Genomic DNA, 70872 nt, shown 5'->3' on the forward strand with positions numbered 1-70872 from the left:
CGCCCAGTACCGTGGACACGGCTATTCGAATAGGTTTTTAACTCTGTAGAGGTGTGCAACTTTACCCACAAGCGGGGTACCGCATCTTGATCACCTTAGTGTCGGTGCAGATCCCAACAAAACCATTACCCACCTTAGATAGACCTGACTAGCCATCACGGGATCCACCAAGGGGGTCATTGACCTATCACAGAGGTTTTAACCGGGGCATAAGTCACACAGAGCTAATCCCTTCTCCTTGATCACCCGTTGTTCTCAGCTCTCCTGATGGCTATCAGACTAACTAGTGTGGTTTATGCTAAGTCGTTACCCATTCAACGGTCGAGTGGTTTGCACGATAGTGGAGTTAGGTGAGATGACACACCAACTCAGTCCTTAGTTGTGACAAGATGGATATCTCCCTTCCTTGCCCTGCCACACAGGCACGAGCACACCAATCGGCAAATCACACAGAAATGCCATCCATCCCGTCTAAACTCATCTTTCGAAATTCCACATTTTCCCTTCCCACACACGCACACATTTCCTTTATAAGACAAGTTGTATTGTGTTTAAGGTCCTAAACGTTCTAGCAGCGATTAACGTCCAAACGCATTCGGACATTAATCTAGGTGGTCAAGGAATGGTTATAACAAATCAAGGGGTGGCTATCCAACCGTGTTTTAGTAGCAGGCAAAAACATATGCAATTTTCTAAAATAGGCCAATAGGTCGTGTTTATAAAAACTAGGACAAAACATGCATCAAAGGGCGGGATTGAACTTGCCGTCTTCAAAGCCTTCCGGGGGTTCCTGATCGAAGTGATGTCCTTCGGGCTCGGGGTCGCAGAACTGGTCCTCGTTCACTTGCTCGCAGTACTGCTCGTCGACGGGCTCTCCTTCATTCACACCGTGATCTACGACGCATTCAAACAAGCACACAATCAAGAAAAAGAAATAAAAGCTTTATCATTGAGCTCAATTCGGAAACAATTAAGATATGGAGATAGAAGTAAGATTTTTGGGCGGTTTCCTAATGGCATGGCCAAAACTATGCTAGAAACGGCGTGGCAAAGTTTCGGATCGATCGGAGGTTGTTTGGCGCATAAAATGATGGGTTATATAAGGGTTTAGGGGCTAAACAAGGAGTCAGGGACCTATTTGTAATTATTCTCGAGAAGGCAGGGGCTTGATTATAATTTTTTTGGAAACATCTGGACTACTCTGGAAAGGGGTAGGGGCCTTTCTGGATTTTTTTTATAGGGTGGAGGGACTAATTTTCTAATAAATTAAAAGAGAGGGTTTTCTTTGCAAAATAATTAAAGAAGGGGGGACTCTTTACTAAATAGGCAGAAAAGGAGGGGGCTGGGGGCAAAATCGCCCCCTTTCTTCCTCCTCTCGCCAGGAACAGAGGAGGGGCAGGGGAGGGGGGGGGGGCGCTCCTGGCGCCGGCGGCCCAGGGCTCGGGAGCGGCCAGGGAGGAGGGGAAAAGGGAGAGGAGAGTGAGGGGGTTTGATTCCCCACCTTGGCTCGGGCTGGGGTGGAGCGAGAAGGTGGCTCCGCAATGGCCGGTGGGAGGCGGTGCCTATGGTGGTGGTGACGGCGCTGGATTATAATTTTTTTGGAAACATCTAGACTACTATGGAAAGGGGTAGGGGCCTTTCTGGAATTTTTTTATAGGGTGGAGGGACTAATTTTCTAGTAAATTAAAAGAGAGGGTTTTCTTTGCAAAATAATTAAAGAAGGGGGGACTCTTTACTAAATAGGCAGAAAAGGAGGGTCTGGGGGCAAAATCGCCCCCTTTCTTCCTCCTCTCGCCAGGAACAGAGGAGGGCAGGGGAGGGGGGGCGGCGCTCCTGGCGCTGGCGGCCCAGGGCTCGGGAGCGGCCAGGGAGGAGGGGAAAAGGGAGAGGAGAGTGAGGGGGTTTGATTCCCCACCTTGGCTCGGGCTGGGGTGGAGCGAGGGGGCGGCTCCGCGATGGCCGGCGGGAGGCGGCGCCTATGGTGGTGGTGACAGCGCTGTGGGCAGTGGGAGGGGCTCTGGGGGTAGCGGCCAGGGTTGTTGGGGGCAAAGGCGACGCCGAGGGGCCTTTTATAGGCAGGGAGAGGCGGTGGAGAAGGGAGGGCGCAGGTGGCTGGGCTCGGCGGCCATTAATGGCGGTTTGGCCTCGACGAGGTGTCGTGGAGCGGCGGCACGATTCGCGGCGGCGGTGTAGACGATGGGACGGCTCGGGCAGAGGCCGAGCGGCGAGCCGGGCACTGCAGGCACGTGGGGGGGGGTGCTGTGCGGGCACAGGAGCGACGGCACGAGCGGCGAGGGCGGGGCGCTGTGCGCGGCTGGCTTGATGACGGGCGGCGCAGCGAGCAGGAGCGCGCGTGGAACGCGTGCTGCGCGCTGGGCGCGCGCGCTGTGCGTGGACAGGCGGCGGTGTCGAGCTATGCAGCGAGCGGCGCGGCGAACGGCGCGGGCACACGGTGCACGCACAAGCGGGGGAAGGCACGCGTGCGCGTGCTGCGCGTGGAGTCGGCCGGGTGTGGGCGCGCGCGAGCGTGGCGAGGAGCAGGGCCGGCGCTGGGCAGGCGGGGTCGGGCGCGAGCGCGGGCCGGGCGGTCCTCGGAGCGTGCGGGAGCGGGGCAGAGGAGGGAGAAGGAGAAGGGAGGAAGGAAAGAGGGAGAGGGAAAAAGAAAAATGGAGAAAAGAAAAGAAAATGGAAAAGAAAATAGAAAAAGAAATGGAAAAGAAAAGGGAAAAAGGAAAATAAAAAGAAAAAGGGAAAGGGAGAGAGAAGAGAGAGAGGAAGGGAGATTCGCGCCGCACTGATCGCGGCGTCGTCCGCGGGGCCGGTCGGCCACGTTCAGTGGTCGCGTGCGCGCGCTGACGAGGCCACAGGGAAAAGGGGTCGGGGGTGTTGGAGATCGGACGTTTGGAACAGAGAAAGATTCCGGGAATTAGGGTTCAGGGTTTTTAGGCGGATTTTGAGCTCAACGATGAAAAGTTTTTGGAAAAAAAAATTTAGCGCGTGATTTAAATTTTGTTAGATTTTTGGGATGTCACAAACCTACCCCACTTAAAATGAATCTCGTCCTCGAGATTCGGCTGGCTTCTAAATAGATGGGGAAACTCCTTCTTTAGAGTGTCTTCGCGTTCCCAGGTAGCTTCTTCTACTCCGTGTCTGCTCCACTGAACTCTGCAAATCCGTACTTTGGAGTTTCTTGTCCTCCTAGTAACTGTGTCCAGGATCTTGACCGGTATCTCCTAATACCACAGGTCTGGCTGCAGATCTATCATTTCTATTGGCACGTGTTCCGCCTCGGGTACTCTCAAACACCTTCTTAATTGCGAGACATGAAACACTGGGTGTATATCCGACATTTCTTCTAGTAACTCCAGATGGTATGCTACTGCTCCAACTTTCTTCAGAACTTGGTATGGTCCAATGTACCGAGGGGCCAACTTTCCTTGTACTTGAAATCTTCGAGTTCCCCGAATCGGTGAAACCTTGAGATAAACAAAGTCTCTTAGGTTGAAGCTTATTTCTCATCTTTTCTTGTCTGCGTAGCTTTTCTGTCGAGATTGGGCTGCTTTCAGCTTTTCCCTAATCTCGTCAACTCTTTCTTCTGCTTCCTTTATGAGTGCGGGTCCGACTAGGGCACGTTCTCCAACCTCTGACCACATCAGGGGAGTCCTGCATTTTCTGCCATAAAGAGCTTCAAATAGTGACATGCCTAAACTCGCTTGATAACCGATGTTGTATGAAAATTCCGCATAGGGTAAACTTTGCTCCCAATCCTTGCCATAGGTAAGGACACATGCTCTCAACATATCCTCCATGATCTGATTCACCCTTTCTGTCTGGCCATCCGTTTGCGGGTGATAGGCGGAGCTAAAATCCAACTTGGTGCCCATAGCTTTATGCAAACTCTTCCAAAACCTAGAGGTGAATTGGGTCCCTCTATCTGAAACAATTCTGATAGGCACACCATGCAACTTTACTATGTTCTCCACATAAAGCTTTGCTAGCTTTTCTCCACCATTATTTGTTCGTACGGGTATAAAATGAGCCGATTTAGTGAGTCGGTCCACTATTACCCATATGGAGTCGTGTCCTTTCTGTGTTTTGGGCAAACCCACTACAAAGTCCATCCCTATCTCATCCCACTTCCAAACCGGAATGGGTAGGGGTTGCAACAATCCTGATGGCTTTTGATGTTCGGCCTTGATCCTTTGGCAAGTATCACAATGGGCGACAAACCGTGCAATGTCCGCCTTCATTCCTCCCCACCAATATTTTTGTTTTAAGTCCATGTACATCTTGGTGGATCCTGGGTGGATGGAGTAGGCCGAGTTATGGGCTTCATCCATGATTATTTGCCGGAAGTCTCCTTTCCGGGGCACACAAATTCTATCTTTATACCATAAGGTTCTCTTATTATCCACTCTAAAATCTGGCACCTTATTTTCTCCAGTTTGTGTTCGGATTCCCATCAAGTTCTTGTCCGAACTTTGAGCCTTTTTGATTCTGTCTTCTAGTGTGGATTGGACGTTCAGCACATGGCCGGAGCCTCGAGGGACAATGTGCACATTCAATCGTGCCATTTCCTCTCGCAGATGATCATCCTTGGGTACATAGGATTTCCGGCTTAAGGCATCGGCTACCACGTTAGCCTTGCCAGGGTGGTAATGGATTTCCACATTATAATCCTTAACTAATTCCAACCACCTCCTTTGCCTTAAGTTCAAATCCGGCTGGGTGAAGATATATTTCAAACTCTTATGGTCGGTGTAAATTTCACACTTATTTCCAATCAAATAATGTCTCCAAATCTTAAGGGCATGCACTACGGCTGCAAGTTCCAAATCATGGGTTGGATAATTCTGCTCATGCGGCCAGAGTTGGCGGGAAGCATATGCAACAACTTTCCTGTCTTGCATGAGTACACAACCCAATCCTTGTCAGGATGCATCACAATAGATGACAAAATCCCGATGAATATCCGGTAGGGTCAGCACCGGGGCGGTCGTCAACCTATTCTTCAATTCTTGAAAACTTCTCTCACATGACTCTGTCCAGGTGAATTTCTTCTCCTTCTTGAGTAGCTCTGTCATGGGCCGGGCTATCTTGGAAAATCCTTCAATGAATCTCCGATAATACCCAGCTAATCCGAGAAAACTTCTGATTTCACTAACAATGGTTGGTTGCTGCCAGTTGGAAACTGCTTCGACCTTCTCGGGGTCCACTGCTACTCCTTCCGCGGTCAGAATATGACCAAGGAAAGCTACTTTCTCCAGCCAGAATTCACATTTGCTGAATTTGGCATATAGCCTATGTACTCTCAATTTTTCCAAAACTACTCTCAGATGTTGCTCGTGCTCCTGAACACTCTTCGAGTAAATAAGTATGTCGTCGATGAAGACTACGACAAACTTATCTAACTCGTCCATAAACACCTTGTTCATGTGGTTCATGAAATATGCAGGTGCATTGGTGAGTCCAAAAGACATTACGGTAAACTCAAACTGCCCGTATCGGGTGACAAAAGCTGTCTTTGGGATGTCGCTTTCTCTAATCTTAAGCTGAAAATATCCTGACCTTAGATCAATCTTGGAGAAGTACTTGGCTCCTTTCAGTTGATCGAAAAGGTCATTAATCCTGGGAAGGGGGTATTTATTCTTGATGGTAACTTCGTTCAGCCCCCGGTAATCTACACACAACCTCATACTACCGTCCTTCTTCTTGACAAACAGGACTGGGGCTCCCCAAGGTGACGAGCTTGGTCTGATGAAGCCAATTCGTTGCAATTCTTCTAATTGCTTCTTTAATTCTGCCAATTCAGAGGCTGCCATCCTATAGGGTCTCTTGGCTATAGGGGCGGTTCCAGGGACAAGGTCGATGACAAACTCTATATCCCTATCTGGTGGCATCCCAGGAAGTTCTTCCGGGAAAACATCTGGGTACTCATTTACTACTGGGACTTCTTCCAAGGACTTGGCTTCCATGCTAAACACCATTGGGTCAGATCCACTCACCCGAGTATGGCAGGTCACTCGTATTCCTTCTGGGTTTGTTAGGTGTACCACTTTATCAGTACAACCTATGAGACCATTGTGTCGGCTTAGCCAGTCCATTCCAAGGATCATGTCTATTCCCTTAGATTTAAGTACTACTAGGTCTGCTACAAATTCTACCCCACTTAAATTGATCCTCACTCGTAGACAACCTAGTTGACACTTGATGTCACCTCCAGGCGTCCGGGTTAATATGGGTGTTTTTAGTAGTACTGTAGGTATATTGTGCTTTTCCACAAAACTCGAGGATATGAACGAGCATGATGCTCCAGAATCAAATAGTACTGTTGCAAGAGCTGAGCTGACTAGGTACTCACCGAGCACTACTCCCTGAGCTCCTTGAGCCTCCTGCGCGTTGATGTGGTTGACGCGGGCTCGTCCAAATGACTGCTGGGGCTGCCTCATCTGCTGATTGTTGTTGTTGGTGTTGTTGTTGTTGCGGATGGGCACTCGGTTGGCACCTGACAGAACTGGTCTTGGTCCATTCACCGTGTTGGAGAAGGCTGATGTGGCAGGCTTGTTCTTGGCATATGGGCAGTTGGCAATGAAATGTCCTATCTCACGGCAGTTGAAACAGACCCTAGCATTGCTGTTGTTGGTGGTGACTTGACTGGCATTGCTTTGCGGGGCCTTCATGATGTTCTGGCTCCTAAACTGTGTGTTAGGGGCCTGTGGGCTTGTTACCTGTGATTGAGTCCTATACTGCATAGGGGCCTGGGATCTTGGTGCAGTATAGCTGAAACTTCTGGGTTTCTGGAAGCGATCCTGTTGGCGGGACTTGCTTTCTAGAAACTTGCGCTTGTTATCCTTCCTTTCTTCGATTTTGGCCCTTTCTGTAAGAATCGCCTTGTTCGTCAGAGTATTGAAGTCAGGGTAGATCTGAGGGGTAAGCAAGGTCCGGAGTTCTGGGTTCAGTCCCTTCTTGAACATGTCCTGCTTCTTTTTATCATCGTTCATTTCTTCTGGTGTATATCGGGCCAACTCCGTGAACTGATGGGTGTACTCTTCCACTGTCATGCTTCCTTGCTGTAGTGCGCAGAACTCATCCGCCTTGCGCTTCATGGTGGCCGAGGGAATATGATATCGGCGGAACTCTTTCACAAACTCTTTCCATGTGATGGTGGAGGCATCTTCGACAGTGGCACAATAATTTTCCCACTAGGCTAAGGCAGTCCCGGTGAGTTGGTGGGCTGCCAGAAGAACTTTGTCCCGATCTTGGCATTCAAACGGCTCGAGTTTCCTCTGGATCACACGAAGCCAATCGTCTGCATCCAAGGGGTTGCTGGATCCGGCAAAAGTGGGCGGCTCGGTCCTCAGAAAAGCTGTCAGCTTGTCGTTCATGGTTTGCTCCCGTGGCCGCTTGTTGACAAGGGCATTGGCCAGTGTTTCTAGGATAAGAGTCTGGTTGTGTATTATCTGGGCCAGGTCCCCGAGGGGTGGTGGTGGTGGCAGTGGCCCTTCTACTTGGTTTTCTCCTCTGTCCTGACTTACTTCCTGATCTTCCTGAGGGTTCTGTCCATTAGGCTGTGCTCCTACATCAGCGGTTGTAGAGTTCCGAATGCGGGAGGCCCTCGTAACACTTCGGGAAGCCATCTGTAGATTGGGTAGAGTTTTTGTGAGATTGGGATTAAGTGATGTTTAAGTTGTTTAATTCGTATCTTTGAAAAGGCAGAATCTACCTTCTGCCGATAAGCACACAACTAACAAGCACACAAACATAGCAAACAACAAGCACACACAACTGTATTACCGCAAGGGAGGGTACAACACGGGGACAAGACTAAAACGCATACTACACGTTCGGATACATGTTCACACTTGAGGGTACAACTTAAGACAGTGGGGCTGGGAGGTACAACACTAGGGTGGCGTCGAGCATTCTACTCGCGGGGCGAGCCTTCTTCTGGGGCGGAACGTGCTTCCAGGGGAACAGACAACTCGCCGTCCTCTAGGTTCCCATTCTCTAGGGGTTGCGTAGCAGCTTCTCTTTCACAGACGGCAGTAGACCCTTCGGGATTCTCGGGTGGGGCTTCCCCAATTGCCGGGACTGGGGTTCCACTTCTGGTCCATTCTTGCATACGCCGGTCTCGGACTTGCCTGAGGCTCTCCTAAGCAACTGCTTCACTGCTAACTGCGGCTGTGGCTCTTGCCTCGGCTTGGGCTGCTCGTATCTGTTGCAGTCTCACCGCCAGCTCTGCTTGCTCGGCTCGATGGGTCTGCTCCCTCAGGATGTTGGCTTGCTCGTCAAAGAGTTGATCCAAGGAGGCAAGGTAAGTAGCCACTTGGTACATGGGGTCTCCTTCATGGCGGCGCCGTTCCAGACTTCTCATGCGTGCTTCCCAAACTGGGGTTCTGATGGCTGGCGGGAAGAACCTTATTGGTGTGGGAGTGAGGTGCCTTTCAAAAATCCGGCACAAGTAACGGAGCGCCTTTCTGACAACCAAGGGATAGGTGTCTTGGTGCCTAAACCCTGTAGCGGTCACTCGCCATGGCTGAATGTCGGGGTAGCGGTCACTTCTGGCGATGACCAGGATCACCCAGCAGCGGAGGATACCATGGTGCTCGTACTCTCTGCTGTAGTACCTTGGGCGTTCCGTAACGCCAAGGCTTTCTAGGGCATTGATCAAAAGGCTGGGGAAGCCAGGTGCAGCTTGGTAATTGCCCTGTGTCCATCCTTCCTCAGCCATCTGAAAACAAAGATAGGGTGAACAAATTTTGCACGAGTATTTCGATACAAAAGGGACAGATGGTATTTATTACTGCAACATGGGGATACAGATTTCATGTATACATGGCTATTAGGATAAGGTTCTAGCTTGGAGTACTACTCCTATCATGGGGACTTTTCCTCGATTCGGATAGGGCGCTTCTTTGGTGGAAGGCACTGATCCATCACATCGTCTTCAGTCTGAGTACCCTTATCCCAATGGGTTTCTTCGGGTTCTTCTTTGGTCTGAGTGCCTATATCCCAATGGGTTTCTTCGGGTTCTTCCTCTATCCACCCACCTATTTCTCTGTGAGCCTCGTATTCTTGCATTTGGGCTTGGAGAGCGGCTAGGGAATATTCGGCGCGTGCGGCTCTTGTCCGTTGTTCCTCCAGTTCTTGGGTTGCTTTTTCTACCCTGTGGACTTGTTGCTTCAATTGTGCCGCTTGCTCGCGGTAAAGTTCATCTAAGCCGGTGAGGTAGATGGATACGTGGGAGACCGTATCTTCCAGGTCTTCTTCTTCTCTCCCAAGTCCTCTCATCCGGGCAATCCATGTGCATCCTCTTCCTTCAGTAGGCGGGAAAAATCCCATAGGGGTCCGCTGAAGATGATGCTTGTAGATCACACGCAGATGTTTCAGGGCTTTACGGGCGGCTTTTCGGTAGGTGTCAGGGAAACGAAATCCAGTGGTGGAGCTGAACCAGGGATCCACATCAGGGTAGCGGGAGCTCTTTCCCACGAAAATCATTACGTCGCACCGAAGAGTGCCCCTGGAGTCATACTCCCGGTAGACATACTCTGGTGGATCCACCACTCCAACGCGTTCCAGGCTGAGTATCAATAACTTCGGAAGGCCGGGCTCTACGTGGCAGATTCCGCCACTCCATCCATTATCAGCCATCTGGAACAGGGCAAGAACCAGTGGTGAGTGTTTGTGTGAAAGCAGGATTAAGGAAGGAAAAGTCCTAGTGTGAAAGGGCCTGAAAAGGGTTTCGCTCCTAGGGTCATGTCCTACGGCCAGCCTACAGCTCTGATACCACCTGAAGTGTCCCCTCATAAGAGAAGACTTAAATGTGATACCAACATCAGTCCCAGGAGGCTGATGACACATTTATTACATCAGATGGTTCATTACCGTACAACTCTACGCGGTAATGTGCAGAGAAGCGCCACTATCGCGAGGATTACAACTAAAACCCACACAACTACATTCACTACGAAAAGGGGGTCATCAGAGTCTTGTGCCATGCGGAACCTCCTGCGGGTGACCCTAATCCACAGGCAAGGCTGGGTGCAGGACGGTACCCCTACTCAGCGTCGTCAGGAACGAAGTCTGGATCTTCCTCTGTAAAAATAAAGGATGGGGTGAGTACAAACGTACTCAGCAAGTCCAATTGCACCCACGGAGGGGGTATAAACAGAATATAATGCACAGGGTAAATCAAGGATAAGGCTAGGGTTTAATTTGCGGAAAGCAATATTTTATGCAGGGGTTCATTTGAAAGAAAGCATTTCCAAAACCAGTTTTCTTGCACCGAGTAACACGAAGGGTTGATCCACACAGGATCCAAGTTTTAAGCTGCTACCGGACTCCTCATCCGCCGTAGCACACGGCACAACTACCGGACACTTTTCCCAAAACAACTCACGCCAACCCATCCCTTTCCAGAATAAACACTAGTTGCGTGACCACACCGTAACTCGCCCAGTACCGTGGGCACGGCTATTCGAATAGGTTTTTAACTCTGCAGAGGTGTGCAACTTTACCCACAGGTGGGGTACCGCATCTCGATCACCTTAGTGTCGGTGCAGATCCCAACAAAACCATTACCCACCTTAGCTAGACCTGACTAGCCATCACGGGATCCACCAAGGGGGTCATTGACCTATCACAGAGGTTTTAACCGGGGCATAAGTCACATAGAGCTAATCCCTTCTCCTTGATCACCCGTTGTTCTCAGCTCTCCTGATGGCTATCAGACTAACTAGTGGGGTTTATGCTAAGCCATTGCCCATTCAACGGTCGAGTGGTTTGCACGATAGTGGAGTTAGGTGAGATGACACACCAACTCGGTCCTTAGTTGTGACAAGATGGATATCTCCCTTCCTTGCCCTGCCACACAGGCACGAGCACACCAATCGGCAAATCACACAGAAATGTCATCCATCCCGTCTAAACTCATCTTTCGAAATTCCACATTTTCCCCTTCCCACACACGCACACATTTCCTTTATAAAATAGCGACTGCGTGGTGTTGCCGGCGGGTGGTGCTGCAGTGGTGCAAGCGCGGGAGTGGTGCCGGCCGGCAGTGGCCCTGCGCGGGTGGCAAGGGCGTGGAGGAGGTCATGTAGCCGAAGTCGTCCGGGGCTGACGAAGCGAAGGTGGAGCTACGACGGCTTGTTGTGTGTAGGCGCGGCGGCGGCGTCTCCCCGGTCGGGCTGCCGTGGTTGTGGTGCCCAAATGTCGCGCCGTGCACGTGCAGCTTGGGGTTTGGATGCTTCGGGCGAAAGCCCTTGCCGGCGTTCTTGTCGGTGGGATGACGGCGGCGTCCCTGGACGTCATTCTCCCTGTTGGGGGCGTCATTTTGGAGCTCTAACTCTGCTACACGGGGTTCCCTCCTTGGAGGCGTCGTCTTTAGAGACCCAGCTCGGTTGTGGCGTTGTCAGTCCATTGCCCATGGGGCTTATGCCGGTGTCGATAATTCCGCCGTGTGACAAGCTCGAAGGGTGTTGCCGAGCCCGCGCAGCAGCAATCATGGTCTTGGTGGCGACCAGGGGTTGGCACATGATTGTTGGTTGGCTGCTTGCAGCGGACTGCGGCAGCTGGCGTTGCTTGGCGACGGTCAGTGCGGTGTGGGACTGCGTCGGAGGACGGCGCTTGCGGCAACGGCATCGTGGGTTGACTTGGCTTGTAGTGGACTGTGGCGGGTTGCTCAGCTTGGCTGGGCCACTTGGTGCGGTACAACGTCGGAAGATGGCGCAAGCAACTTCTCTGGCTCGCTACTCTGTCGGTGGTCGCTAGGTGTGAGGGTGAAGCAACGAGGTGAAGTCGACCGGCTTGGTTGTTGCTAGAGATCGTAGGGAGCGGGGCATCTTTGCTCTCCTTCTCGACGGCGACTTAAGAAACGGATCTGGAGCGTGGAGTACTGTGGCAGGCATGGCGAGGCCCCCGTCTGCAGTGTTTTTCTCGAGGCGACGAATGAGAGGTGGAGTCCAACGGCGGGTGCGGCGAGGCCCCCGCGCGTTGTGTTGTCGTGGTGGCGACTGCGAGGCAGCCTGCGAGTGGCTTGGATCCGATATTTTTTCACCCTTTTGGGTGGAGTGTGTTGTTGCAGCGACATCGCGGCGTTGGGTCCTGCATAGCAGTGGCCTTCTTGGTGTGGTTTTATCTGCCTCCTTCGACTTCTACTGCAGCATGGTCACGCTTCAGGTTTTCGACGACTACAGGGGTGTGGGTTGTGGGTGGATGCTGTGGTAGTGCTTCAGTTTTGCTCCTGTCCTCGCGTGGAGTGGCGGTCTTGTAGAGTAGAGCTTGAGTGGAGTTGTGTGTCCGTGTTGATGTCCCAATCCAACCGGCAGGTGTGTCTTTTTTCTTTATTGGTTGTGCCCAATCTGGGTGTTGTTCCTTCTTTTTAATATAATCGGCAGCTCTCCTGCCTGGTTTGTTTCAAAAAAAAACTATCCTTTTAAAGCAGAGGAAAGCCCCATCCCATCTGTGAGTTTCATGGTCGGAAAAAAAATCTGCTTCTACAGGCTGAAGTAGACATGATGGGTACATATATAATTTTGAACACATATACAATGGCTGAGGGCTTAAGAAAACCTATAATATGCAAGTATCTGATATTAGCATGGAACCGTATGAGAATGATTTGAGTTTCAACGCATATCAGGCAGCCAAAAAAAGATAAACTTGAGGGAAAAAGAAGTAGAAACCTTCTGAAGCTAACTTTACGAATAGAGGAAGAGATGAACAATCGATGCATAATCACCAAAAGGGGTTATCAATTTCATTAAAAAAACCAAAAGGCATTATCAAAGCCATTGGCTGACCTGATTTGCTTCTTCTGAATCCTATAGATAGATTTGATTGTTCAACAAACTTATGCCGATTGTCCATCGTTGAACCTTATTAGCATACTTCCTCAAAAATACACTATTCCGCCTCCTTGCATTGGACACCCGAGGACAGCAGGAAAGAATTCATGCGCTCACCACTAACCTTTGGATGGCATATACATATATTCTCTAGAATAAAATCTGATGGAGGCAATGACAATTACGTGGAACAATGTAGTTAACGATAAGACAATAGTTTATTTCTGATCACATAATTGTACAACAGGACAATTGAAAAGGCAATCTTCAAAAAGCGGAACTATGTGAATTGCTAAATTAGATATCACAGTATTGTATCCTAATATAAAGTTGAAGCAGTTGTTGAGTAGATAATATGATATGAGAAAAACTCAGCATATATGCATGATGCTAAAGACTTCTGGTTTGCAACAATCTTTACCAATTAACATCTTGTAGGATGGATAGACAGTAAGCATCAAATCTATTCACAAACAAAACATCCTTGAAGGATTAGCAGCGGAAGAACTTGGCACAATTTTCCTGGCTAATCGGTTGAGTCATATGATGCATAAATCTTTGGGCAATGAGGCGGATTGTGCTACGATTGGGATTGGAACAGAGCTCATGTTAATATATATTCACCAATCACCATATACCACAAAAAGCATTGAAGAGATTAAATGTAATAATAAACAGAAAAGGAAATAAACCAATCAGCAAGGCATAGGCACCGTACCCCTTACCTCTCCAAACTTTGCCGTCAACGCCGAGGAGATTGTCAGATTGAGAGCTGAGCAGAAGGTAGGAAGCTAGCTGACGTCATCTTCAACCGTGAGCAGGGCCGTGCATGGTTGACGCAGGCAGCCAGGCACAGCAATGGTTGATGGGTTCAGGGAAGACCGTGTGCCGAGTTACCATGACCGGAGACAACTGTTGCGCCGCGGATCTGGCGGTCGGGCTTCCAAAGATCTGGCAGCCAGGGATCCTGCTACACCATGCTCCACTCCCAATCGTAGAGGAGCATCCTGGCAGTTCCTCTCTCATATCAGGGGTGGGGGAAAAGAGGAAGGAGGAAGGCCACGTCGGGAACGGTAGAGGAGGATGACCGTGAGGTAGCCAAAGCGTCGGCTCGAGGACCCTGACGATGGTGGGGAAGGCAAGTGCGAGGAGGCGGAGATGAACCAGATGGGGGCGATTCTTTCCGCAGTCAAGGACGGCGCATAGATCTCCGTTTGGCATCGTGTAGAGCTGACGTGACTGGCGGACCGACGACGTGTGGCGATGCTCTCCTAATCCCCATTTTTTCTTTAGCGTCCTGTACCCGGCTGCTGCGCTGCGCCAGCCGTGCGGGCCGCCGCGCTCACCGGCCGTGCAGGCCGGCCCCGCCACCGCTGCGCAGGCTGCCGTGCAGGCCGGCCCCGTCGCCGCTCTCGCCGGCACTGCCGCCGTGCGCCGGCCGCGCCGGGCGGCCCCGCCGCCGCCGCGTAGTGCGATAGGACGGAGGCAAGCTGCGGGCCGTGGCGCAGGCAGATCTGCGGGAGCTCCACCAGGACGGAGGAGGGAGGAGAGCCGCGGATCCATGCGGAGCTGGCCGCCTGCGAGCTCGGGAAGGGAGGATGCGCCGCTGCGGGGAGTGGCGCCGCCGCGAGGAAAGATCTGGCCGCCGCCATGGAAGAGGGGTGGACCTCGTCGGGGGCGGGGCCCTTGCTCCGCTACACCGCCGGCCCCTGCTCTATCACCGACGGCCAGCGCGCACGCGAGCTTGACCACCGTGGCCGAGAGGGGGAAGGGGGAGCGGAGGTCCGCCGCGCCGCTAGTGATGGAGGGAGCAGGGGAGGAGCTGGCACCCGAGCGTCCGCCTCAGCGCCGGTGGCCGGAGAGAGGGTGGTGGAGGTGGCCGGAGGGGAGGGGTCGGAGGATGCCACGAGCCGTGGTGTTTCGATTTGTTCGCGAGGCAAGGACGGTGCACCTGTACACACGTTTCGGAACTTGTGAAGAGAGGACACGAAGCAGCTCATCAATTGAGCGGTCAGAGCCTCCCAGCGCGACTCGAGGGCTGTAATCGCGGGCTGAGCTACAGCGTCGTCCACACGCGATCCAGCAGCACCACGCGGCGCAAAGACATTGATCAACACGATGCTGAGCGGCTGAGGCTCTCGCAGGTCTCTTTTTGGTTGGGCGATATAGAGTTACACTAGAAAAGTACACGCGCTCCGCTGCGTGGGCTTCACCAGCACAGGTCCACCAGACGCCGGGCTCGCTTCGAGATGGTCTTCTAAACATCAACAACGGCGCAAGGGTTGCCGACCACCGCAAGACCGTCAGCGAGCCCGTTCCAGACCTTTGCAGATACTGCTTTGTTGAGAACCCGTAGCCGCTCGTCGCTCGACGATGTCGGCCATGGACGGCCGCCGCTCCCTGCACGAGCGCACGCAGCTTGCCGCCAGTGCGGCCAGGTCCTTGCGGGTGGCCGGGTCCCGGGCGGCGCCACGCGCGAGTCGAACAGAGCAATCACCCTGCCTTTGAGCAGAAGGGGGCCCGCCCACTCGACGACGGACGACGGCGAGTGCTGGACGTCGATGGCCTTGCGTCCGCTCATGATCCCAACAACCCAGAGACGTCTGCTGCCCACCACCACCGCCGCCTGGAGCTTGCCGCCGCCACCCCTGCTAGGCTCGCCCCCACCCGGGCTCGCCACTGCAGCTGCCTGGCGTACCACTGCGTGTAGCGTGGCGTCACCTGCGTCGGCGGCACGGCCACCGCGATCGACCTGTTGAGCCGGGGGCTCCGGGGGGACTTCGCTGCCGCCGGCGCGCTCCCCGCGCTCACGCGGCTCGACATCTCCGCCAACTCACTCCGCAGCGCCGTCCCGGCGGCGCTCGGCGCGCTCGCCCGCCACGAGTTCCTCAACCTCTCCATGAATGTGCTCGCGGGCGCCGTCTCCGCGGCCCTCCCGGCGCGTCCGCCCTCCGCTTCCTCAACCTCTTGAACAACGCGTCGTAGGAGATCCGGCCGTGCCTCGGAGTCCGCTCACGGAGATCCGGCCGCGCCCCGGGATCCGGCCGCGCCATGGAGGTTCGGTAGCGCCCTCAGCCTCCCACGCCGCCGCCTCCTTTGGGCCTCCAGGCTCTAGGCTCTAGCCTTATCTTCTTCCTTGAGTGGGCACAGAGAGGGATGGGGACGGGCAGACGGTAGCCCTCCGCCGGGAGACCTCGAGGAGGAGAAGCTCCGTGTTTGAGCCGCGCGCACGGCTGCCGGGGACGACCAACGCCACCTCCCTCCCTCCCTCCTCGAGTGCGCGCGCGCCATGGCGGGCCTCCTCGAGCTCCGCGACGTGCCATGGCGGGCTGCGTCGAGCTCCGCGATGCATTGTGGCGGGGCGCGTCGAGCTCCGCGGCGCGCCATGGCGTGGGAGGGGAGAGGAGAAAGGCGCGGCGAAGAGGGGGAGTGGCGCCGAGGAGCAGTGGGGTGGTAGCCAAGGACGGCGACAGGTGGTAGGGGAAGAGGGCGAGGGGCGGAAGGCGGCGACTGCCGGCGGGGCCGGAGAGCAGCGCGGCGGCGGCGACGGACATTAGGGTTAGGGCGAGGGGGCAGGGGAGGCCGAGGGAGGGTGCGCGGAGGAGGGGGGCGCAGTGGGGCTCGGGCGGACGGTAGGAGGGTAGATGGCGGGGGTTTTTTTGCAAAAAGACATGGACGGCGGGTTCGATTAGAAACAAACTGAAGGGTTTATTTGCAAAATAACCAAGGAGCGGCCTGGATCAACCTCCTGAGCCGGATCGGACGGTCCGTGTCGGGCGTCCGCTCCCGTTGCACCACGCGTCGCCACCGGGAGAAGGGAGCGCGGAGAGGGCTCGCTCTCCACGCTGTATAGGAGTTAGAGTATATGTACAGCGTCCATCGGGTCTACTAAACCAATGTGTTAGCTGCGTCTAGTTGAGGAGACAAGCATGCGTGAGGCCACAGCAAACAGCTACGATATAACAAGTTGCTCATATTTTTCCCAACACACTTGACGATTGTGAATCTTACTGTTACTAATTGGAGGTTTTTTTAGAGCCTTCATGTGAAGTCACCTAGAATCTTAGGTAGACACTCTGAAAAATAGAGAAATCTTATAAATTCTCACAAAAATCAGAAGCATTCAGTCATCAATCCAACTACTCTAATTATAATAACCATCAGATCTGTTATCTTTCCTAATAAATTACCCACCTCTGTCATTATAAAAATAGACTAAAGTAACCCCCTAAACATGTAACTAAATTACCCACCTCTGCCACTATAAAAAAATCTAAAATAACCCCCTATTTTTTGTGTAAATTACCCACCTATGCCATTATAAAAAATAATACCAATACTCCCTAAATTTGCATATAAATTATCCAATTATGTCATTATTATTACAAGTTAAATTACTCATAAATTTGAATCTAAATTAAATATTTATAATAATATATTTAAGTGCACCAATATAAAATTCTAAAATTACTATTTCTATCATTATTAATATGTTATTTATATTATTATTTATATAAAAATACTACCAACGATATATGTCACTATATATTTATGTACGATGCAAGAGATAAAAATACTAATTCACAAACAAATAGTTCAACTAAACATATATTGAATACATATGGAGGTGCACAAAATGAAATCTATTGTAACTAAATAATGAATATATATATATATATTTTAGAGTATGTGTTAGAATATTTAATAGATGAAAAGGGTGTGAGATATATAATTATAATTATTGATCTTATTTTTATATTAATTCTAATTAGTCCGTGCGGGAGCATGGGTTGATAGACTAGTTAAATACTAATTGTGGGATTAAATATTTTGCCGCATTTTATAGGCTTCAAGTAACTTAAATATGATCTTGTTATTACTAATTGGAGGTTCCTTTGAAGTCTCCACATGAAGCCACCTAGGATCCTAGGTGAGCACTCTAAAAAAATAGAGAAATCCTATAAATTCTCACAAAAATCAGAAAAAACATCTAGCCGTGAATCTAACAACTCTAATTATAATAGCCATCGGATCTGTTATTTTTTTTTATAAATTACCCACCTCTGCCATTATGAAGATAGACTAAAGTAATCCCCTAAACATGTATCTAAATTATCCACCTATGCCATTATAAAAAAAATCTAAAGTAACCCCCTAATCTTCATCTAAATTACCCACATATGCCATTATAATACAAATAGCCCCCTAAATTTATATATAAATTATCAAATTGTATCATTATTAGAAGTTAATTAAATTACTCCTAAATCTAAATTTAAATTATATAGTTATAATAAAATATTAAATTATCAATATACAAATCTAAATTATAATTTCTATCATTACTAATATTATTGTTTATATAAAAATACTACCCACGATGTGTCACCATGTATTTATATATGATGGAAGAGATAAGACTACCAATTCACAAACAATTAGAACTAAATATATATATCGAATACATGTCGAGGTGGATGCAAAATGAAATCTTTTGTGAATAAATAAGGATAAATATTTATATTAGAGTATATTTTAGAATATTTAATTGATGAAAAAGAGCATGAGATACATAATTATAATTATTGATCTCATTCTTATATTAATTTTAATTAGCCCGTGCGGGAGCACGGGTTGATAGGCTAGTTTTTAAATAATTATAACATTTACACGGCCACTGCCCTTTAGGCTGACTTCAACAGAAAAGATAAACGCATATATACATTTCGGAGCTGTAGTATGCATTACCAATTCCTCTTCCAACAGACGATGCAAATGAGCATGCATTTTTCCTTCGAAGGAGAGGGGTGAGTAAAAAATGCAGTCCCTCTCTCCTTCTATGCATTTGATGGAGGGATCTGTTTTCTTCTCTTTGCCCGAGATGCATTTGCTGTTGGAGACGAGTCATGAGAAGGAAAGACAAAATACTTTATAAGTTGTTTTTTTTGTGGAATACTGTATAAGTTGTTGGAGTCAAGTCTTACGCATGGTCGCCATCTTCGTCATATCGAGCACCTCGAACAGCACACCGCGCCCGCCGGTGCGTTGTCTTGGCGGTTGCCGCCGTCGCCTCCTCCTGAGCTCGACGTCCGCGGTCACCATTCAACAGTTATAGCAATTCAGGTCTTGTTTAGTTGCGAAATTTAAAATTTCAAATCTATCACATGAAAATAGAAATTTTACATGCATGGAGTATTAAATCTAGATGAAATAAAAATGAATTACATAGTTTGTTTGTATATTGTGAGACAAATTTAATTAGATTATGATTGGACACGAAATTGCTACAGTATATATATGCTCTAGTGATGGATTAATTAGGCTCGTTAAATTAGTCTCGTAGTTTACAGACGAGTTATGTAATTAGATTTGTAATTAGTCTATATATATAATACTTTAAATGTGTAAAAATTCTATTTTTATAATTTTACACGAGCAACTAAACGAGACCTGAACTTGTGTCAACTTGCATGCATGGATCGTTTTTGTGTCAGCTTTGCACGCCTGGATCGAATGGGAGGAGGAGGGGAGTGGGTCCGATCTACCATATGCAGAGATGTCACGCTCTTGCGTATAGCGTCGCGTTGTATCCATGTCCCTCCCAATTTTTACAATCCAGTTTTCCACATCCAATTTTTTACAGCGCGGTTGGGGCGCTACTATTCGGCGGCATACCCGTCTGTGGGCAAGTGGTGGTTCTTTGGATCCTTAAAAATAGTACAAAGAATTCAAATTGACAGAAAAAATTTGTTTGTTTGCTTCTCTGAATTTTCTAGGATTGCTAAAGAATTGCTGAGATAAGAATTGGGCTTGGCCCATTGAATTTCTAGTCACGCCCAGCGAAACAGGGTTTGGGCCTCCGAGTCCTGACAGCCCCCTCACACGCCGCCTGCGTCTTCTTCCTCACCATCTACGGCGAGGTGGGGTGGTCCTTGTCGTCCCAATCGGAGAGCTGCCTCCCGCTCGCCGTCACGAGCGGCACTTCTCGTACGCCGTACGCGCATGCCCCCCTCATCCACCTCCTCCGCCCCCTCCCTCCTGCGGATCTGGCCTTTAACCTCTGTCTCCGTTTGCAGCTAGCGCAGACGCCCCTTCCTCGCCTCCGCCCGCGGGCGATGGAGGGCGGATCCAGCTCGAAGAAGAGGAGATGGAGGAAGCGGAAGCTCAAGCAGGAGCGGAAGCCGAACCCCGCGACGCAGCTCACAGACGACCTCCTCGTCGAGATCCTGTCGCGCGTGCCGTACAGGTCCCTCTGCCGCTTCCGGTGCGTCTCCACGCGCTGGCGCGCGCTGATCTCCCACCCCGACTACCGAAGGAGGCTCCCCCAGACTCTTGCCGGCATCTTCCACCGAAGCCCCACCGCAGGTTGTGGAGTTAGTTTTGTAAATTGATTTTATTTAGTATTTTTAATTATTAGTCAAAATTTGTGTGCTACTTCAAATCAAACGGGCCTGCTACCATGCCCGATCCGACGACCCAGCTGCTAGCCAATGAAACGCGAGCGCTCGCAGTAGAAGTACACACACCCCAGGCCTAGCTACAGGTGCACGCTCGATATCCAGTAGCTTATTGGCCTCCCTCTTCTCCGATCCGATCCTCTACGTCCCCTGCGTGCAGTACAGCACAGTGTAGGTGCACACAAGTTGTTGTTGTTGGTGATATGTCTAAGAATCCATCGTCACAATATGGTTTAAAGCCCAAGAGGATATTGATTCAAGAGGAATTAGGGTTACTAATGGGCCTATGAGATAGAAGACCATTAGTACGCCCTATATATACGAGGGAGGGGCGGCACAACCGGTGAGCCCCGCCACCTCCCTAGCCGCCGCCCCCCTCTCTCGGCCGCCGCCCTTGCCGTGCGTGTGATGCTAGCACACCGACGCCCGGCGTTTCATCCCCGTACGTGTGGACTCCGTGGAGGTGCTGCTGCGACTGCTGCGCTGATCGGCTGCTGGGATCAAGGACGAGGAGTTCGGTTCGTGGGACGTGATCGACTACTTCCTCTACATCGACGCGCGACTTCTTTCGCTGCGCTGCGCGTCTAGTGGTAACGATCTATGATCTTCTACTCGCAAGTATCTTGGGTATATGCGGTAGTGATGGTAGTGTAGCCTACCCGTTTCCCTACAGTGGTACCAGAGCCATCTTGCATAGTTTTTGGTCTGGATCATTAGCATATAGGTGATATGTTGTTGTAGTGGATTGGATCTATTACTTTTGCACGATTTGATTAGATCAATTGGTCATAAGGGATTAAAACTGGAGCGAGTTGATTGCGTGGCATGTGACAAAAATATTAGTTTGTGTTCTTTCTCTGTTGTGCATACGACATGTCCCTACCGGCTGGAATCATCATCAGGGACTAACTGTGTGTATAGTCAGCAGATTGAACCAACAGATCGAGGTCATGGGTAGATGCAGTCATCTCAAGTGCAAAGTTTGCACGGTCAATGTGATTGACCTAGTGAAAATTGAGGCATTATGAATGGCTCAGATTTGTGGTGATGCGATCACTCTAATGAGATTTTCATAGGGATTCCATAGATGCGATCTGTGTAATTTCGTGAGGTTTTCAGGGCGCTGCCCTGAGACCCGCGGGGGCGGCTCCCCCCTCGACCCCCCGGGACCGCCGTTGCTTTCTCGCTATAGCGGCTTCCTAAGAGCTACTTTGGTAGAACACGTCGTACGCCTAATTTATTTTTGCAGGGTGTGATGTGAATGGTATGGCCTCAATGTCATGTGATGATGTATGTGATGATTTGTGCGGCCTGCGTGTCGCAAGTTAACACAACCGGGTTGAGATTGCACCATTATTGTATAACGACCTGCGTGTCGACTTGTGATGTTTGAATCCTCATGTAATTATTTCACTAGCTATTAGATGTAGTAGCTTAGTATTTTTTCATGGAGGCTTCAATCATGATGGCGATGATGATCACCACAAGACAGGACGGATAGCAATGGAGGTCACATTAGAGCCATGGCGATGGAGTCCATTGTAATGCAAGAGGCCATACTATTCACAATATAATATGATTATATGCCGGTGATGTTTATTTTCCTGTTATACTATTCTTTCATGCTTTTACATATGGTGGATGTTTTAATCATGATAGAATACCTTCTCTCAGAAAAGGTTGATTTTTTTATGCCTTTTACCAATAGTTGAACCTATAAATTTTGATCGTTGTGTGGTAGGTTTACCAAAGTAGAGTACCCTCAGCTATCACTTTTGTATAGGGTGGATGTCGGACATTCACAAGCATAGTATTGGTTTACTCAGCAAAACTATCAAAACAGTTTTGGCCTTTAAGGCATAGGGTTGGGGCCGGGGCTTTGGATGCCACCCAACAAACAAGATGTAAGGATCACCGGGGTGTCCGACCCTAGAGGGGGAGGGGGTGAATAGGGTCGCTAATCGCTTTTTAACCTAGGGCTCAAACTACTTGCATAAGATAAACCTAACACGTCCTATACATGCTAGTTATGACTAAGGTTTATCTATGCTACTCTCTACTTACCCTTAAAAGACTTGCAACCTAGCCAATCCTAATCATACTAACTAGGAAAGTAAAGGTACGCAAGATAGAGTAAATACGGAAACGTAATGCGGCAAGTAAAGAGGTAAGTGCAAGAGGGATGCAAACTCCCGAGTAGACACGGTCATGTAACGTGGTTCGGCACAAACGCCTACGTCCACGGGACACCGAGGCTCTTCCGATCACCGTCTTGCACTACGCCACCAATGGCGATGCCGGCAAGCAAAGGCAAGTGCCCACAAGACACCGAGTCTCGTGCACCGCCACCGTCTCTCTCGGTCACCCGGCCGAAATCCACTACGGAGCTTCTCCACCAAGGAAGGGGCCTCCTCTTCCCCCGCACAAAGTGTCGTTGCCGCTCCACACCAAGACGGAGGGTCACACGACGGATCACAAGTTGCTTGCCGCAGCAAGGCTTCTCTCAAGGGAGCTCTCGCAAGAACTAATTCCTATTACAAGCACTAAGCACTCTCACAAGTGTGCTTAAGCCTATATGATGTACAATGAAGCTCTATGGTGGTTGGAGAAGATCTTTAGCTCTTGTATACTTCCTTGAACTCCAGCACACCCAAATGACCCGGCCTTGGGGGTATATATAGGCAGCACAATCAAATATAGCCGTTGGAGAAAAGCTGCCAGAAATGTGCTTAACGCCGGTTAATCCGACGTACCCCAAAAGCCATCATCGGTTCAACCGGTGTATGTAAACTGTCACTTGAAAAACTAGCCGTTAGCAATTTACCGGTGTATCGCCGGTTTAACCGATGTAATCAACCGGTGTATGTAACATTAGCGTCGGTTTAACCGGTGAGTGTAACTTCTTCACGTTCCTCCAAAAACCACCTCTCTGGACAACTGAACCGATGCAATTGACCGATGCATCGTCGGTTCAACCGGTGTATGTAATTTCATCGGTCTTCATCTGCCAATGCACCAACGTATACATTTTCTTCAACGCCGGTTAATCCGGTGTAAAACCCTAGCCCGCAGACATTCTCTGTGATTGCACCGGTGAATTCATTTTGCCCTACGCCGGTTGAACCGGTGATAGCAAAATGCCTCAATTCTTGTCCCTTGGACCGAAGAGCTTTCAGGGCGCTGCCCTGAGACCCCCGTAGGGGCGGCCCTTTGGGTCTAGCTACGCCTATCTTCTCTTTGTCATCACTTGAACCTAAAAGCCTTGGAATGTTTATCTTAACAATCATATTAGTCCAAGTATTGTGTGTGTCATCAATCGCCAAAATATTATATTGAAATATGGCATGAGAGGCCATTTTCGCTACACAAGAGTCGCATATAGATGTGATTAGCAATTTGTTGTTTACCTGTATCACTACTTTTCTAGCTGTGATGCTAAAGCTCACTAGGATTTTAGTGATTATGGATCTTGAACCAATATATGTCATTAGAGGGAAGATGACTTTGATATAGTAGGTTGTCTTTTGTTAAATTAGTTAATGAAAGTCTTTACATAAACTTAGTGCTGAAATCTTGCTTTACTTTTATGTTGTAGATCATGTTTGCCAGTAACAATTCCGCTTTCAATTTGTGTTCTGTTTTTGAGAAAGAAAAGTTGAATGAAACAAACTTTATTGATTGGTACCGCAACCTGAGAATTGTTCTCAGGCAAGAGAAAATGGAGTATGTTCTTGAGCAGCCATATCCTGATGATCTCCCTGACAATGCAACTGCTGCTGATCGCAGAGCTTATGAGAAGCACTGCAATGACTCACTTGATGTCAGCTGTCTAATGCTCGCCACCATGTCCCCTGATCTGCAGAAGCAGTATGAGCATGTGGATGCTCACACCATGATCGAGGGGCTGCGTGGGATGTTTCAGAACCAAGCCAGGACTGAGAGGTTCAATATCTCAAAGTCCTTGTTTGCGTGCAAGCTGCCATAAGGTAGCCCGGTCAGTCCTCATGTGATCAAAATGATTGGTTATAATGAGACTTTGGACAGACTTGGTTCTGAACTTCACCAAGACTTGGCTACTGATGTTATTCTCCAGTCGCTCCCGGCGAGCTATGAGCATTTTATCATGAACTTTCAGATTGATGGTTTGGATAAAACATTGAGTGAGTTGTATGGGATGCTAAAGACAGCAGAGGAGAGCATTAAGAAGAATCCCAACCATGTGATGATGATTCAGAAGGGGAACAAAAAGAGGAAGCGTTGGACGCCTCCTAATGCCAAAGGTAAAGGCAAGGAAAAGAGTTACAGTGGTGAGTCCTCGGGCTCTAAGCTAAAGCCAGCACCTAAGGCCAAATCGGGCCCTACTTCTGAGGATGAATGCTTCCACTGTCATGAAAAGGGACATTGGTCTAGGAACTGCAAGAAGTACTTGGAAGAAAAGAAGAAGAAGGGAAGTGAGACTTCCACTTCAGGTATAAATGTTATAGAAATTAATATTGCATTATCTTCCAGTGCATCATGGGTATTTGATACTGGATCGATGATTCACACTTGCAAATCGTAGCAGGGTCGAAGTGAGACTAGAAGATTTGCAAGAGGCGAGTTGGACGTTCGTGTCGGCAATGGCGCAAAGGTTGCGGTGTTGGCGGTCGGCACCTACCACTTGTCTCTACCCTCCGGATTAGTTTTGGAATTAAATAATTGTTATTGCATTCCTACTTTGAGCAAGAACATTATTTCTTCTTCATGTTTGGAAGAAGTTAATAATTTTAAGATTGTAATAGAGAACAAACGTTGTTCTATTTTTTGCAATGGCATTTTTTATGCTCATTGTCCATTGGTGAATGGATTATATGTTCTTGATCTTGAGGATAAATCTGTCTGTAACATTAATACTAAGAGGCTTAGACCAAATGATTTGAATCCCACTTTTATTTGGCATTGTCGCTTAGGTCATATAAATGAGAAGCGCATTGAACCGCTCCATAAAGATGGATTGTTAAGTTCATTTGATTTTGAATCATTTGACACATGTGAGTCTTGTTTGCTTGGAAAGATGACCAAAGCGCCTTTCACTGGTCATAGTGAGAGGGCGAGTGACTTGTTGGGACTTGTACATACCGATGTATGTGGACCAATGAGCTCAATAGCCAGAGGTGGTTTTCAGTACTTCATTACTTTCACTGATGACTTTAGTAGATATGACTATATCTACTTAATGAGGCACAAGTCTGAATCGTTTGAAAAGTTCAAAGAATTTCAGAATGAAGTACAAAATCAATTAGGCAAGACAATTAAATTTCTGCGATCTGATCGTGGAGGAGAATATTTGAGCCTTGAATTTGGTGATCATTTGAAGCAATGTGGAATTATTCTGCAGCTAACTCCGCCCGGAACGCCTCAATGGAACGGGGTATCCGAACGGAGGAACCGAACCTTGTTGGACATGGTTAGGTCCATGATGAGCCAAGCTGATCTTCCATTGTCATTTTGGGGTTATGCTCTTGAAACTGCTGCGTTCACACTGAATAGGGTTCCAAGTAAGTCTGTTGAGAAGACACCATATGAGATATGGACTGGGAAACGTCCCGGATTATCTTTTCTCAAAGTTTGGGGATGTGAGGCTTATGTCAAACGTTTGATGTCAGATAAGCTCACTCCAAAGTCAGACAAATGCTTCTTTGTGGGGTATCCTAGGAAAACCAAAGGATATTATTTTTACAATAAGGCGGAAGGCAAAGTGTTTGTCGCTCGCAATGGTGTTTTCTTAGAAAAGGAGTTTCTCTCAAAAAGATTTAGTGGGAGCAAGGTGCAACTTGAAGAAATTCAGGAAACACCCGAAACTGTTTCAGCACTCACTGAAGATCCACGGGATGTGCAAGATTTTGCACAACCCGTAGTTGAGGCACCAGCCCCACGAAGGTCTATAAGGGCACGTCGCGCTACTGACAAGCTCAACCTCCTTATTACGGAGGAGCGCCACGTATTATTGATGGAAAATGATCAGCCCTTGACCTACAAAGAAGCAATGATGGGACCCGACTCCGACAAATGGCTTGAAGCCATGGAATCCGAGTTAAAATCCATGCATGATAATCAAGTTTGGAACTTGGTCGATAAAATTGACAGTGTAAGACCTGACGACTGTAAGTGGATTTTTAAGAAAAAATTAGACATGGATGGAAATGTTCACATCTATAAGACACGATTGGTGGCGAAAGGTTTCCAACAAATTCAAGGTGTTGACTATGAGAAAACCTTTTCGCCCGTCGCAATGCTAAAGTCTGTTCGGATTCTCCTAGCAATTGCTGCATATTATGACTATGAGATATGGCAAATGGATGTCAAAACCGCTTTCCTTAATGGACATCTAAGTGAGGATGTGTATATGACACAGCCTGAAGGTTTTGTTGATCCTAAAAATGCTGGGAAAATATGTAAGCTTCAGAGGTCCATCTATGGATTGAAGCAAGCGTCTCGGAGTTGGAATATTCGTTTTGATGAAGTAGTCAAAGGGTTTGGCTTCATCAAGAATGAAGATGAGCCTTGTGTTTACAAAAATGCTAGTGGGAGCGCACTTGTGTTTCTGGTCCTATATGTGGATGACATATTACTGATCGGAAATGATATTCCAATGCTTGAAGCCGTTAAAACCTCATTGAAAAAGAGTTTTTCGATGAAGGATTTAGGAGAGGCGGCTTACATTCTGGGTATTAGGATCTATAGAGATAGATCAAAAAGGCTAATTGGATTAAGCCAAGACACGTACATTGACAAGATATTGAATCGGTTCAATATGTAAGATTCCAAGAAAGGTTTCTTGCCAATGTCACATGGCATTACTCTAAGCAAGAGTCAGTGTGCTACGACACCTGATGAACAAAAGAGGATGAGTACGATTCCTTATGCTTCAGCCATAGGGTCGATCATGTATGCTATGCTTTGCACGCGCCCAGATGTTTCCTTTGCTCTAAGTGTAACGAGCAGGTATCAGTCAGATTTCGGTGAAGCTCACTGGACAATTGTAAAGAGTATCCTTAAGTACTTTAGAAGAACTAAGGATATGTTCCTAATATTTGGAGGCGAGGATGAGCTCCTTGTAAAGGGTTACACCGATGCTAGTTTTCAAACAGACAAAGATGACTCCAAATCGCAATCCGGTTTTGTTTTCTGCCTCAATGGTGGGGCAGTGAGCTGGAAGAGTTCCAAGCAAGATACGGCGGCTGATTCGACGACACAGGACGAGTATATTGCAGCTTCCGAAGCTGCAAAAGAAGCTGGATCAGAAAGTTTGTTTCTGACTTGGGTGTTGTTCCTAGTGCGTCCAATCCAGTGGACCTCTATTGTGATAATAGTAGTGCCGTTGCACTAGCAAAGGAGCCTAGAATAACTAAGAAGTCCAGACATATACTGCGGAAGTATCACCTCATCCGTAACTTTGTTGAGAGAGGTGATGTGAAGGTTTGCAAGGTGCACACGGATTCAAACGTTGCTGATCTGTTGACGAAGCCTCACCCACAATCAAAGCATGAGGCGCACATGAGATCTATGGGTATTAGATACTTACATCAGTAATTCTAGTGTGCGTGGGAGATTTTTTGTGTCATGAGTATGTTTATGTAATGATGAATAATTGTTATTTGTTCCATGGATGATTATTTTACATTGATTATCAAGTATGTGACTTGTTCGTGAAACTCTTTGTTGACAATGATATGATTCTATATTATCCCTAGTTTATGTCGTTATGTGGGACAACAACGACGTTGAGACTAGCACATGCATTAATTGATGATCATGTTTCACGGATCATGGATATGGAGATATCGGATTAATGATGTGGACACATGTTGGTGAACATGGTGTTGGATTGACCCACTCCAAGACAATGTTGGGATTGTTATTTTGTATGTGCCATCAGTTGTTCTTGAGTGTTATACCTACTGGATCCCTAGACCTGAGATCGCCATTGTTTCTCACTGTGTGTAGTGCATCTTGGGGCTGCTAAACGCTACTCCGTGACTGGGTAGTTACAAAAGTAGCTTACAGGTGTGTCATGAAACATGGAATGGGATGTGAGCGGATCAAGATGGAATTTGCCCCTCCTAGATAACGGGAGATATATCTCTGGGCCCCTCGAGATAGTTAGATTTGAAAGTGCATGACCATGCCAAAGTGATTAAAGAGTTAATCATGATGAGTAAATGTTAGTTATGAATAGAATCCACTATTAGATCGAGAGAATGGTCAAGCTATCACAAAGGTGGCACGCATCTCGCCTTGAGCTTGACTGGTATCGTGTGGCAAAGGGATCGGTGTATGAGTATATCTAAGGTTCGGCCGATATGATCTTTATGTGTATTTATGAGTCACTATGCCTTGCTAGGTGCCGCTATTGACTTGTGATTCGGAAATGATTTCCGATCACGACCACCTACACATGAACCTAACGGGTCACACACTTAAGGGGTTTGGAATGTTGAAAAGCTTGCCTGTATGATTGTCTCTAGTGCAAGTGGGAGATTGTTGGTGATATGCCCAAGAGCCCATCATCACAATACGGTTTAAAGGCCCAAGAGGATATTGATCCAAGAGGGATTAGGGTTACTAATGGGCCTATGAGATAGAAGCTCATTAGTACGCCCTATATATACGAGGGAGGGGCTAGGGGGCGACACAACCGATGAGCCCCGCCACCTCCCTAGCCGCCCCCCCTCTCGGCCGCCGCCCTTGCCGTGCGTGTGGTACTAGCACACCGACGCCCGGCGTTTCATCCCCGTATGTGTGGACTCCGTGGAGGCGCTGTTGCGACTGCTGCGCTGATCGGCTATTGGGATCAAGGACGAGGAGCTCGGTTCGTGGGACGTGATCGACTACTTCCTCTACATCGACGCGCGACTTCTTCCGCTGCGCTGCGCGTCTAGTGGTAATGATCTATGATCTTCTACTCGCAAGTATCTTGGGTATATGCAGTAGTGATGCTAGCGTAGCCCACCCGTTTCCCTACAGTTGTGACGTGCAAGGCATGGCCGCCGCCGCCGCGGGGAAGAAGAGTAGTAGCAGCGGCATGCCGGCGCTGGGGTGGTGGCTCATGGCGGTGGGCGCCCTCCGCGTCGGCCTCACCTGCTCCGGCTTCTTCGGTGCCCATCCTATCCTTGGGGCTTGAGACTATAATTTGAGAGGGTATGAAGAATAAGAGCCTATTTAGAGAGTCTGTTGGAGTTTGTTTTCATCCTAAACTCTCAAAATTTAGAGTAGGAGCTAAACTCTCAAAATTTAGAGTAGGAGCTCAAATAGGGGCTTGGACTGGAGTTGCTCTAAAAGCATCTCCAGCCCACTTCCTATTTGGGTCCCTACTCTATTTTTTAGGAGTTTTAAAGAAATGTTAACTCCAACAAAATTTCTAAATTGACTCCTAGGTATTTTAGAAGAGCTCTCAAACTACAAAGTAAAGAACCTAGCAAGGAGGGCCTGATCCGCCCTCCCATCGGCTGATCGGCCCGGCACGCCTGCCTCTCGCCCCGACGCCTCCCCGCCCCGCGCTGCCGGCGCGCCGGCAGCCACCCCGCCTCCCAGGAGGGGCACGACACTGGGCGCGCGCCAGGACACGGGGCCGGGGGTAGCCCGCGCACGGCGGCCGGAAACCCACGCGAAGCACGGGCGCCCGTCTCGCCGGCCGCTCCCAGGTCGCCGCCCTTTCCCTGGCCGGCAGCCCGGCGCGTCGAACTCTGCCGCCCGGGGGCCGCCCCCACTCCGCGCGCGGAGCACGACGCTTGTGCCCCACGAGGACCGGCTCGCAAGAAGGTGGCCCTGCAGTGGATCACCAACGACTCGACCCGCCGCGCGACCTTGAAGAAGCGCTGCAAGGGCTTGATGAAGAAGGCGAGCAAGCTGGCTACGCTGTGCGACATCGACGTCCTCTTTGTGGTCTACGACGGTGAGGGCGAGGCGCGGCCGGAGGTGTGGTCGGGTGGCCCCGGTGAGGCGGAGCGCATCGCCGCCCGCTTCAAGGCCGTGTCGGAGCTGGACCAGTTCAAGAAGAAGCAGGACATGAAGGGATTCCTCACACAGAGCAACGACAAGCTCAAGGATCAGCTGCGCAAGACGCAGCACGAGAACCGGGAGCGCAAGGCCTCGTGGGCTTCTCCGTGGAGGAGGTCGTCACCCTCGGCTTGGTGGTGGAGCAACGCATCCAGGCCGTCATGGACGCCATCGCGCGCCTCCAGGGGGAGGGACACGACCTTTCGGCGGCGGCGGCGGCGCTGCCGCAGCCGCCGCTGGCGCCTTTCATCACCGGGGCCGGCCACAGGGACATCATGATGCAAAAAATTCTCTAGTTTGGTCTTTAGAGTTTATATATTGGTAATGGATACTGCTCTACTGTTTATGGCCATCTGAGACTGAATTTTGTTGAAAAATTCTCTAGTGTATTATTATGAAGTCTGAACTGAATGTTATTCACTACTGAATGTTCAAATGGGTTCAAGCAATATTCAGTTGTGTGCTTTTCGGGAATGCATTTGTGCACAGTTCTACTGTGATGTTTCTTTTGTGTAAATTTAACCTCTGCATTGTTCAGAGCAATATTCCTTGTGTAGCATGCTGATGCTGGTCATTCAGAGGGTTGGTTGTTGGACTTCTGTCAATTAACAGAATGGTCATTATTCTGAATTGGTTGTTGTACTAAATCAATTAATAGAATGGCAACACTTGGGCAAGAAACAGTGCTAGTTCAGATTGTTAACTGAACTGAGCATGGCTGGCTGATATGTTGAACTGTTACAGTGTTGGTGCCCACATTGTTCTGTTAGTGATGTAAAGCATTGTAAGTATCAGAAGTAACAGGCCGAAAATAGTGAACCTGCCAATAATTTAGAGAACATTTAGTTTATTATGACTAACACTTACACTTACAGCAGAGAACATATATGACTAACTTATAAATAGGAAACAAATCACCAGATATAAATATCACAATTCACCAGGATTCTATTCTATTTTCATATACTGTTAACAAATGGAACTTTTCAGTTGTCTGAACCATATTCTGTTTTTTTCAGTTGGAACACTAACAGTTTGCACACTCCACAGGAATATAGAAGCCAATCCCTTTTGAGCGAGAGCTGCTGTAGCACTGCATCTGCACATGCAGATAGAAAAGGCCTGCAGAAAATGAACTTTGTTCTGTCTGTTGAACTAAGGCCCTGTTTAGTTCCAGCGCAAAAAATCTTTGCGTTGGAATCTTACTAATTTGAAGTACTAAATGAAGTCTATTTACCAAACTTTTGCACAGATGGGTTGTAAATCGCGAGACGAATCTAATGATGCTAATTAATCCATGATTAATCAATAACTAGCGGATGGTTACTGTAGCATCACTGTTGCAAATCATTGGTTAAGTAGGCTCATTAGATTCGTCTCGCGATTTACAGCCCATCTATGCAAAAAGTTTTGTAAATAGACTTCATTTAGTACTCCATGCGTGTGTCGAAATATTTGATGTGACGGTTTTTTGCGTTTACGAGATTTATGGGGTGGGAACTAAACAGGGCCTAATGGACTTTCAGAAACAGAGATGCAGCTTACCTGAAAATGCACATTACCTGAAACCAGCTTACCTGAAGACAACAATGCACATTATCTGATTCAGTTTACCTGAAAATGCTTCATGCTATCTCTCTGAATATGCTTGAGCAGTCACAATGAGAAATCAGTTGGCAGAAATCAGTCACAAAGAGAAACAGTGCTAGTCCAATACAGCATGTCCATTTCTGAAAATGGACGCGGCATGTGCTCTGATCATGTGTTCTGTCAGCTTCATTGCAGTGTAGTTGCCAGAATGGAACACTTCATTGAAGTATATTCTCTGCACTCAAGTCTCAAATAAACACTTGACAGAATGGAACAGAATGCTGATAGCATTGCAGTTCATTTGTGCCATTTCATTTTCCAGAATAACATGAACACTTCATTTGTTTTTCAGAATCAAACCACTGAAAGTTCAAATATTGTGCTATGCTTTACAATCTGTGAGCTATTTGATTCTTGATAGTTGAAATACAGTGTGCAAATAGAAATGAGCCCAGAAGGCTCACAATCCAAAGTAAAACTCATAGCTGCTGAATGTTCTTTTTTCTCTCATTCTAAAGCAAAACTCACAATCCTGTACAGCCTTGGCAGCACACTAAAAAACACTTTTTGATCCAAACAAATGGGCACTGAATGTTCTTGATTTCTCTGTTCTACCCACAGCTGCAGAGTTCATCAAACATGTGCTGGGAAGAGGAGACAAAGGCGGTGCCGCCACTGCCGCCGCCGCAGACCGGCAGCTCCACCCCTGCTCCTGCGTGTCGCCGCCGCCCAGACTGGGCCAGTAGCACCGCTCCTGCTCCGGCGTGCCGCCGCTGCGGACCGAGGCCGCCGAGGACAGCGACTAGGCGAGGGAGCACTTGAGCTCACCCACGCTCGCGCCATGCTGCGGGCCTCCGCACCAGAGAGAGCACCTCAGCTCGGCCCTGGAGCCTTGGCCTCGCCCAGGCAGCGAGTGGGAGCTCGAGAATGGAGCCCCGCAGGCCTGTCCCAAGGGCCACCTGAGCTCGCCCATGGAGCCTCGGGGGCCTCGCCCAGGCAGCGCGTCGAGCTCGAGCATGGAGCCAAGAGAGAGGAATCGAGGGGAGAAGGAGAGAGATGGAGAGAAAAATTGAGATCCTGATGTGTAGACCGAGAGAGATGCGAGAAGGAGAGGGATGCATCGGGAGGAAAAGGAATGGAGATGCGCAGCAGCAAGATGGGCGGGCAAGGCGGTCGGGGGCGGGCCGATTCCGCAGAGAGTGGGCGACGGCGACGAGTGGACGCGCGACGGCGGCGGTCGAACTGACAGATGAGTCACACGTGAATAGGGGCTTCAGTTGCAGGCCCGGCTGGAGTTGGGCCTCAAATTGAGCCCTTATTTATTGCAGGCCCGGCTGGAGATGCTCTAAGAGCAACTCCAGCAGACTATCTAAATAGCCCCATATTCCAAGTTTAGAGGGCTAAACAAAAATATTGGACTCCAGCAGACCTTTTACTTCACCCTCTATTTTGGGGAGGCCTCCAAAATCTCTTCTCCACCCTCCATTTCTAGGGGTATCTAAGGAGTCCTCTATTATATATTGGAATTGAGATCTATTGTTGGAGTTGAAATAAATTTAAAAACTTCTAAAAATAAAAGAAACCCCCATTTAACATTTAAAGGGTCTGCGCGCCTCTTGGCGCCTGTAGTTGTGATCTCTCTGACGACTTGAAAAACTACTACCGGCATTAGTGTGTCGATTTGGAACCAGATCAACCCATACTAGTTGTGCGGTTAGGAACCTGCAGCAAGCATATGCATATGAGCATGATGCAGTTCCTTGGCTTGGAGTCGGTGCTAGCTGAGACCGGCTGACCGAAACGGCGTAGGGTGGCAGCTGGCTGCAACAAGCTATGCGCGCGCGGCTGCTTGCCCGGTGCCCTCTCGCTCAGAAGTCGGCAGAACGCGGCAGCAACGGCGCAAGGCCTCAGGCACAGGGCTAATCGAGTAAACAAAACAAAGATTGCGGTAGTAGTTTACGATCGGCAAGTATAGGATAGGGATCCAGAAGAGCAAGGTGTGGCCACGCGTGCATATGCAGTAGCCGTACGATCGGCTAGATCGCAAGGTCAACTTAGCTGCAAGCCTGCAACCTACGCCCGGATGCAGGAGCCTGGAGCCATTCCTAGCTTAAGCTCGATACATCTCTGGCGGTGTTTGGTTTCTACAGTAATTTTTACGCACATGTTTATTAGAAGAGAATCTCGTATGTACGGAGTACTAAATGAAATCTATTTGCAAAACCTTTTCAGAAATGAGTGTAACTTTTCGAGACGAATCTAATTACAGTAATTAATTGATCATTTACTACAGTGATGCTACAGTAACCATCCTCTAATCAAGCGGTCAAATGGCTTATTAGATTCGTCTCGCGATTTACATGGGGGTTGTAGATGTAGTTTTGTAATTAGACTTTATTTAATACTCTAAATTAGTGGTCAAAGGACCAAAAAAATTTCGCGAAAATTTTTACACCCCAAACCAAACACGGCAATTAGACAATTAGACAGGGTGCAGCAGAGGGTAGAAGCTACAGATAATTATAATAAGGGGAGCTTCTATTCATTATGATCAGATGAATCGATCAGACTGCAGGCAGGCCGCCAGATCGGGATTCAGAAATGAGTTGACAGTGGCGCCGGTGTTGGAGCAGATGGGGTCAGATTGAGATTCCAATCCAGGTCGACTCCGGCACTCTGCGAGAAAGACGAATTAGAGCAAGGGCAATGATTCCGCCCGCTCGCCGGCGAAATAAAACTCCAGCGTGGCTGGTAGCAGCATCGGGAGCTGCGCAGCAGCCGCATGCGGGGCAGGCGAAGGGAGCTCTGCAGCGCATGCAGCGAATGGGATCGCAGTTCGCCCGCTTTCGGCCGGCGTTTCGCGAGACGCCCGCGCGGCATTCTCTTTCCTTTTCTCTCTTTGCTAGCGGTGATTCAGCCCGCTCCGCGCCCTCCACTATATTTGCTCTTAAAGCGACCTAGCTAGCTTACACACAGCTAGCGATCGAAATTAACCTTGCTCTGCTCACGACGGCCATCCGTACCTAGGTTATGTACAACATCTATCATGTCTATACCAATGTGTTAGCTGCCCTCCCCCCCCCCCCGCCCCCGCGTCGTCGTCTCTGGCGACTCGGGGGGGCGACGCCACGCCCCTCTCGCTCCCTCCCCAAGGCCGCCTCCGGTGGCCGCCGCTGAAGTCAGCTCGGCTTGCCTTCCCTCTCCCTTTTCCTCCCTCCCTCCCTCACTCTTTTCCCTCGGATTCTCGAACCCGGCCGTGCGCCGCCGCAGGCCGCCGGGGACCGGATCCGGTGTCCCCTTCGCCGAATCTGGGCATCCCCGGGATGGATCTAGGCCCCTGCGGCAGGGCTGGACGGGGGTCGGCCCTCCCTCGTTGGGGCCCGCGGCCTGCGACCGGCCTGTGGCCGATGGTGCCCCCCTCCCCCTCGTCGTCGCGGCGGCGCTGCTGGGGCTTGCGGGCGCGGGCACTGGTGGCCCTCCTTGCGGCCGCTGGTGGCGCCGCCGACGCGGTCTTCGGTTCCGTTTGGTGGCGTCGCGGGGCTCGGCCATCGGTGCCCCCCTCCCACTCGCCGGGGTGCCCTCCGGCCCCTCTCCCTCGTGGACGTCGTAGGGATTTGCCCCTGGTGGCAGCTGGTGGCGGTGGCTGGCCCGTCGGGCGCTACGCTGCTCCACCTTGCCGGGGCATCCCTCCGCATTCTGCCCCGTCTGGTCGGGGCGTGGCTTGGTGCGCCGCCACCTCCCTAGCGGTAGGGTGTGCGGCCGCGCCTTCTCCGGCGGTCCCTTGCTCCCTTCTGCCACTTGGTGGGATGGGTGCCCTGCCCAGGCGTTTCGGCAGTTTCTTCGGTTCCGAGGAGGGAGTGGGCGAAGGCGAAAGCCTAGGGCCTGCTTGCGGGCCGATGACGGCGCCGCCCTCGGACACCGTTTACCTTCTTGAAGGCGTCATTCGTTCCCTATTTCCCTCCTCTCCGGTGTGCTCTTCAGGTGAAAACATTGACCACGTTGGTCGGACGACAACGGCGCCTGTGGCGTCGCTCCCTCGTTGGAGGCGTCGTCTTGGAAGCCAAGCTGGTTGCCGATGAAATCGGTGTCGCCTGGTCCTGGTGGTGGTCGTCGGCTCTCCTCGGAGAGCTCCTGCTTCTGTGCCTAGCTTCGCCTTATCTCGTCCACCTCGTCCGAGTTGCTTCTGTGCAAGTTGTCTTTTGGCGGATACTTTACCGCCCTTCTTCGGTAGCGGATGCTTTGCCGCTCCTCTTCTCTGGCGGATGCTTTGCCGCCGTGGTCGAGCTGGTTGTTGATCGCTTCGGGTGGATGCTTTGCCACCTTGGTTGGTTAGTCGGTGGATGCTTTGCCACCTTGAGTTTGGAGACTGTTTGCTCTCGCGACGATGGTGTATCTTTAGCAGGCTTAGGAGTTTGGTCGTGACTGGGTTCGCGGGTTCGTGTGAGTTTCCCTCCCCCTGTTCTTCTTGCTGCTCTTGTTCTATGTTGGGGTCGCCTGCCACTTGCTTGGTGGTGCGTTGTAATCGCTTTAATAACCTCTGCCTATTAAAATTTGTAACGGTCGTTTTGCTTCCCCCTTAATGAAATACGTGCTCAGACACGTTCGCGAAAAACCAATGTGTTAGCTGCATCTAACGAGGAGACATGCATGTACATGTACCACAACAAACACAGCTACGAACAAGTGGCTATAGCTGCCCGGCCGTGCAGTGCCCCCATCCAGCTCGCAAGTTGCACAACGACTTATCAGATCGCCATCGCCATCTGCCCATCTCTCAAGTTGGACGCTTCTGGAGTTGGGAGCTACTGCCTACTAGTAGTACCCAACAAAGCCTTAAATCAGTCACACAAAAAAAAAAGCAAAGCCTTAAACCACTAAGTGCATGCTGCAAATGGTTGTCATGTTTATCTCAACACACTTGACGATTATATTTATTAACTAATACAACTAGTACTTTTTTAAATTAAATATGCTACTTGTGGAATTAAACATTTTTCTCACATCTTATAGGCTTCGAGTAACTTAAATATAACTTTTTATAATTAACATTTCTTCACGCACCACCCGTAGTTAGGGACTTTAGGGTTGGGCTTGCACGAGAAGCCCACTAAAATCACGAGAAGCTCACTAAGGCCCAAATGCCACACACAAACAGTATCGGCCCAATATCCACTGGATTTTTTTCTCCGGGTCCGTGGCCCGACGGCGGCAAGGTTTTCGCGTGCGAGCCACCACCCGTCCCACCTCACCCAGTCTCAGTCTCTCTCTCTTCCTCTTCCCCACTTCACCTAGCGGCCACGGGCCACCGACCGCTCGTCCGCTCTTGAACCCAATCGCCGCCACCGCCATGACTCTTGCATCCACCTCCCCTCTCGCAGCCGCCCCCGCCCGTCCCACGAAACTCCCTCCCTTCTCGCGCTGCCCCCCTCGCCGCCTCCTGCGCGTCTCCTGCCAGGCGACGCCGGCCGACCCCCCGGCCTGCGGGGGCGGCAATGCGTCGAACGCCTCGCCGGCGCCGCAGCAGCCGAGGTGGCGCGCCGCGCTCTCCGCCGCGCTTGCCGCGGCCGTGGTCGCCGCAGCGGTGCCGGCCTACGCGGACCTGAACAGGTTCGAGGCCGAGCAGCGGGGCGAGTTCGGCATCGGCTCCGCCGCGCAGTTCGGCTCGGCCGACCTCAAGTAGGCTGGCGACTCTTTTTCTTTTGGAGTTGTGGGTCTCTCCGTCATGCTCATTCAATCGTTTCTATCACAATGTGGTGCTGATTTGATTGTTATGCGAATGGTTTTGCAGGAAGGCCGTCCATGTTAACGAGAACTTCAGGTGTGGGTTCTAAATTTCACTTGTTCAATATAGAATTCCTCATTTCTTCCATGCCAACTTCTGCTGTAGCTGATAAATGTTGTGAATAGTCGATGAAAAGGACTCCTGTTTCTCAACTTCAGTATTGAACATAAGTTAGTAATTTTGCGCCTCTAAATTTTAGGCATTAGCTTACTTCATACAGCTTCACTAGTTCCTGGATATAATGCTGAAAACCGTGTGTCTATAAATTGCTTGTCACCATAATAGTTAAGCATGTTGGTAATTGTGGTCGGAAAGTCACAATGTGTAAGTATGCATTTTTGCTATTTTCTGAGTGTTGCTTTAACTCATAAATGGAAACCTCTTGTTCTATAAAATGACCATGTATGGAGAAAACGTGGAAAGGGATATGCTACAAAACTTACTGTAAATACACCAGAGTTAAACAATATTTTAGGAGAATAGTTATTTGTGATATGGAAACTAAAGAAATAATAGATTTGTTAGTCCTTGTCTCTTCTTTACCTAATGCATCATCCATTGGTATAGGCGTGCCAACTTCACATCTGCTGACATGAGAGAGTCAGATTTCAGTGGTTCGACATTCAATGGTGCTTATCTTGAAAAGGCTGTTGCTTACAAAGCAAATTTCACTGGTGAGCAAAATAACAACTTTTCATTATGCTGATGTGTTATATTCGTTGTCTATATTCTCGTATATGATGTCTGTAGTGTGCTTGATGCACATAATTACCTTCCTTTAGTGGTCAGTGGTCCATTTGATGTACCTTACCAGGGAAGCTAGTCAACAAGAGATAACATAGATTCCATCTTAACTGCTACTTCAACAACCACCACACTATCATCAAAGTATAAAATCACAACAGGAAGCTAGCTGCATTTTGTTTTTGTTTCAAGTTGATTCATCACAGCACTATTTATTTTCATAGTTTGGTAGTACTTCTGAGCTTATGGCATTCCCTTAAGAGGGGAATTGACTCAAATCTGGCTGAGTTCTCATATCTGTGTGCTTAACATAATGTCTAGGAGATTATTGAATCATAGTTAGAAACCTCTCTTATTCTTAGCCAAAAACAAAGTAAATTACAGAAGTGGGGCTCTATATCTGAATTTTTGTATCCTAGTTCTAGTGATGTATTTTTTTAGTTCATTTGAGGGTATGACCTTAAAACAACTTAGTATGTTCATTCAGTTATTTTGTAATTTATTTTTCTCAGCACTATTATTTTCTCCTTTTCAGGTGCTGATTTGAGTGATACATTAATGGACCGCATGGTAAAACCTGAATTAGTACTTTTAGGCTAGCTTTGTCATATTATTGCACCGTATCAATATTTTGTCCAAATCAATGTGATATCTTGTGTTTGTTGAAATATATGGTCCATATTTCCATTGATTGTAGGCATAGATGGAGCATACACAGCTAAATTCTAGGTCACCATTAAACGCTGCCCCTATGCTTTCTCCTTTTTATGTAGTAATAAACTGCGATGGCGATAATTCTGCCTGATTTTTAAGGTTAAAAGATATTTGAATAGAACCCAAGTTGGTGCACGTGTTATCTCCACTTTTAGTTCTAATACTAATAAGTAATAACTGTTGCGTTGGCTTCCTCTGTTTCTAGTATCACTACAGCAAATCTTCAAATAGCATGGAGAAACCTACTTCGCTGGCAGTTCAGAGTTTCAGGGGTTGTAGAATCAGATAGAAAGTACAGGATGTTAAAAATGAATGTAATGAAGCATAATCTTGGTCAGAGTTGTTGTACTTTTTTTTCCCCAGAAAATTATATGTAGCAGAGATATCCACATAAATATAGCCATATGAAACCAGATGTAGTAATAAAATCTTATACTTGTGCTGGTGTTATATTGTTAATGCTTGCATTGTTAGACCTGCAAATGTCGATTTTCAAGATTTGGAGTGCTACATACCATGGCAACTACTGGAGTCTATACTCCTGTTCTGAATTTGTCTAAATACATATTTTCCTGAAAGATTTGCAGTTCAAACAAATTTTGAGACATCATATGCTGCTGACAGGTTCTCAATGAAGCCAACCTTACAAATGCTGTTCTTGTACGGTCAGTCCTCACACGTAGTGACCTTGGAGGAGCGATCATTGAAGGGGCTGACTTCAGTGATGCTGTTATTGACCTACCACAGAAACAGGTATATAATTAATTAAATGGCAATGGAACATGGTTGATTTTTGTGTGAGCTCTTAATTTCTGACACTGTTTTTGCAGGCATTGTGCAAATATGCAAGCGGGACCAACCCCATAACAGGGGTAAGCACCCGAAAAAGCCTTGGATGTGGCAATAGCCGTCGAAATGCATACGGGAGCCCTTCATCCCCTCTGTTGAGTGCCCCACCACAGAAACTTCTTGACCGCGATGGTTTCTGTGATGAAGCTACTGGTATGTGCGATGCAAAGTGAGACATGATTGATCCAGCATGGAAACTAGTCATGGATGCGTATATACATTGGAGATCGAGTGAAAGAGCAGAATAGTGCAGAGAACTCGTCATTTTTCTTCTCCTGATGCAATTGTTGTAAGTTTGCAGCAGAATCAGGTAAACTTCAGGATGCAGATGAGAATATGAGATATGGGCACTGAGCACTGAACGCCATATATAGCATAGTAAGTATATGACATAGATCATGTCCTGTGTTTTCAGAAGCCAGTATATCCAAAACAGAAGTCCAACACGGGAGTGTCTCTGTAAATAAACTTTCCACTCCATTTCACAAATATTGCTGATGCATCGGCAGCGACCAGAGAACTGCCGTTCTGGACGATGGACCGCACAAATAGACGTCCATCGGCAGCTTGACTATTTTTACAAATTGTCAAGTCAGTTACTGAAGCTCCTTAGCTTCAGCTTTCAGCTAGCTACATACCTTATTAACATCAGATCCTGAGACCTGATGTCAAATATATATATATATATATATATATATATATATATATATATATATAACCACTTTGGTTACTTGTTTATTGTGCATAAGTATATCTTCATGCGCCATGACATGTATTGCCTGCTATATATATTTGTACACTATAAATCAGATTTGGGAGGTATATAATATTACTTTATGCGGCATTCAATGGGTTCGTGTACGTTCTTCAGCAGCTATTTCCACAGGTCAGCCTCGCTGCCGCCATTGGCAGACGTGGAGGCATAGTCCAGTGCCTCTTCTCTCTGCTTGTTCCCGGCGTGAAACATCTGCGCGGGGTTGGAGTGAGCGGCCACTTTCGTGGTGCCATCGCCGTGGATGAACAACTGAGACGCGACGAACTTGTCGAACACCCTCCAATCGGTGACCGAGTCGTCGTCGCCGGCGGTCATGTACGCAGCCTCCATCGCCGGTTGCTGCGCGGCGTACCTGGAGGCCTCGTCGGAGGGCTGGTGGCTGGAGCTCCCTTGGGCAATGTAGGCGGGAGGCTTGGGGCTCTCCAGCTGAGGAAGCTGCTGCAGGAAGGCCGCCTCTTGGCTGGGCAGGAGGTGATGGTACTCCAGCTCCGGCTTGCAGTGGTAGAGCTGCTGGCCGCCGTACGCCGCCGCCGCTGATGCGCTCGGGGGGTGGTGGTGCATCATCAGCTGCCTCGGCGAGCCGAGGTCCGGCATGAAGCCGGCGACATGGTCGTCGAACCAGCACGGCGCGCCGTCGGCCATCCTCCGCACGGTCGCCACTCGCTTCTTGAACACCCGGCAGACCACCCATCCTTCCTCCTGAACCATTCATGCACGGCCAAGCAGAAATCAAGTGCTGTCAGCTGAAATGGTGTTCTCGATCGACGATCACACATTGGAGACTCGTCTTTCGGGTACGCAGGCAGAACGCAGGCTCACGTACATGGGCAGTGCCGTTCTCGGCGGTCTCGAGGCGGTACTCGTGCATGATCCAGTCGGACTTCTGGCCGTTGGGCGCGCGGCCGCGGTAGAAGACGAGCGTCTTCCTCATCCCGACGAGGCAGTTCTTGGTGTAGATGGGCTTGTCCCGCCCCGTCGCCTTCCAGAACCCGGCGGAGGTCGCCCGGTTGGTGCGGGTGCCCGTCGGGTACTTCTTGTCCTTGTGGCTGAAGAAGTACCACTCGTTCTGCTCCTCCATTCCGATCTTGCACTTCTCTGCCCATTCCAAATGCGAACGTTTTTTTTTTGTTGAACGGATTCAAATGTGAATGTTATGTAAACTGAATGTGTTTTCTTATTCAATCTCGATCTGCAGTATGAAATATTTCTGTCATCAGAATGTATATTTCTTACCTTGGAGATCCCAAGGCTCAATTTTGTACAGATCGATGACTTTTATGACGTCGAGGTCGATCTTGTTCGACGCCACCTTCTTCCTCAGGTAGTAGTCGACGAGTTCCTCGTCGGTGGGGTGGAAACGGAATCCAGGGGGCACATGGGAGAAAGTGTCCATCCTATTCCACCGAGCCCCAGTAACTGCACGTACGGTGTCGCATAACAAAAAGATCAGTACAAGAGTTCATATCATCAGCAATTTAACGTGCCATTACCATGCAGTTAAACTCAAAGCCACGTAGTAACAGGTTGTCTAGCTAGTCATTTATTAGTCATCTTATATATAGGGCAGACATACATATATACTATATATGATCATGTACACAAACCATGTCTACACACAGACACCAGCAAGAAGCACGCATACATATCAGGATCGAGCACAAACCTAAGCATTTCAGCTCTGGGCATACTATACAGCAATGGATCAGAAACCATGATCAGAAGTTATTCTTTCATTTCCATTTGGATGATATTTTCAGGAAAAGTGAGCAATCATGGCAGTAGATAAAAAGTACCATATACTTTCATCATGTATACGATTGCCAGATTAATTCATTGGGCCGTTTGGTTCCTTTTGTGCCAAGGAAGCTAGCTAGTAGTGCACATGAGGACCTTTCTGCTGAAAGAAATGTATATACTAGCTAGCTACTACATGCATGATCTAGTGATCTAAACAGCATGGATATGCATCAGAATGGATAGATTATATGGCTAAATATTTCTAAAAAATGTTAATTACATTAATTAGGAATATTGGTTTTACTACATTTTGGACAAAGGAAACTTAAACCAATGTACCTACTTAGCCTACCACTGTGCTAAAAAAAACTACACATTTACAGAAGATACATGGAGGGTCTAATCTGACATAAAATAATCTATTAATATGCCATCATAAACTGAAAAAACCTTCGTATGAGACAAAATTTCGCAACTAAATAAAGAAGAAAGAAAAAGAGTGGTGCGGGTTTCGTTCCTTCAAAAACTGAAATTTGCAGAAATTTCACAATAAAAGCAGTAGTTCGAATTTCAAACAAGAATTGGGATATTAAACTTGTGTTCAAATTTCAATTCAAGGTGCTTATATATACTTACGTAATGCTAAGGATCTCAACTGTCTAACCCTAGTCGGTTTTATGCAGGAACAAACACACATTAAACAGACCTTATTAATTAGCTTATTCAGGTGCCACGAGTTCGGATTTATGAAATACCATATAGCACTTGCCGATGGCTGATGTATCCGAATAAAATTCCTCAAAAGAATGCACGAAACAAATTAACACCTATACTAGCTAGGTCAGTGTTACCGGGCACTGCCAGTGTCTGTCACTACATAGCAAAAAGTGTATCCGATCCACAAACTAGGTAAACGAAAGAAAGACGAAAAGAGAAGAACACAGGGAACTGAAGATGATGAAAACAGAAGCCTCGATATCTTACAGTGTACCGCAGGAAGAGGGGAAGCAAGCCTCACAAAGCTTTGTGCACCAAATCTTGTTCGCCGGCCCAGCTATTAGCGAGTCCTCCAAGCAAATCACAGACCAATCAGACCTACTAGATCGAGCACTGTCCCAAACACACACAACTCCTCAGATGATGCTGCTTCAACAGCTAGACAACACGCAGCACCGCGCCGAACTTGCTGTAACCTTCGGCCTCAGCTGAGGTGGATCGTCAGCTGAGACGGGGATAGAGCTGGAGAAGAAGAGAGGCGAAGAACATGTATGGGACTACGAGAGAACGGGGCTTACCACCAGTCTGTAGTCCGCCTTCACTTTATATACCAGCGGAAGCTGTCGAGGTCAGGCCAGCACCAAGGCAGCACGCCCGGCTGGTCTCTTTCACCGCCGGAGGGGGAGGAATGGAAGGAGAGCGACGACACGGCGGAGGGGGGGGGGGGGGGGGGGGTGACGCGGACCGGTGGGGCGGAGGGTGAGCTCGAGGAAAGCGCGGATGGATTGCGGGCAAAGTCTGGGGCGCGCAGAAATCCTGGGATCCCTGGATCCGCCTGTGCCTTTTCCCGATGGATTGGCCGCCCGCGCGCGCGCGTCCCCTTTCCCCCACTGTAACCGCCACCACCTCCACCCGCCACCAACAGCGACCGCCCGCGCGCGGGCCAGCAGCTAGCTAGCCAACCCCGGCCTCTTCCTCGTCCGCGCGCGTCGTCGGCACCTCGCCTGCGATCGATCCGCGCGCGTGATCGAGGCGCCGGCCCGGTCGGCCTGCTCGTCTGATCTATCTAACCCTAGCTAGCTACTAGAAGCCGCGCCGCGTCCCTCTCGCGAGGCGAGGGGGCCGGGAGAGAGAGAGACAGGCAGGGACGGCGGGGACGCGCCCACATATATACGGGTGGTGCGGCCGCTGGAAGCTTAGCTGGAGACGGGAGCACACCACTACTGCTAGTGCTCTTCAGGCCATCAGCCCGGCTGGCTCTGCGAAATGCCACATGAACCAGGCAGCCGTAGGCTCGTCGCACTCCAGTACTCCATGGACAGGTTGAGGTCGATCGGTGCGTGCCTTCTCCCGCCGGCCACTGCACCCTAGCTAGTTCGTGGCCTCGTCGGTATAGGGCACACCACCCTGGCCGATCGTCTATCCAGATATAGTATAATTTTGAAAAAAAATAATTTACACCTTCGAACAATCACAAAAGTCTGATTTTAACATTCAATTACAAAATTAGATAACAGAGCCTATCCAATTATTGAAACTGAACAAATTTGGCCCTTGAGATGGTTTCTAATGTGCTTTTTCCATTTTTTTAGAATTAAAATGTTCGAATTTTAATTAAAAATTCATAAGTAATTTATTTTAAATAAAAGATATGCATGGGTATCAAAAGTTTTTCTAAAAATGTAACCGGCTATTAGCATGATACTTGCTAGTTATTCAGATCTAAAAGTTTTTAGATTCATATATAATAGGTTGTATGTAGTTATGCCTATTACTTTTGAATTGAATAACTATTATTCAAATAGAGTAGCAATAGATAGGTTAAATTTTTAGATAAAATATGGTACTAGTTTCATATTTTCTGATTTAAAACAAATTAGTTTAATTCTTTTATCTATGAATTTTTAATATTTTTTCAGAAAATATAAAACTATTTTCAAAACCACCTTAAGAATCAAATTTGCCCGGTTTTGAAAGTTAGATGGCCTCTGTTATCCGTTTTATAATTGACGGTTGAAAGTCAGATTTTTAGTTTGAAGGTGTAAATCGGTTTTTCCCCTATAATTTTCAATTCCATCCCTGATCACGGTCGCTCTGTCGATTTGCCCTGGACACGATCGGTCTACTTCCGAGACGACTAACCTAGGAGCATCTTGATGGCGACCCTTCTCCGATCCAGATGGAAAATCCAGTGTAAAGGAATTATAGCCAAACACACCTTATCCCTGTCGATCGATCGATTTAGCCTTCAATCAGATCTGGTGCCGCAATTTTATTATAGTAATCAAGTACTGGGATAATCAGTGCTGCAATTATACAGCCTCCGGTGCGACAAATTCTAGCAGGTCCATTGTGATGCTGCCCGGGTCATCAATGCGTGCTGGAATAATAGCAATCCTACCCCAGTTGGTGAAAACTCGCAGCATGCGCCATGCATATGCAGTCACCTACCATGGCAGTCGACTAGTCGAGTCGATGACCATAGCAGGGCAGGGTAGTTATGAACGAGCGAGCGAGTCGTATGACAAAAGGACGAAGAGATCGATCGAGCTGGATCAGAAGCATGCCCTGTATATATACTATACGTACGTTAGCTAAAGGGATAAACAATGTCTATATGCTAGGCGAATCGAAGAGGCCGCGCGTCGTCGATCGGGTCGGGCGCGCGCATGCCGAGGCCGGTAGGAGGAGTCGGTCAGGCAGCGGCGGCGGGTGGTCCGGCGTGGGCTCAACCTGATGATGAGCTTGGTAGCGTGGCTCCGATCGCCGCCGCGTTGCGAAACAGAGCTCCGCCGAGGGGGTCAACGGTGAAGTCACCTCTCCGGCGATGCTCCGCCCAGAACCTGGTGCGCAATCGACGCACCACTTCACCCTCAAGCTCACCGAACCGCTCACTTAATGAATTAGGCTACACACAGAGATAATTTGGCGAGGTGAGAGGAAGAAGATGAACAGTGCCCGCGGGACAATTCGCGCTCAAACGCACGGCGACGGACGCCGTTCTTCAATTGCTTGCGGTAGCATGATCTAGAGGTTACACAGAGGCTATATAGCCGAGCGGACACGCCCCACGACCACGCGCTGCCCTACATCGACGCCGATCGGACCGCGCTGCTCTGCCATGGCGCCCACGACGCACTCGCTACGCGCACGCCACGGAACAGAGACGTTGCGGCCAATGCGAGCGCTCTAACTACCTCAACGGCTCGCACGAATGAGCTCGATCACCCCCCGATCTCGACTCCACTCACGCCACGACGATCGCCACACACGATCACGTTCCGCTCGTCCCAGCGCACACACATGGCCGGACCCGAGCTCACACCCGCGCGCCCACATGCGCGCACACGCACCCCCCAGCCGCGAACACGATCGCGCTGGGTTTATTTCCAACAATCACCCCCCTAAACCCAGCGCCGCCTACGCCGGGATCTTCATAGCAATGTTGGCTCGTCGTCGACGTCCGCCGTGGCAGCCATGACAACCTCCTTCTTGGGCTTGCGGCAATCCCGGGCGAAGTGGCCGCGCACGCCGCAGTTGAAGCACTTGTCGATGCTAGACTTCGCCTTGCGCCGCGCCCTCTACTCCTCCTCTATGAGCAGAAGCCTCTCGCCGTCGCCATGTCCACTTGACGATCCCTGACCACCGGGCACCGCCTGCCTGCCGGTGATCTGTGCTCACCACCTTGAACGCTCGTCGAACGCCTTGAGCCGCACGAGCGCCTCCTCGAATGGCATTGTCGCCTCGTCACAGAACTGCTCGATGCCCGCCACCGCCGGGTACAGCCGGTCAGGCACGGTGTCGAGCAGCTTCTTCACCATGGCGGCGTCGTCAAGCGTGGACCCGAGGCTAGCGAACCTCGCGGCCATGCCGCTGATCTTCCCAGCGTGCTCGTCCAGCACGTCGCCGTCCGCCATGAGCAGCTGGTCGAATTCCCCCTTGAGCGTGGCGAGGCGCGCCGTCTTGACTGGATTCGCGCCCACGAACCGCGTCTTGAGGCTCTCCCAAACCTCCTTCGCCGTCGTCTTCGTGGACACCTGCATGAGGATATCCTCGGGCAGTGCTTGAAGAAGCTGCGCGCGCACCGTCTTGTTCTTCCTTGCGTCGACCTCGGCATCTGCCGCCGGAGCCACGGCCTCCCAGAGGCCCTGCGCGTCGAGGATGGCCTCCACCTTGATCGCCCACGCCGTGTAGCTCACTGGCGACAGCACCGGGTAAGTCATCGACACCGAGCTCCCCCCGGCGCCTTGCGGAACCAACGCCATGTCTTCTTGCTCGAGGAAGTAGCGCAGGATCTTGGGCATCCAAGCTCTGATACCAATTGATGGCGTGGCTCCGATCGCCGCCGCGCCGCGAAACAGAGCTCCGCCGAGGGGGTCAACGGTGAAGTCACCTCTCCGGCAATGCTCCGCCCAGAACTTGGTGCGCAATCGACGCACCACTTCACCCTCAAGCTCACCGAACCGCTCACATAACGAATTAGGCTACACACAGAGAGAATTTGGCGAGGCGAGAGGAAGAAGATGAACAGTGCCGCGGGACAATTCGCGCTCAAACGCACGGCGACAGACGCCGTTCTTCAATTGCTTGCGGTAGCATGATCTAGAGGTTACATAGAGGCTATATAGCCGGGCGGATGCGCCCCACGACCACGCGCTGCCCTACATCGACGTCGATCGGACCGTGCTGCTCTGCCATGGCGCCCACGACGCGCTCACTATGCGCACGCCACGGAACAGAGACGCTACGGCCAATGCGGGCGCTCTAACTACCTCAACGGCTCGCATGAACGAGCTCGATCACCCCCGATCTCGACTCCACTCACGCCACGACGATCGCCACACATGATCACGTTCCGCTCGTCCCGGCGTGCATACACGGTCGGACCCGAGCTCGCACCCGCGCGCCCACATGCGCGCACATGCACCCCCCAGCCGCGAACACGATCGCGCTGGGTTTATTTCCAACAGAGCTAACCTTGCTTTCCGTGGATAGCTTCCTTCAGCTTCTCCTTCAATACTGCCCTGATCTGCCAGTGCTGAGCAGCTGCTGATGAACCCTGGGCTCCACACCCGCACGAGGCCGATTGTCCCTTTTGCAGAACGGGAAAAAAGCGGGGCTCTCGAAGACTCCGGCCCTACTAATCCGTCGTCGGTAAGTTTGCCAAACTGATCTATCGACCGAGGGCTCTACACAGATTTGTGTCGATGATCATATCGTTGGTGGAGGAATAGATGGTCCTGATGATATGAACAGCACAGCAAAGTTAGTTTAACATCAAAATGTGGAGTACGTAGTATATACCAAGGTGAGACTAGACGAAGATCAAGGTGTGGCATGGGAACCCTACTAGCTAGATAGCACTCGATGCAAACCTTTGTGGGCACGCATATATATAGATCGTTCATTCGGAGCATTATAACTGTTTGTTTGTGTAGTGTGGTCCTCAATGTGGCATGCACGCGCTTTGCCCGCACGCAAATGTGAAACAATTAGGACGTCTAGATGGCTGGAAAGAGAGGTTTTGTTGCACATGCATGTTTCTTCTCTCAAGAAGATGGACCACGCGGGGCTTTTGGTTATGACTATGTACTCCTCACGTGCACAACTGTTGCTCTATAGTTCAAGCCACAATCCAATGCTTTGATATGCAGCAAGCTCTTTGTGAGACTTAATGGCCTCACAAAAAAAAAACAGGACTTATTTGTCAGTTGATCTAATAAAATGCTACCTAGTCAACATGCATGACTAGCTCAGCCGCCCTACATCTTTGTTGGGTGTGGGAGGAGCCATAACCGAGGTTTTAGGATTTCATTTTTTTTCTTTTTTAGATAATCAAATTATAAAACAATATAATCATGATTATATTAGGTTTGAAAAAATACAAATATTTTATTTTAAACTTGTGATGCACTATAAAATATGGAGCCAATATTTTTGACGAAACATAAGCTAACATATGTTCAAATATGCATGCCCACGCACCGTGCTGACTTGTAGACCCGAACCTGGATGGGCATGTTCTAACAAAGTAACCTAACTGAGCAAATATTGATTCTGATTATTTTAACTGAATTATGTGAACTTTAGTGCACTTTTTAAATAACTTAATCCTGGAGGTCCCAAATACAAATGATTACATTAATTTAAGGTTACAGCATGTAAACGAATAAAATTCAAATGAAACTTAATTCCCATAGACACTGTCTAGTTTTAAATTTTGATAAAGTTTCTTGTTAGACCGGGATCCTATCTAGTCCTATCTAGGATCGTACTTACAGAACTCTCACATAATACAGGATCACGATATGAAACTAGCAGGATATACGGTGGGATCATGCATGGTAATTTTGGCATTATATAACTGTTAGATTAAATTTTAAAGGATTTTGTACATATCGGGATCCAGGCAACCTTGATCATTGTATGTAGTATCCTCTCATCATCATCACCCGGATTCAAAAAATCTTGCTGCCCCAAAAAAAAAAAATCAGTCGCGTGACCCATGTGTGCTAGTGCTAGTGTGGTGTGGCCCATGCACACGTAGGATATTATTATTGTTCCAGAAATAAAAAAATGCGCAGACACATATAATGCTGTTCTTTATTAATCATTATACATTCCATTATCCTATATATAGTAGCTATAGTACCAACCGCATGACTAGCTAGGGCTATCTATATATGGGTCCGATGCAATGCAAGTTGACGGATTAATCAACAGACTAAACAATAATATAATAATGTTGATGTCCCACTCTGATGAACCCGATCGTGTTCCGTTCGACACGTATGCAGGGGCGCGCTCGACCGTGCGAGGCTCGGCATGATGGCGATGTCGGGAGCAGACGCCGCCACCGCTCGCGACGATCGAATGGGTATAAAAATAAATCAGACGCACGCCTGGCCGGTCTGACGGCGACCGACTGATCTATCGACCCATCGAAGAGGCACAATATATATATATATATATTGTCGAAGAGGCACAACATATATATATATGTTGTGCCTCTTCGACACACACACAAGTTGTATTAATCCTCGGAAGCATATTTGGGTGGACGCTAGCTAGCTAGCTATTGGCTGCACCTTTCTATGCACTAGTATATATCTATAGATCGATCTCTTGGAGAGAAGTGAAGCAAAAGGTTAGGATCGTATCGGTCTGTTGCTGTGTATATATACGGTGTGTCAAATTGCGTCATTGCTTTAATGTGGATTGATTCGCCGAAGTATGTCGGCTAGCTGTTTGATCTTCCGGCCCTGCGACTCGTGATTTGGAACTTAATTTGTAGCCAGGTTTAAGGCCGGGCTTGTCGATCGGTTTAATTAGGAGCTTCCGTGCCTTTCAGGAAATAGTAATACGGTGTATGTTCGCGGCTGCCCTAGCTTCCGGCCGGCGGCCACGTGCGGTGACAACGGCGCGCTGTCAGACTTGGCACTGGAAGAAGCGGCCAGAGCCAGCAGCAAGCGTGAGGCGGCGGCGCCTGGCCAAGAATTCTGCGTCGTGCTATAGCTAGCTACTTCCAAATACCAAATTTAGACCAGGCTAGGCTACCAGCTTCCCTCCTGAAAAAAAAATCGATGTCAGGCTTCGTTTGAAATAATAATGCAGGATTTTCATATAAAAATTGCTGAAATTAGTTCGGGAGCAAGGGAGCTTGTGAAATAATACTAGCATTCTAGATGGGCCTCGGCGCCTCGCTCGTTGAATACATAGGAAGCTTGTAAAAATAAAAATGTATTGCTTGTAACTTCAAATCCTAGTCGTTGCTAAGGCACACTACCAGTTGCATTGTGATTTGCATGGCCGATGGCCATGCATTATTATTGCATGCTCATCACTAATAATTTGCCTCGACATAGTTCTGATGAGTAGAGTGTTGTGTTTTATACTGATCTTTGTTTCAAGGTTCACGTTTTGTCCTTTGAACCTGTTGTAACAGAGTGCAATATTTCGCCACTTATAGCTTCATGGCACATAAATTAGTGTGACCAAAGTGTTATAATATTGTTAGAATTAAACAAACCGTTGGCCAAAGTGGCCATTTATAACAGAGTGAATTATAATATTGTTAGAATTAAATAAACCGTTGGCCAAAGTGGCCAAAGTGTGATTTTGAACAGTTAATTTACTGCACCCACTAAAAATGGAAATGTGGTTAGAGAACTTTCTCCAAAAAAATAGGAATAATTCCTCACATGCCATTGGTTAAATTCTAAATCCTTTATATACCATTGTTAGTGACTGTGAGAGAACCCACGTGTCATAGACGCAACAATAGCATATATGGGATTACAAGTTTTTCACGTGGCATGTTAGGCAATTGTCAAAAATTAATAATACGAATGTAGATATTATAGAAATCAAAAGATATGTACCATATCACACCATATCATATTAAATACATTATTAATGTGTATGTAACAAATTTTTTTTGCCAATTTTATGTATGTATATGATTAGATATCAAATAAAAAAGGTGCTTCATTAGCTTGAGTGGATGGCCGTCATGTCGATTTAGTGATCATCTTGCACACATATTTACATTGCTCGCTGCGCATTGACATGACACATTGCATTATATTCGCTCCATTTGGATCCAAATGTTAATGGGTGAATACGAAACTTTAGCAATAGTCCATCCAAACAGGAGTGCTAATGGGGTGGGCTAAACTTCAGCCAAGACTCAAAAACTTTAGTAAGGATATGAGTGCTAAAGGTTAGCACTCAAACTTTAGCACATCCAAACAGACTCATTATCCATCGATGCAACGTCCGCCTTTCTTTTGCATCTTGAAAACACGGGACCCGGCACAGACACAACATCTTATATATCCACTTGTATGCAAAATTATAGAAAGGCCGCCCCAATGAAGAGCACAAGCTGTAACTTTCGCTCCCTTTCTTCTACCTCATTGAGTGCCACTCACTGTAACTTCCATCGTCGTCAGGTAAGAAACGAGATCACACTGCCAAATGCGCGGCACCGCCAGCCACAAGCGCGCAAGGATCGCGGACACCCAATGCATTGCAACAAACTGCCACTCGTCCCGGATCGGAGTAGTAAATCTTCGTTTGATGTGCTACAACGAAAGATCTTAACATTAATTTGTGGTGTCCGCATCACGGTAAAAAAGTGAGACGCGATCTCCTCGAATCCATAAAATTGATCCTGGCATAAATAACTCTACTCTATCTATTTGTACATGCAGCAATTTCTTGCTATCTAACATTATCAGTGTGGAGGTAGTTAAGCTCAATGATGCTAAGGCATCATGGTAACCCCAAAGCAAGCCGGCTAATGTTCTGGGAAAAAAAAGCAATCCGGGTAATTACCGGGGGGCAAATCACCCATGGTCGGGCCGCCACAAATCATTAGCCGGTCGACGTGGCGCTCCCCGGTTGGTCACGGTGGCCCCCCGCCGGGCCAATGGGGAACTCGGGAAGGGGACGTTGCGGGCTGGCCAATCGTCCTCGGGCCCCACCTGAGCTGCGCGCACCCACCACCTGCTTGGCGTACGCCATCATGGCGGCCTACAGCTCTACGCCACCAACTATACATACCGGATACAGTACGTGTACGCACATGTAAAACTGGCGAGGAAAAGCACGCAGAAAAGGTAAAAAAGCTGCGGGACCCGCACCCGCGTGCCCGCAGATATTTACAGATCTATTTCCAGGCCCGCCACGCAGTAACTCTGGGGCCTCCACGGTGTCGAGGTCCCACATGTCATTCGCAGAGATCACAGAAGAAGCCCGGGGGACAGGCGCGTGCAGCGCTGCAGGTACGCAGGCCAGAGACCGGTGTGCTCATGTGGGCTCTGATTTCTGGTGTACGTCTCTGGCGCCTGGCACGTATTTCTACAGCCTTTTCTTGCGCCGAGCGTATTTGTACAGCTTGGCACGTACAGGCTCTGCAAACTATGTGGTCCTGTACTGATCACCCGTAGCTTTCTTTTATGTATACTATCATAGAAGAACATACAGGCTAGCTGCAGATCGATGGAGCCAGCTAGGTTTTCCTCTTACCACCTGCTAGGCTGCTACCAGCTGCTGCTGCAAGTGTTTCTGTGTGGCTGCCATTGGTCACTTGGGAGAGCAGCGATCGCGCGAGCTTGCAAAAAGAAACTCCAAAAAGAAGATGTTTGGTACGAGTGTCTGTGGGGTGGCTACTCAGTCTATCTCCAACCATTCCCCCCATCCAACTCCCCCAAACGTACTATTTACTATATTTTACTACCTTTCTCCAAAAGATTCCTCCCCATATAACTCCTCTCCAACCATTCCCCCCATATTTATTCCCCCTATATACTATCACTCATTAACTAACTATTTATTTAACGTTTTTGAATTTAAAAAAATCATACAGTATTTATACTGTCATAATATGCATTATCATCATGTTACGAGACTCAAACATGATTAATATCGCGAAGAAACGGTGTGATTAGAGATATATGGAGAGTTGGAGTTCACCCTATATATAGGGGGAGTTTCAACTCCCCCGTATATAGGGGGAGTTTTGGGGGAACTGTTGGAGGGAATTTCCCCCCAAAGCTCCCCCTACATAGGATGGGGGTGGTTTACAGGGCGCCGTTGGAGCAAGCCTCATGTAGCTGCTATAGGGTGTATGCGTCTAGTGTACAAGGCTTGCTCGATCTGTATACTGCTAGTGCATTTCTCTGTCAGGGATTCAGGATAGATTATTGTACTTTAGTTAATCTGATCGATCTGCCTTTTTGTGGTCCTGTACGTGCCTTAGCTTCCCCATTTGGGCGTGTCATACATTAGACATTGACATGATATGGTCCTCCAATAGGGCAGCGTCAGGCAGGCTAATTGAGCTAATGAGTGATCCAACAGCAAGTGATGTGTGCAGTATGGGCTTAAGTATCCTGGAAAGAGTATGAGAGTTGGTTTGGTCGTCAGCTCCAGCAGGTGATGTTTGCCTGAAAGATATTTGACACATAGGGCTGCATGCTACTAGATACGATGTGTACACTACTAGTAGTATACAGATGGAGAGGTACTATCGTCGTCATTGTAAAGGTAAGTTGGTAAGGGTGAAACGTTGACATTCATTATTATTGCAGGACCGACAGCTGTCGATGACCCTACTGAGGTCGACGATTGGAAACTTAAATCATAGTTTGGTATCGCTGTCAAAATCATTAGAAGCAACCGGCGAAATCTGCAGGCTTGATAATTAGAAACAACTGGAACCACCTTTTTTTTTTACCTAACAACCTTGTACACTGACCTACTGTATCTAATGTAATGATGAAATTAACTTTAGTTGATCATCATCATCAGGTGCCATATATTTGCCTTTTCTTTGGGAGAGGGTATTCAGTATTAATAGGCTATAAAAATAATTGAGCAAAGTACAATGTCCGGGCAAAGGGATATCTTTTTTGGGGGAGAATGTGTACCATCAGGTCATTTTGAAATGAGAGTTGGCAACGTGGCAAATTTTGAAATGAAAAGAGAGCTGACAATTCGTGGGCCAACAACATTCCTGAAAGCCCGATTTTTGCTCCAAGCGAACTTTCGAAGAGGAACCAGCAGAACAAGGCCTACTTGTCTCCGAAAAGCCCAAATTCAGCCCATTACATTGCATAAGAGCCCATTGTTACTTCTACGTTTTGCAGAGGCTTGTGTAACTGATCAACGAGGATGCAGGGCCCGCAGCTGGTCTAAAAACACACTACGATGCAGCTACCAAACCCTGTAACATCCAGATTCGTGTTTACCCGTAACTTCATGTCATGAATCAGTATCGCCGAACAAACTTTTCAAAAACGTATGCAGAAACCTACAGAAATGGTGACCGAATGAAAATCTCGGTGAGAGTGTAGTAGATTCAGTCGCAATCACACAACCGGATGGAGGTGGAGGCAAGGCGCAGATAAACGATGGGGGCTAAAAGCCGAAAACCCGCCACGAACGACGCTGGTTTACTGCCTTACTGGTCTATTTTCGAAATAACTGAGCCGCGACGCCGACGTCGAGTGCGACGGCGACCAGGGATTAGAGAAGAAGGAAGCTGACGCGGAACGCCCATCGGCACCGAGCGGAATCACGAGGTCGCGTCGCGGTCAGCCGGTCGCGTGGTCAGGGACGCTGCGATTTCCCCTGCAGCAACTTGTGACCAGCAAATTGGCAAGGGTCAACGTTATGTTAACCGCATTAGAAACTCATTGGAGTAAGCTCGAGCAATAATTGAGGTCTGCGTAACTGAAAGGGAAAAATATCATTTTTCGCGACCGTGCCTGAGCACGTTTTTCATTAAGAGGAAGAAAGAAAGTAGCTACAAAAGGAACCAGTCACAGTTGGGACCGGTCCTAAGCGTTCTCCTCGGTCCCTATTACAAGGCCAAATTTTCGCGACCTGGCACACCTAAAACTGCAAACGATTCTAACTGTCTAAACCCAGCTTGTGACCAAGTGATGATCTCATCAAAGACCCTTCTCACTACATCGTCGACCGTGTGACTTCGGCGATTAAAAGTTCTATCATTTCTTTCCTTCCACAGAAGCCAACAAATGAGCACCGCTAGAGAGTCAAATCCCCGACGCCAAATTTTGGGAAACAGCTTCCGTGCATGTGCCCACCAATCCAGGATGTAATCAGACTGAGCCTGATGCAAAAGTCGCTCATATCCCAACCGGCGCAAAACCTGAAACCATACTTCACGAGAGAAAGTGCATGAAAGCAAAAGATGATAGATAGTTTCAGAGGATTGGTCACAGAGCACGCAAATGTCATCATCCTGCAGCCCCCGTCTTTTCCTACGAGCGGCGGTCCAGCACCTGTCATGGATGACGAGCCAAATGAAGAACTTGCACTTTGCCGGAGCTCGCGCCCTGCGGAGCAGCTTGGCTCCCTCAACTGGGTGCTGTCCAATGAAGAACGTCGAATAAGCCGAGGAGGTGGAGAAGACCCTATCCGAAGTCCACCTCCAGCAAATCCTATCCGGCTGATCCGCAGTGAGATTGATCTGCCTCACGTGATCCCAAGTTTGCAGATATTCCAATAAAACCTGAACGGTGAGAGCCCCAGAGATATCACTGATCCATTTGTCATCGAGCAAAGCGTCTGCGACTGTTCGTTGCTGCTTGCAACGAGAACCAACAGCGTTACATAAGCAGGGCGCCAGGTCTAGCAAGGATTGACCTTGCAACCAACGATCTGTCCAAAAAAGCGCCTTCTTGCCGTCACCCAACTCCACATAAATTGAAGCCTGAAACATCGCCTCCACAAGGCGCTCACCCTCAGCAGGAAGCTCCAGCCATGGCCTTAGGTGGTCAGTTCTCCTCAGCCAGAGCCATCTCATACGTAGAGCATACCCAAACTTCTGTAGATCAACAATCCCAAGTCCACCAAGCTCAGTCGGCCTACATACGCGGGGCCAAGCCAGCAAGCAGTGTCCACCTTTGGCCTCCTTGGATCCTTTCCACAGAAAATTTCGTCTACAATTATCGATGCATTTGATCACCCACGGAGAGAGGTTAATAGCAAGGGCCGTGTGTGTGGGGATGGCCGAAAGTGTGCTCTTGATCAGCACGACTCTGCCGGCCTTGGTAAGCAACCCTGCCTTCCAGGACGACAGACGATTTGCCACACGATCCACCAGAGGTTGCAAATCATTCTTCGTGAGGCTTGTTATACCCAGAGGTATACCAAGGTAACGAATGGGAAAGGGTTCAACTGTTGCAGGGAAATTGGTGAGGAGCGTCACCGTGCTCTCTAGATCACACCAGATTGGGGAGATCAAGCACTTTGCCAAGTTTGTCCTAAGCCCCGACGTTCCTGCGAAGATGTCTAGAATTGTTCTCAGTATAACCAAGTCCTGCCGATTGGCCGTAAGGAAAATCGCGACGTCATCGGCGTACAAGAAAACCCTTTCCTTGATCTTGTGGTGTAGTGACCTTAGTAAGCCCATGTTGTCAGCAAGACGAAATAAAGCGTTGAGGGCTTCCATGACGATGACAAACAAAAGTGGGGACAAAGGATCTCCCTGGCGCAGGCCCCTAGCGTGGCAAATCCGCCTCCCCAACGAACCATTTGTCACTACCCGTGTGCTTGCCGAGGAAAGAATTAGCGCAATCCAGTCAAGCCACCGCCTGGAGAATCCAAGATGTTGGAGGAGTTGCAGCAGGAAGCGCCAGTCGACCGTATCAAAAGCCTTGGCAATATCAATCTTAATGAGTGCACTGGGAATCTTTGCACGGTGTAAGAGCCTAGCTGTCAGCTGCACCGCCCTATAATTCTCATGAATCAGTCTGGATTGAATGAAAGCGCTTTGATTATGCCTAACAAGCTGCTGCATCAAAGGAGCCAAGCGACGTGCCAGGACCTTGGTGAAAAGTTTGGCGAAGCTATGAATCAAACTGATAGGTCTGTAATCGCCAATACCCGAAGGCTCAAGCTTCTTGCGTAGCAACACCATGTACGCCTGATTTACTAAATAAAGACTGCGACCATCGACAGACCAAAGAGCCTGGAACGCTCTGAAAATATCACCTTTAATGATCGACCATGTTGTTTTATAGAACAATCCTGTGAAACCATCGGGTCCCGGCGCTTTATCGGAAGGCATGTCCTTAATCGCCTGCCAAATTTCATCTTCGCTAAAACACTGGTCCAGTTGAGCATCTCCAACACCATGTAGTGTCAGTTGACTGAGATCCAAGTGTAGGGATTGATCACCACTGGAACCAAGCATCGAGTTGAAGTGGGTGAAAATGGCATCTGCCATCTCATCATTCTTTACAAGGACTGCATCAGCAGTGGAGAGCTTAGCAATGTGATTTTTGCGGCTTCTATGGCAGGCCTGAAGATGGAAAAACTTGGTGTTTGCATCCCCCTCGGCCAGGTACGTGATGCGAGAGCGTTGCCGGATCAGCGTTCGTTGGAGAGAAGCAAGCCCCAGAGAACACAGCTTAGCCTTTCTCCGTAGGGCCATCTCGTGTGTTGCTAGCTCTCTAAGATCCTGGGCAGCGTCCAGGCGGAGGACGATTTCCCTAGCGATCGCTAGCTGCAAGCGGATGGACCCAATTCTCTTGGCGCTCCAGCTTTTAAGTGCTTTGGCCGTGTTCCGCAACTTGAAATCTAGGCACCTGAAGGCATCTGCAGGCGCGTCCGACCAGGGCGGAGGTGTGTTCCAAGCCTCCTCAACCACTTGTAAATAGCCATCACAATTGGCCCAATAATTCTCAAATCGAAAGCGCTTTAGGTGAGGGAGGGTGCAGTCGGTTTGGAGCAGGAGTGGTGCATGATCAGAACACTCAGAAGACAAAGCTGAGAGTGCGTGATCAGGAAAATCAGCAACCCAATCCTCCGAAACAAAAACCCGGTCGAGTCTCTCAAGCGTTGGCGTGGCGCGCTCATTAGACCAGGTGAAACGACGATCAAAAAGATGCAGCTCTTGGAGATCCAGATCATCCAAGAAATGGCGGAAGGCGCTCATTGTACGCCTGTTGAGACGACCATTGCTCTTGTCCTGGGCTTGGTAAATGAGGTTGAAATCGCCCCATAGAAGCCACATGCCTGGACACGCCTCACGTATCTGTCTAAGTTCCTCCAGAAAAAGAAGTTTATCTTGGTCAGATTGAGGACCATAAACGCAAGTACACCACCAGGTTACATTACAGTGGAGCAAGGTGATTTTCGCTGTCAAACTAAACGACCGAATCACAGGCGAAGTCACCGACCAAGCATCACGCCTCCAGGCCAGAAGAATGCCACCACAAGTATTCACCGCAGGTTTACAAATGAAATCAAAATCAGCGCCACAGGTCTCCAAAACTAGAGGCAACGTGCAATCTTGTAACTTCGTTTCTTGTAGAGAAAGCAAAGAGATACGTTCCTGAGTGACCAGATCATGCACAACATTACGACGGGCACTAGAGTTGAGACCACGCACATTCCAAGTCATACAGTTTTCTCCTAACATGATTCACAGTTTGTGCGACCAAAAGAACAGGAACGACAAGTCAGGACACCAACATTGGTGCAACCACCTCAGTTGCCAGGGATCCCATCCCAGTTGGCAGAAGTGCGTCTAGGGCTTCACAGTGTGCCGGTGTTAGAGTTGAGGAGAACGTAGCCGTAAACTGCTGGAAGGAGGAGGCATCCGGAGGTCGGCTGTCCGAGGTGAATCCCAGCTTTTTCATCATAACGTTTTGCGCCTGAATGGTAGGCTTCGTGGCTCGGTGACGCGACTTCCTTGCGAGCCTCTCGCTTCGCCTGATGGTGAACTCTTGTTGCTGCCTCTGTGAAGTCCGGCGGGGTGGGGAGGTCTGCAACACTGGAGTTGGTGCGGCCCTGCACACAGTATTCGCAAGATTAGCGGCCGAATCATTCTCTGTGTTTTCTTCATTAGCAAAGATGTGGAGAGGGAGAGTCTGGCGTGTCCCCCGGGCGACCGTTACATTGCGCAAGTCGGCAGTCGTGGTTCGAAGCACTGAAGGAGAGCCCTGAACATCAAAGCGCACCGGCTCGAGCTCAGTCAGTGACTGAGAGAAGCACTCGGCATCAGGTGCTGCGGCCACTTCTCCCGAAGCCACCCCAGGCGGCTCAGAAAAGGAGGCCAGTTCCAGACGGCCAATATGAACGCGTCCATCGTCCACCCTCAGGGCACGACCTGCGGCGTCGGCCTCATCGTACATGGGATCAAAATCCCGGCACGGCGCCTCAACAGGTTTCAGACGAGCAGCCAATTCAAGCAGCATGGGATCTGCATGAACCGGATGGTGGACGTCACCACGGTCCATGCAAAGCAAAGTAGCTGCATCATCGTTCAAGGGTAAGAGGTGCCGAGGGGTGCCAGACGGGTGGCACAAACAGCCCAGAGTTCCAAACCGTAGAGGGCAGGAGAACGGCCTAGAAGCCATCATGTAGGCACCCGACGTTGGCCCACACGCATCAGCAGCATTACCTGGGGCCGATGCAGGTGCACCACCCCCATCAGTATTACCAGTACCATCTCCGTAGCCAGGGGACCTAAAGACAGTCCGCCTAGGCCACGGGCGGTATCTAGGATTTAGATCAAAATCCGGGTAATCCTCGTCTGAATCAGAATCGCTGAAAACACGATCAGGTAAAGGTCCGCCACCATCAGACGAACCAGAGCCATTCCAGTCCTGTATCTCAAGAATTTCAATTTCAACATTATAACGGAGAAGACGTAATTCATGATGTATAATCTCCTCCGGCCGAAGGAAAAGGTTGTTCCTCCTCATGTCGTCAACCTTCTCAGGAATGCGGATCACAGCAGCATTGGGGATGAGATCCGGGTCAGTGCACCAAATAGCCGTCTGAAAGCGACGCAGGTCCGCACGAGCAGCAGTGGTTGGAGTGAGCTGAGGGATAGCACAAGCATCGCCAAGAAGAGCTTGAGCAGAGGTAGCCGACCATGCGTGAGCTGGCAAGCCTCTGATTTCAAGCAAGACCCTGTAACGCATGACCTCTGCATCAGCTGTCGAGAGGCGATTCCAGCGACGAAATCGGAGAATCATGTCTGCCTGAGGCAGAGGAGGAGCCTCCAGGACCCGGCGAAGATCCGAGGTATTGCGGAAGACGACCAGGAAGTCCTCCGGACAGTAGCGATGTAAGGTGAAATCGGCACCGGCCACCCCGAAGTTGTCCTGAATGAATCTGCGCACTTGGAAAGGGGCGAAAGAAGGCCTGGTACCAAGGACCAGGATCACCAGGGCCCTGTTGATGAGGTCGTCTTCATCGTGTTGGAGGTCAGAGGTCCTGGGCACGGTGCGAAACACCATCGGGGGGCGCCGAGAGGGGTGACCCCGTGGGAAGCTCGGGGGAGAGGAGCAGCCCGAAGGTGACGCCGGAGGGCCAGTCGGCGACGGAGAACGATCCACCGGCGACGGCGCGCAAATAGTCGGGGGACCGGAGTAGGCGCGGCCGGTAGAAGCTGAACCCGAAGACGCCGTGGATGCCGAGGCAGTCGAGCGACCCATGCCTCGGCGGTTGGCTGCCACCGCCGCATCCGCACCAGGGCCCGCACGCCGGACCAGGCGACCACGACCCTGCAAAGGCCTGACCGGGTAGCGGGGACGCTTGCAGTTCTTAGCGACATGGCCGATCTGCTCGCAGCGCAAGCAACGGGAGGGATTGGTGCATTGCGAGGCCACATGGTCGGTTGCCAGGCAATTGAAGCAACGACCCACCAGGTCAGCAGGGACCGGCCGGCGAGCACGCGGAGGGTGTTGGCGACGAGCGTACTCCCGGAGCCGACGCCGGCCAACCACACGACGGAAACCATCGGCATCGACCAGCGAGGGGGGAGGGGAAGGCGACCTGTGCCCCCGACGCACCGCCTCCGAATCGCCCGGAGGGGGGGAAAGCGACCTGGGTCCCCGGCCGGCACGCCGTGCGTCAGCCATGAAACCGCCCGCTGCAGGGACCGGGGATGCGGATCTACGCCTCCCGTCGACCGCGACACCCTTCCCTTTAGGGGAATTGCAGGGGGGGATCCAGTGGAGCTCCTCCTCCTCATCTTCATCGACCTCGGAGCCCGAAGAGACGCTGAAGCAGATTCCCTCCGGGGAGGCCTCCGCTGGCCGCGACGGACCAGATCCAGGGGAAGGGGAGAAAGGGGCGGCTTCAGGATTTAGTTGTCGACGTAGGTCAGGAGCGGATCTGGAGTTGGGCCGGAGAGGGGGTGGGGGTGGTGGGGGTGGGGAAGGGGGTGGCGAACTACCCATCGCGAGGCGAGAAGGGAGCAGCCAGAGGGGGAGGGGTGGCCGGAAAAATATCATTGATGGTACCCTGAGTTCAGACTCGATGGGTTTCAGAATTCAGATAGCATTAACTAACTGCTGCGTACTGGACTACTGGAGAGCATAGATGGTAGACTGTGAGGAAGCTCCGATGTTAAGGCACTGGTTGCTCTTGCTGCACAGAAATGGCCAAGCAAGAGCACGGCCTGTTACATCCAACATGACGTAATTCTTGCACTACTTGTGGTGGTGCTTCGTCGTGCTGCTGTGTGCGTCCTCTATCAGCCAGCAATCTAGCATGGTTAGTCGCCAAAATGGGCGCCAAAGGCCGAATTAAACCCAAATGCAGCGCTTGAAACGGAGCATAGATTACTGGCCCTCCAGGCTCCATAGAGTCAGGGGGACAAGGATGCCTGACAGGGGATAGGTCACTGGCCGGCACAGGAAGACTGAACAGAGTATTTGATAGATAATGTTCAGTAGCAGGTTACCAGGGGAGATTTGAGCTGTCCCCGCTAAACAACAGGTCACTGTTGGGAACAGGTGAGTTGGAATCACAGGTGCGATCTCGGCAGATCTCTGCGATGCAGCTGTGGCATCGTTCTGGCTCGGAATCATTCGGTGACTGCGACGACCGAATATGCATGGATCCTCGTTGATCCGGCTCAGATTTTCTTTTTTCAGCTCTGTTCATTTTACTGTTACTCTAAGTTCAGTAGTAACATTTTCTTTTCTAAAAAAAGCGCTACTTGGTGATCAATGAACGTTAGTTGTAATCAAGTACCAATAATGACTAACCGGTCAATGCTTCATTCAAAAAAATGTCAGGGCATCCGAATGATATACTGTACCTTCCATAACTGATGGTCTATGATAGTACTTGGTTTTAGAACTCCTTCTCTTAGACTACAACCATCCGATTCCTTTTATGTTTTACTCCACATTGGTAGCACTTGCCACCGATCTCAAGTTGTTTAGAGAGAGAGAGAGCTGACCTTTTGCTCGGCAGGGCGCCGCACGTGCTGGGCCGACATGCCGTCATGCCGATGCCCACCAACCGACGACGGTTAGCGAAGACGAAGGAAGCAGAACGCGCCACCGATCATGCTGATCGATCCGTTGTGCATGCAGGGTGCGTGCCCCTCCGCCAGCAGTTGCCACCGAACAGACCGGACCCGGCATTCCTGTTGCGATTCCGCCGCCGAATGATTTCGACGGCGGCTGGCCGGCCGGCGTCCTCACCACGGAGTTGCAACACATCGTATGTATTCGTGTTAAAGTAGGAGATCGAGTGCCGTACGGTTCGTCCTCGGCGATTCCTTTCCATTAGCCTTTGACGGAGCTTGCGTTGCGTCTGCCTGCAGGTGAGAGAGATATAGGACCTGCTTGGATTGGTGTCAAAATTTTGGCATGCCAAAGTTTTGGCTAGCCAAATGTTAGGCAAAAAATTTGCCCACATTTTAGTAGAAAAAAATGTGAGAGATAACCAAATAGTGGCCAAAATTTTGACTTGCCAAAACTTTGACATGCCAAAATTTTAGTATCAATCCAAACAGGCCCATACTCATCTCTTCAGATAAAGAAAGCCTACTCCGGCGTTCCGCGGGCCCTGCTGGTCCGCGAATTGTTGTTTGTTTTGGCTAGAGGAGGAGGCAGAGCAAGCCACGGAATTCCGAGGTTCGTACCGTGCCGTACCGCCAGACCCCTACTGCCACCCCGTTGATTGGCACACGATGAGACTTGTGGTGGAGCAAAGCAGAGAATGGACACGCAAGTCGAGCTCCGTCTCTCTCCATCCACTTCAAAGCTGAGTTTTCTTGGACCATCCAAGAGGTAGAATTTAGGTGGTGTTTAGTTTGCACCCAAAATTTTTTACCCATTACATCAAAAAGAATCTTACATATATAAAATATTAAATATAAATAAAAAAATAATTTATTACATGGATGGACGAATTGAATGAACCTACTTAATCCTTAATTTGCAACGGTGATGCTATAGTAATCATCTGCTGATCATAGATTAATTACCCTCTAATTATCCTCATTAGATTCGTCTCGTGATTTCTAGGCAAGGTATGTAATTAGTTTTATTATTAGAGCGCATTTCGCCGCTTTCAGTTTCTTGATTGACTCAGATATAGGGCGTTTCTCACGTGGATCATGGGAGCAGAGACTTCGAACTTATCGCATCGTCATAGAGTTGACAAGCAGCTTACATAATCTGCGGAAAGTCTCCTCGTCCCCGGGAAATATTGGTTTAGGACTATACGAATGAGTGATGAATGTACTTGTCACGGAAGCGCGATTCCGGTTCTGCGCGCGAGCGCTAGCAAGCATCGCAGCGCTCGATTTTCGGACCGTCTCGAGCTGCTCCACACACTCCCATGTGCGTGGGTCCTACCAAATATTAGCTGTTTTCCTTTGTTCTCCTTCCCGCTTCACTCGTCTCATCTTTTCTCAATCCTATTTTTCCCTCTTTAATCTTTATCCATCACATCGGCGGACCTGGGCCGCCCGCCGAGTTGTTGGGAGCGACGCGGCACGAGCACGGCGAGCGGTGGGCCGGATGCTTGTTTTTTCCTTTTTTTTTCCTCCCAAAAAATTGCTGCAACGGATGCATAACTTTGTTAATGGAGAAATTATATTTATGTTACTTTTATTTTTCTATATTAGTTTTGGCTTCTCTCTGCATAAATTATATACATAACTTTTTATATAATTATTTAACTTATTTTGCATAAGTTATATCAATATTTCTCCCTTCTGAGAACTATCTTTTGCACAACTTTTTTCTCTTCAAATTTGTTTTGCAACAAAGTTTTGATGGGAATGTTATATATACGATTCTTCCCATAAAAGTTATGCAACAAAGTTTATATGATTCTTCCCATAAAAGATATATATAAATTCATCATATAAACATGTTTTCATACTTTAGCTACATAAGTTTGTTGTATAATATTTTTCCTTCTTTTGTGATACATCTAAGTACATTTTTTTCTTTATACTTTTTTATGCATACTAATTTATGTATATAAATTATACATATAACTGTGCTGACCTGCATGCAGTAACGTATGTGGGGGTGTGGGTGGCGAAGTCGCCCAAAGGAAAATTGAGGCTGGTGTCAGGTGTCGTTTTTAATTGCATCGTGAAGCGTGCGAAATCAAAATGCAAGAAATTCCGCGGGAATGACTCCTGGGTGCGAGGCCGGGTGGTTGCGACTTGCGAGTGCGGGTGGAGCTAGCCTAATTGACCACGGAAGCCGAAAAGCGAAAGGGAATGACGTGGAATCCAAAAATGGAAATTTTTGAGCTGTCAGAAATCGTTTGCTGGTTGAGCGCCTGGCGCGCGCGCGAATTAGGAATCCCCTCATGGAAGCGTGGAGAGCTAAAATGTTTGACCAACCAGTTGATGCTCCTAAATGGCGTCCATTAGCACCTACACAACCAACCCATTTGTGCTTCCACTTCATTATCCACCTTACCGCGCATCCATAGCTTCGATGCTGCTCCTACTTCGAACACTAGGACTTGGTCAGCTCGTATGGCATGTCCTGAGGTGGGTGGCAAATCACGAAGTCCTCGATTTATTCCTTCAATCCATTGATAATCTTAAAAGTTTTCATCCCCAATTAAAAACTTCAGCTACTACTAGCTTCCAGTAGCACTGAACGCCAGGATATCATATTCCTGACAGAACCTTTTGATTTTACATGATAGTGCAGAGAAAACCCCCAGCAGGGCACTGAGAAACTTCCTTGTTTTGGCATGGCCACTTCTCCGAAATGGAAAAAAAAATGCCGTGATCAGAGCACCTGACACTCCCCAGCTGTACCTGCTGCCATCGCTGCTCTCAAAATATGCTCGGAGCTGTAACATCCGAGGCGAATCGAAGCCACATAAAGACAGGATAAAAAACAGTCACATTTGACGCGCAGAAACCGAATCAACAAACGAATCTTTTCTTTACCAAAAAAAAAAGAAAGAAAAAGAATCCACCACAACCATATAGGCAAGCAGCAAGCAGCAGTAGAACCAGTGGCGGACCTAGGATTGAAACTTAAAGTATGACATGTTAAAATTTTAACATACAATTCGGTATTCGGTACAATCTAAAAAATTTGATGCACAATAAAAAATTTCACGAGCAATTCGGTATACAAGTAATTAGGTTCAATACTTGCATAGATTACAATATAAATAATAGAAGCAAATTAAAGGTGTGTTTGGTTGAGCTGTGACTTTTGGAAAAGCTGTTGTGAGCTGTGGGCCATAAAAAACAGCTGTGAAAAAAAGCAGAAGGTCATCTAGTTCGGCAGCTGTAATTGTTTATCAGAAAACTGTTAAGGGGATCCATATATCATCCACAATCATCTCGATGCGGCCCTCTCAAGGGAGGGGAGCGCGTGGGGGGCGCGGAGACTCAACAACGATGAGGGTAGAGACACGCACTCATCAGAGCAGGGCCGGTGGTGCACTGGCGGGAGAGGAGGTGAGGGGCGCCGAGGAAGCGGTCGCGAGAGGGAGGAGAGAGCGACATAAAAAAACACAAATCGGTATCTACATAATCAATGGTAAGTGGGTAATTTGTATGCCCAAAAGTCAGTAAAAGTAGGAGAAAGTACTTTTGGATCTATACTAATGAAAAACTAACTTTGGAAAAAAATGTTGCCACCGGTAGAAACAAGAGTAATTTTTGAAAATTGTAAACTATATCATAAATCTTATGCCTCCCAATTTGAACTAGAACTAAGAGGTCATCAAGATTGGTAAGCCCTTTGAAGCTGTCCTCATGTCTAGTGTCATCAATATGATTGTCAAGTTATAATTCAATTTTATTAATATCAATCAAAGAAATCATTAGAAAGAGAAGGACTGGCTTAGGGAATGCCACGTCGTACCCTGGCCACCCACTGGGTCCGCCAGTGAGTAGAACAGTGGAAATCTCTCGTGTCAGCCGCCGCGCACGAACCCGGCGGACACGGCGGCGCGGCTGGGATCTCCATGTCGATCGCCGGCAAAGTTGGTGATCACGGAGGCGGGAGGCCGCGCCGGGAATCAAGCACGCCCGGCCGGCCGGGAATCGAAAAGCGAGGATAAATATATTCGGCATGTTGCTCGTTTTTGTCCCGGCATGCACGATACACGCCCGGTTCCGTGCATCCGTCGTGCGTTGGGAAAATCCTAGAACGGCGGCGTACGGGCACACCCGGCCTGTCCGGTGGCCGCCGGTCTCGGTAGAGGTGCTGCAGGTCTGCGCGTGTGCTAGAATAGCCTAGTGCTCGTCCCTTTGTGCCGACCATCCCCAGGCGTCCCTGTCCGCCGCTTGCATAGATACCGACGTGCTGCGGACTTATAGTCGTACGTACGTACGTACGCACGGAGGCGCACGCCGTAGATCGCAAGACGTTTTCCTTGAGGGTTACTGGTTACCCCTCTGTGTTCAAGTTCAACAGCTTACAACAACACTGTACATAGGGGAAAAAACTTTTTTTGTTCAGGAGAATGAAACGGTGTTAAGATGGAAGAAATCGGATGGCTGGGCCAGCCTGCTGCCTCCATCTCGAACGGTCTTCCAGGAAAGTCGGGATGTTTAGTTGCCAAATTTTTTCTATAGTATCCGTCACATCGAATTTTCGGACACATGCATGAAGTATTAAATGCAGTTGAAAAAAATAACTAATTACACAGTTTAATTGATTAGGACAAGACAAATCTTTTAAGCCTAATTAATTTATAATTAGATATTAATTGCTAAATGTTAACCAAATATGCTATAATACCAAGATCCAAACTTTTTCACCAACTAAACACCTCGTCAAGTGGACTTTGCAGTTTGCAGCAGCAGCAGCCACTTGCGGAGATGGTGCCGAGGTGGGACCGGATCCGCGTCCTGCGCTTTGCTCCGTTTCGTATTTTCTTTTTATTTTGAAAAGCTCCGTTTCGCATTTTCGACGGCCAACGCAATCTCACCATGGACATGGAGGGCTAAAAAAGATCTGACGAAATGTACTTGGAAGATTCATTCGGGCCTGCAACTTGCCGAATATATTTATCCTCGCTTTTCGAATTTCAGGCTCCAAGTTGCTCTCGCCTTTGGTGACGAGCATCCAGTCGCGTGCTTTACTGCTGCACGCTCTCCTCCTCTTTTTGTTGTCACTGGCTTGATCTATCGTCTACCCATCAACTGCACTTTTACATCCACCGGTAAGGTTGTGGTTGTCATTAATTTTCTAAAGGGAACTGAAGAAAAGGATCTTTAATTTCGAAATAGACGGTGAGAAAGGACACGAGAACATGTACGCGGTGTCGTCCATTTCGTGAAGAAGCTTTCCGTGCACGTTCGAAGATATGGTAGAGTAGAGGTCGGTATTATACAAGAGCATCATATATATGTCAAAGTCAAATAAAAAAACATCCAATCAAAATTTCTTGAATAGGAGGTCCACGTACCCCTCCGCGTCGTCTCAGGGCGACGGGAAGGGCGGAGCAGTCCTCGCCGGCCGCGCGGATGACGTGCCCGCGGTGGCAGCCCGCGGCGGCGTCGAAGCCGGCGGCCACCCGCAGCCCTCTCCTCTCCTCTCACTTGCACCTTTCCTCTACGTCTTCGACCTCAAATAACCTCCAAAATCCGGCGAGGGACAAGTCATTCTCGAGCACCGGTGGGCTCAGCTAGATCTCCTTCCACCAGATCCGGCCTCTTGTAGGCCTGATCCGGTCGCTCCTGGTGGGAAGTGGGCGCTCCCGCCTCCCGCGGTTAGGCGCCACAATTTCGCTGCTGCTGACCGCCGGATCCGGTCCTCCTGGATCTGCGCGCCCCCTTGCCCGTCTGCGGTGAGGGCCCTTCCGGCCCGACGACGTCCTTGCGCAGATCTGGCTAAGGGCGGTGGACCCGGCGCGCATGACGCACGGTCTTGCTTCCTCAAGCCGCGCTGGCTGTCGGGTCGGGGTGCTTGCCACGGAGCGGAGGCGCCCTCTCACGGGGGCGGTCCCCTCGTGGCCTGTGCTTGTGCTGGCGGCGGCGGCCTGGTCGGAGGGGTTGCACGATGCAGCTGTGCGGCTGCCGCATGCAGCCGGCGTGTCGATGCCCTCTTCTGCGGTGTGCCTCGCTGCAACGCGCGCGCACGTGCGGTTCTTCAGCAACAGCAGGTCAAATCTTGTTGCTGTCGGTGTGATCTTGGTGATTGATGGGTGCTGGACGAAAGCTTTGCCCGGTGTAATGCCTGTGCCGGCGGCGGTGATGTCCTTGGGCTTCACATTCCGTAGATCCCCTAAGCCAAGTTCCATTATGAGGGATTTCAGGTGAAAACCCATTCCGATCTTCCTATCTCGCGGTGGCGGCGTCGGTTCGACGTCGTTTCCCTTGGTAAAGGCATCGCTTGGGAAGATCCCCTCATGCCGTTGTTCACAGTGCCCCTGTGCTCCTAGCGATATCAGGTGCTTTGTTCTCCTTCTGCGGACATTCTTTTGGAACTGCTGATACAGGACGTTGGCTTGCTTTGTGGCTGGCGAGTGCCTCCATTTGGCGCCTCTACTCCGTCGACGCTCCTCTTGTTGATGGTGTCATCATATCTTATGCCGGGTGGTGTTTCCATCTCTTCTGTCATTCCCCTACGAGGCTTCCTCCCCTTGTACGGCATTGGATGGCGGTGGGTGGAGCTCGAATGTGCTACGAAAGGTGTTACCATCAGCTTCAAGGGGGATCTTCGTGTCCCGTGAGTCCTGGTTTGCGCACCTTCTACCATCTTTAGTCCCCATTCCGCTGGCCTGATCCTCAGATGGAGGGTGACAATGGAGTGGCGTAGCTACGAGGGATGGTATGGATGTGCAACGGTTATGACTTTCTGGGCGAGCATGTTGTTCAATGGTGGTTCTAGTCAGCGATTGTTGCTCGTTCTCCAGCTTGTACCGTATCTTCTGAAAGTGTATATGTCACTGATGTCCGGGTGTATTTTTTCCTCCATTTTTATTGCTGAAAATCTTGTAATATTTTGACCTACCCAAAGTCCATTAATGAAATTTAAGTGGGGATTCTCTCCCCCCGTGACCCTAAAAAAATCAGAATTTCTTTAAGTACGCATGAAATTTGGCAAATGCTCATTGGAACACGTTAGCATTGCTGATTTACCCTGGCGAGATAAAAAAAAACACCCAACCGACTGAGGTTGAGCCGTCCGGCTTGGTAGCACGCGGTGTGCGCGCCGTGCGCATCCCACCGTCCAAAACCACCAACCGGGACCGGCCGCCGGCGGGGGAGCCCCCGGAGGTCGCCACCTCGAGGCGAATCTCGCCATGTTCCGCCCAAAACCCCGCTGGAATCACGCCCGGACCGATCGAAATCCCGCACGGGCCCGGGCCGAGAGCGCAGAGCAGTCGGCTCGCGTCGCGCGCCCCACGCGGCCCCGGCGCCGCCCGCGTCGCGCCCACACGCTCTCAGGCGGCCAGGCCGCGGGCTCCTCTCCCTCTCCTCCTTCCCTATAAGACAACCCGCGCTGTCGCGCTCCCTTGCCATTAGCCATCAGGATTCAGGACGTCGCTTCCACTCGTCGTAACGCAACGGCACGAGCAAAGCAGGCAGCAAAGCGGGGAGCCGGCCTTTGCGCGAGTGCGCTCTCTTTTCTTAGCTCTAGCTAGCTAGCTAGCGGTGGGATGCCGACGAGGCGGCGCGGTGGGTTCCGGCTCGGCCGGAAGCTGCTGAGCGTCTGGCGCTGGGCGCTCTGCCACCGCCGGCGCCGGCGCGGCCGCGGGTACCTCCGCCTGCGGCCGTGCCGGGGAGGAGGCGGGGGCAGCGACGGCGGCAGGTCGCCCCTGCTGGCGGCGCCCGCGGCGTGCGCCACCAAGAAGCACCAGCAGCAGTTCGTGGCGGGG

General features: G+C 49.3%; 3 protein-coding genes, 1 long non-coding RNA gene and 1 pseudogene across 5 annotated transcripts in view; 4 read left to right on the top strand and 1 right to left on the bottom strand.

Annotated features, from left to right (window-relative positions):
- The first annotated feature begins 19612 nt into the window (after positions 1 to 19612).
- Positions 19613 to 20282, top strand: LOC120654173. Its single transcript, XR_005667012.1, has 2 exons — positions 19613 to 19842; positions 19925 to 20282. It is a non-coding gene; the product is annotated as an uncharacterized LOC120654173 (long non-coding RNA).
- A 9045-nt stretch (positions 20283 to 29327) lies between these two features.
- On the top strand, positions 29328 to 30639 carry LOC120653662 (annotated as a pseudogene).
- A 6529-nt stretch (positions 30640 to 37168) lies between these two features.
- On the top strand, positions 37169 to 40651 carry LOC120656615 (thylakoid lumenal protein TL20.3, chloroplastic-like). The gene is made up of 6 exons (XM_039934773.1): positions 37169 to 37609; positions 37722 to 37751; positions 38283 to 38389; positions 38995 to 39029; positions 39798 to 39926; positions 40004 to 40651. Exons 1-6 carry the CDS (start codon positions 37281 to 37283, stop codon positions 40193 to 40195), a joined length of 822 nt encoding a protein of 273 aa, XP_039790707.1. The 5' UTR covers positions 37169 to 37280; the 3' UTR covers positions 40196 to 40651.
- Positions 40652 to 40731: 80 nt separating this feature from the next.
- LOC120656613 (NAC domain-containing protein 7-like) lies at positions 40732 to 43965 on the bottom strand. Of its 2 annotated transcripts, none has more exons than XM_039934772.1 (5): positions 43830 to 43965; positions 43519 to 43588; positions 42031 to 42213; positions 41621 to 41892; positions 40732 to 41496 (listed from the first exon to the last, which is right to left on the bottom strand). In XM_039934772.1, the coding sequence occupies exons 3-5, from the start codon at positions 42188 to 42190 to the stop codon at positions 40897 to 40899; spliced, it is 1032 nt and encodes a 343-aa protein (XP_039790706.1). In that variant the 5' UTR covers positions 42191 to 42213; positions 43519 to 43588; positions 43830 to 43965; the 3' UTR covers positions 40732 to 40896. The 2 variants fall into 2 exon arrangements, with proteins under 2 accessions (XP_039790706.1, XP_039790705.1); XM_039934771.1 differs by having other exon boundaries at positions 43519 to 43739.
- Positions 43966 to 70445: 26480 nt separating this feature from the next.
- Positions 70446 to 70872, top strand: part of LOC120656616 (auxin-responsive protein SAUR36-like) — a 1200-nt gene continuing 773 nt past the window's right edge. Inside the window, exon 1 of the mRNA XM_039934774.1 lies at positions 70446 to 70872. This exon is cut by the window's right edge and continues 773 nt beyond it. Within this exon, the coding sequence (XP_039790708.1) occupies positions 70654 to 70872 (219 nt within the window). The 5' untranslated portion in view covers positions 70446 to 70653.

Source organism: Panicum virgatum, chromosome 1N, assembly GCF_016808335.1.
Source record: "Panicum virgatum strain AP13 chromosome 1N, P.virgatum_v5, whole genome shotgun sequence".
NCBI lineage: Eukaryota > Viridiplantae > Streptophyta > Magnoliopsida > Poales > Poaceae > Panicum > Panicum virgatum.

Excerpts from the sequence above, each read along its gene's own strand:
- LOC120656615 (XM_039934773.1), top strand. The coding sequence starts at position 37,281 with ATGACTCTTGCATCCACCTCCCCTCTCGCAGCCGCCCCCGCCCGTCCC. Across the intron at positions 37,610-37,721 it reads TTCGGCTCGGCCGACCTCAA|GAAGGCCGTCCATGTTAACG; the intron begins GTAGGCTGGCGA and ends ATGGTTTTGCAG. Across the intron at positions 38,390-38,994 it reads TTACAAAGCAAATTTCACTG|GTGCTGATTTGAGTGATACA; the intron begins GTGAGCAAAATA and ends TCTCCTTTTCAG.
- LOC120656613 (XM_039934772.1), bottom strand. The coding sequence starts at position 42,190 with ATGGACACTTTCTCCCATGTGCCCCCTGGATTCCGTTTCCACCCCACC. Across the intron at positions 41,893-42,030 it reads TGAGCCTTGGGATCTCCAAG|AGAAGTGCAAGATCGGAATG; the intron begins GTAAGAAATATA and ends TGGAATGGGCAG. Across the intron at positions 41,497-41,620 it reads CCGAGAACGGCACTGCCCAT|GAGGAAGGATGGGTGGTCTG; the intron begins GTACGTGAGCCT and ends TGAATGGTTCAG.